We start from the raw sequence: 69862 nt of genomic DNA on the forward strand, positions 1-69862 counted from the left end.
CCAAATTGATATAACACGGTCTCAAAGCAACACGACGGGCTAGCTTGAAGGGATACATTATACACCGGCAACCTCTCGCCGACTCCGTGGCGCAACGGTAGCGCGTCTGACTCCAGATCAGAAGGTTGCGTGTTCAAATCACGTCGGGGTCAGGAACCTTTTGCGTCGATACTCTTGAATTTAACATTAGACGAACGTTTCAGTGCAGCCAGAACCTTCCATTGCCGTACAAATTGCCATCGAGGCTTTACTGCGCACTCAGCTGCTGAGGCTATATGGCGTCGCCTGCCTCTCACCCTGGCAAGAAGGGCGTGCACCGCGAGGAATCGAACCCCGTACCTCTGGTTTCCCAGACACGTAGCTTCGTCGCGTGCCTTGGAACCTTGGACACACAAGCTGTTGCTCCTCTTCTCCCATCAACATCAAGTTATATGGCAGCCAGTCACTCATATATGCACCTCAAGCAAGCGGACAGGCCAGGACGGCAACCCTCTAACGGCATATGAATCCTGACGGATGCGGACACGGCGGTGGAGACATAAGTCTGATAGTGTGGATGGATATTGGACTCGATTCCTTCGCGCCCGTTTTTACGTTTTAATCCCTTTACGTTGGTAATGGGATGATGCGACCCCACAGGCCCACTCCATGCTCAGCCACCATCCCACTCTCATCTTAGAATACAAGGGTGCAATCAAAGTGGACTTAAGTTTAAGCTCCGTGGAATAATTCCATATCGGGAGTTAGCGCTGATTGCCTGCGGACACTGTCGACTAGTTTGCTTGATTGTTCGATGCACTGGAAGCCGATACCAGCGTCGGAACTGGCCGGTATCTCTGCATCTACGCTGGTGACGGTGCGTTGTTAAAGAAAATATTGCATCTTTCCTACGTAGACGCACCTGTCACATAACGACACTGTCTGCCAGCCTGTCAGACAGGGCCAGGTTCTCAAAGCTGTGTGTTCGGATGCAAACGCTCTAAGCCGTGTCATATACCCAGATATGGTGGAAATAATGATGCGTCTACTATTTGTAAGTCACTTATATATAGGACAAGGCAGCAAAACTCGTCGTATATGGAATGTGCGAACATTCCTCCTAAAGCGCCAGACAAAATGACGTGGCTTCCATGTTTCGCCATGACGCTAGGTACCGGAACCCTTCCGCAATGTCCAGGATGAATGCACGGCACTCGAGACTTCTGAGGATATGTCGCATGACCGTGTTTTTAGTTTCTGGTGAAATGCGTATGGCGCTCCATCAGCGCAGACAACATACTCGCAAAGAATCTAGTTGAAAGGCCAACTGCAAGCTTCTCGTATTCAGGAAAGAAGACTTGATGTTTGACCTACCGCAATAGGCTGTGAGTGCACCTACGCTGGGCTAGAAAAAAAAACAGTTGACCTCGATACGGGTTCCATCTTTTGTTACCCGACATTAAAGGCCTCAGCTGGAAAAAAAACGCTTTAGTACGCTACTTTTTTGGGGTGATTCCATTCTGGCTACATCACGGTACCTCCCACTTGCGTCCTCGCATGTTTACATCATACCAAACTACAGCGGAAAGCAATGAACATGCTTCAAAATACTTCGGCTGATGGGAAACCATCCAACCAACTGGGCCCGGATCACATCAGTCTCACATCACGCGCAACGTGTTGGACCCTGAAACAAGTACAATGTATTGAGGAAGCGCCAGATGGCACGTGATCCACCTCACGTACCAATACCCACGCCCAGCACCCTCGTAGACAAGAGTGAGTCGATGAGAAAGCTCTGACTGGCGATGGATCGATACGTGTGTCGTGCGTCTGGCCTGACTGGCTGACTGGCAATGCATTACCCCGCTATAACCGGGCCGTACCGCCGTCGGCCGTCGGCGGCGGCGCGGGCAGCGCGCAGATGCCTCTGGCTGGCTCACCTGGACCGGTCCAACTCGCGGGCTTCCTCCGCCGTCTGCTCCTTGTCGCGCAGGTCGCGCTGCTCCACGCCCGCGTTGACCTTGGCCCAGACCTTGGACTTGCCCTCGGGCCGCTGGCGCCGTTCCGGCCTGCTGCGTAGCGTCTTTGATTCCTGTTGCTTGCGGTGCAGCTCCGCCTTCAGGTCCACCAGCTGCGGTCACAGAGACAAGTGCCCACGGTGAGGGACTGCCAGCAATGTTAGGAAATAGCACAAGGAGTAGTGTCCCCTCCCACACATGCCCAATGTTTCATGAACATGATCATGTACCAATGGATATAGCTCTCTGTTGATCCTGACAGCACTATATCCCCTCCTCAATCTCCTCTCCATCCCTTTACATCATTTGTATGCAGAGCCAAAGCAAAGATTGTTCACAGCTGCAACAGCAGAATAGAAGTTAGCCACCTGAACTCAGAAAGACAATGCCAGACATGCATACAGCCAGCCAGCCAAACGGAACTCAGCATTAAGGCAGTCCTGATCAGACCTGCTTCTCACTAAACCATTCCAACCTTGAGGATCCGAATAGTACCAAAATGTTGAAAAGTTGACAAATACTTACAGAAGATGAACCAACATCAATTTTCTTATCCCTGTCCATGTCAATTCTTTTGACAGATCTCTTGTAAAATTGAGCAGGTTCACAATATTCACAGTGTTTAAGTAAATGTAATCAACTAAAATCCAGCCTTTTTCATGCTGTAACCTTGCTATTCTTCTCAACAACTTATTGCACTGAAAAGAGGAGCTTGTCAGTCCCTTAACCCCATGGCTCATCCAGACTGATGTCTCACCACAGGGTGTGCCTTTAAAACTCAGTAGCTAACTGTCTTACTTAAGGATGCTGATGTACAGGGGTGCACAGATTTTTGGGAAAGAGAAGTTCATTTAACCTGCATGAGTAAATTGTTATCACACATCATTATGGGTTCCTCTTAAAATGATGGAAAACTGAAAACTATTGTCATCTTAGCCTCTACATCTCATGCAAATACTGATGTAGTATGATGAAGAAGTTTGACAGCTTTTTAGCACACCCTCAAGTATTGATACCAACCATGTCACTTTAAATGCAATCATATTAGAGCCTACAGGTGGCTGAGTTATTGCTGATGTTGAACCTATTAATGCAATGAGGAATGTTAGCCAGGCCAGGCCAGGGTTAAGACAAATACCCCCATAGGCCAGGGTTGAGATAAATACCCACAATGCTCAGTGCGAATGGAATCAACCAGTCATGTTTATAAAGTGAGGAAAGATCCCTTTGAGAGCTGTAACCCTCAAAGTATGTAAGGTACAGTGTTGTGTCAAAATTAAGATGCTACAATGTCTATTTTTCCATTTATGGACCATTTTTTGCCTTAAAGAACACAACATTTACAGAATGACCTCTTTAAAGAGCATTATATTACTATGTACTCGACTGTAACCTCACTGGCCACTTGTGTCACATTTAAGTTTACGTTACCCAAATACACAATTGCATACACAAAATTAATGGCTACTGGGTTTGTAAACTGAACTGGTGACACCTGAGAAGTGTCAATATTTCAAATCTGCCCAAATACAACAGCATCACAGTGTGTATGGTTTCACAGTTGATTTGCTAGTAACTTCCTGTTTGTATATGACAGTTGCCCAATTATAACAACACAGTCACAATAAGCCCATAAAGGAGCATTTATGCCAGCAAAATTTAGGAAAAAGTTAAGCTAGTAATTAATAAAAAGATCACTAAAACAAACTGAGGATTATACACAAACGGCTTGGTACGGAATGCTTTGGAGCGCAATAAGATGGATTCTCGTACACTTATCAACTTCACCTTCACTGGCACCCGTCCGTCTAAGCGTCTAGTGTTGTTCAGAAGCTCATGCGCTCCCAACCTTGTGTACGATAGCTTGCAACGCCGTCTTAGCGCATGCGGCTTGATCCAGGGGCCGCACTCGTAACACGCTAACCGCACTTGCACTGAGTGTTTCATGTTTGGCGCCTCTTAGACAAAATAGTGCGGGAGAATTTTCCCTTAACATACAGCATTAATACTTGATGTAGTCAAAACGTTGGAAAGAAACGCTCTAAAAGATGTATTTTCTTCTTCATGAACACATTGACACAGACTTGTTAACTTCAAACATGAACAAAATAGAGCAACCATGGTCTTATGCATGGACAAACATCTTTAATTGTTTTCGGCTACGACAAAGCTAACTAAAAACACAACAGAGCATTAATCGATTTTTCGCCACTGGTCTACTGTCGTTAGAGCAGCAGACGCAGCTAGGAGATTCGGCATTGAAAACTGCGCACAACGTCGGGTCTGGGAGAGATCTGCAGCGACAGGTATGATGGTACTGAGATGCACCCGAGGTGGTGTGACGCCGTTAAAACCCTAGTGGCCCGCCGGCACCGCCGCGCGTCAGGCTCTGGGCCGTACTAAGGCGTTTAGCACTCCGGGAAAGCTCCCATAGTTTTTGGGCCTATAATTTCTGAACCATTTTAGATCGGGGTCTGAAACTAGGAGGCTGTCGTCAGTGAGCTTTACTACGAATACTGTCAAAATACAAGATCTTATATAAGCAGATCATGAAAAGCAGCTGAGGCAAACAGCAACTGCAATGACTCAACCAGGGGCACAGCGGACGCGTGCCAACAACCGAGATCTCGAGAGTCCTGAAGGGCTTTCGGGACCAATGATCAAGGACCCAATTGGACGGCCCGACGGGTGCAAAAGGTTGTCTGAAAGTCATTTCGAAATCTCGGCTCGCAAGGCGGAGCCCTCGCTTGTCAATCAGAGGGTCTCGTGCGCTACTCGGGGGCCTGTGGGACATGCGGACCTTTCTGTCCGTCAGATACCACCAACAATGGATAATCGGCTCGGCGTCGGTCTGGCCCTTGGACGTCTGCCCTCGCCTGGCCTTGACGAACGGCTCTATTTCGTTCCTGGCCGACAGTTACGCACTTTTGAGTATCGCGATGAGGTGCAAAACTTGTTCGTCGCTGTTACATGCTTTGACTATCCCAAAGAAATGCGAAAATAGGTAACACTCAAACTAAGGAATGTGACTCTAGACATGTAGAAGTAACGTGGGTTCCACGCGGGGGTGCCAATTTTTGTAAATAATTTTTGAGGCCGAGCCGAAGACCCGACAACCTTGCCCCCATTTTTTTTCACAGGTCTTAGCCCAATTCATTTTGATGAAAGGCAAGATATATTTTGAATTTTTTGATATTTCATGTTAAGTCCTAAATTTAACCATTACAGCAGTTATGCAGGGGTAGACCTAGGGAGCAGGTACTGGACGCACGCGCCTCTTCTGATCGGAACGCGAGGGGGCCCATTTGGAGACCATCTTTGGGCGCCGAAGGCGCTTTTCTATGGCGGTCACAGAAGCCGGTACGCATTTGGGTTGTGGAGGATTTACTGTAATTTGGTTGAGGGTTTAACATGAAGGACTTAGGTCATGCTCGTGCTCCAGAATTTCTCACTACAATCTTACAAACCATCGCCCGTCTAGTGGCCCTAGGTGTGTGAAAATTATTGCATGGTTTCTCCGCTCTGCTGTAACAATTTGTCTTTGGTGTTAAGACCATCCGCGGCCTTTTGTTACGTGAGGAGAGAGGGTTCTAGTGTTGGTAGGCGCACATCTAGATGAGAGAAACATACGTCTCTATGGGGGAGGGGTAAACATCCGCCTACATTAACGGATCTACCTATCGCTTTTGGGGCCAAGCCATCGGACCGGATTGCACATCCTTCTCCAATTGTCATTTGCCCTTGGAATTTTGTCACAGTACCCACCCATCCCCCTGCGAAATGTGCTGCTTTAGTAAAATCAAGACTTTCTGTGACATGCGAAAGGAAGGCGAAAAAATGGACTCAATTTGGCGCCGTGCCACGTTTTTCTACTCAACTCTTCCCATGGCATCAAGGGTGACATCAACCAATACTTGTATGGGATTCAGACTAAAAGCAAACTGCTTCCATAAGACACCTAAAAATGCGCTGTAAAAGCAGCGATGGAAATGTTTACTGTAATTGCGGTACAAAAAATGCGTGTGCTTTTAATAGGGCTTCCACATGTCTTGTTATTGTTGACACACGCTTAGGTAGGGGATTAGTTTGCCCCCCCCCCCCTTCCGAAGGCTTTCCCGAAATCAACTTCGATCGGAGCGGCGTAACTGTTCTAACGTTGATAGGTGTACGGCGATATACGACAATCGCACGTTTCTGTGGGGAGGCAGTCACCCGGTTATATCAAAGTTTTGGTGTCTCTACGCCTCGTCAAACTCTGCATATAGACAATTATCTATTTAAATAGTTTTTGAACTCGTCATCTCTTTAAATGTTATGTTTTATTACATTACTTTATGTAGACAATTGAGTGACGGGTATTTAGGTGTGAAAAGTTAGATGCAGGTGGAAAAGTATAGCAGGTGCATGTCAGGCCATGACTACCGGCAAAGACATTTCCTATGGGACCGTTTAAGCTGATGCGATAACGCAAGATGGAAGGAAGCATCCCATCTTTCTACTTTTCACCCATTTTTACATTAGACGGGTACGATTTTATCAGAAATATGGTTTTATCGACATCCTTCCGAAAAGCTCAGGATTTCGATTTGAAGCACCCGACCACGCGGGAGAAAGCTCATTTGACTCCATGCTCACCACATGAACTTGATTTAACTTGCTTTTCCAGTGGGTGTGTTCTGTAGTGTTTGCAACACACCAATGTGTCGAAACGTTTGTGTAATAAAGAATGCGAAGGCTTGAAGCGCTGTTTAGACAAAAAGATACGCGGGCATACAGTTATTATTCCGCGAATTCAATGGAGCGTTATGCTGTGGCTCTGCTTGCTGCCCTGTGGCGTTCACCACAGTGGCTTTTCAAGGCGCACTTTGGGTTTGGAAATGAGAGCATCACATGATCCATGTGACGCACTGGTTCAAACTTCAACAAACGCGTGTCCCAGCCTTTGCCCGCTGGGCCAATTGCGAACGGTTTTTTATTCGCCCTATTAGAGGTGCGCACGGTGGATGTCATGGCGACGGTGGTCGCGACTGCAGGTAGGAAGTGTAATGCTGTTACAAAGCGTTGACAGCGCAATTTGGATTCGAAAATAATATAATTGATATCTGTACTAAGTCTTGATGGTGCTACATTGACACTATAATGTGTTATTATTAGACGTAACTAGTCCTGATGTTTCACTATATATCTTATTTTTTGGAATATGCCCTAGGTGGAACACTCCCTTTAAGCGAAGCCGTAAGCCTCTGAGATACTTTCTTAGACATCTAGCCAGTTGAGGTCAAGATTACGACTAGTGCCGTTAAACTTGGGTCGTCAGTATAAAGGTCGGACCGAGGTCAAAACCAAGCAGCGTTGTCACTGAAAAATGTGCTTTAGAAAGTAGTTGTATGCTCCTTTCGAATTTTTTGGTCACAGGGTCGTCAAGAGATATCTTATACGAACTTCTTACAGGTCAGCGAAGGTTACTGAGCTAAAATGACCCACATCAACCTTTTTCCAGCCGGTGCGGCGCAGCCACTCCAACCGGTGTGACCTGAAGGAAACACCAATACAATTTTGCTTAAAACAGGTGCGTAGGGTTAAGGCGGCTGCATGAGGAGGTCTGGCGGTACTTCGAATATCGATCTGGAGTTTGACCTTATTTGCACCGAAGGTTAACAGGTATTTTGACCAAGTCTATCCCAAAATTTGACGTAAGTAAGTTCAGACGCAGGCCTTCCTACCTTGTGAATTCAGCGTTTCTGGTTGTCTTGTTTTGTTTTATCGCTGGGGTCATATTGACCTCTCCCCTACCGAGCGCGTCACAATCGGCTGACCACCTGTGCGCGTGTTCTGAACCGTGAGTAAATGTCCATGAAATGGATGTACGCTATATTTTGCAAGACATCCAAAATTCATGTGGGCTAGCTCTCTCTCAGCATTACAACGTGGTAACAGACCAACCTACAAAACACGTTTCACTGAAATGCGTACGATCACGCGTTACCGAATGATTATATTTTCTGGCGAGGTTCTCCTTCCAGCGGGACCGCTGCTCATTTCGAATTGATTGATACCAGGGGCTGTTTTGCACATCTTTCATGGATTTCTTAAAGGTCACAATAGGTCATTGACCAGTAATGACTCAGTTCTTGTTTTATTGTCGTTTGTTTTATTCGTCTTCTTGTTTTCTTGTTTGTGATAACATACTGCCTAGCGAAATCTTTGTGGCTTATTCAACAGCAAAACTCAAAGCAGTCTTGTATGATTTTGGTCTTCGTAACCTTCAAAAGCTCAAACAAGGTCACTGACCTTCAACAAGCATGTAACCTTTTCTTTAGAGTGGGTATCAAGGTTCTGGGGATACTTTGGAGACTCGTCTGGAATTTGACCTTGTTTGACCTTATTTGGCCTAAATTTCATGACCTAGGAACCTCAAACTTTGATTTCGATGAGTTCACATACAGGGCATCACACCATGTGAATTTGGTGCTTCTAGCTCTCTTAGTTCCCGAGATCTCAACGGGGTCACATGAATCCCCACCCGAGCGAACTGTATCCAACCGGTCACCCAGGCGCGGGTTAACAGGCACTGCCTTTCCACAGACCCGTTGGCTGCAGTGCGCAAAATGCTTGCAAAAAAAGAACATATTGCCGCGAAAACTCCGCAATCGTCGTTGCTGAAGCCCAGCGTTGGTAGCGCTGACCTCAAATGAACTTATGCTGACCATATCCGTGGCGCGTGACAAGCGTAAAGGAGGGTTTGCCTTCCAGAACAAGAGTTCGTATATGGCTCGCCGAAGAGGGCCATTCGGCTGCTGACTTGACAGCGTGAGCCTGATCACAGGGCGCACAGAGTCATACAAATGCATGGCACGGTAAAGGTCCCTCCGTGCTTTTCCGATAAGGGCCTGAGGCAGAATGGGTCTGTTAAGCCTTCATTACATTAATTGAATGGTAGTTCGGAGTGATAGCAATAAATCATTGCCAGCGCGAAATTTGATTTAAAATCTGTCTAAGCGAAAGTTGTTTTTCTGTGATGTATTTTGTACGTTCCATTTAATAGCTGAATCTATGTTTCGAAGTAACGATGCCGCACCATAAACAGCACTCCATTGTCCGATTTTATTTTCTCATCGTATCATACCGCAAAGAAAGTCGGGTTTCAAATTAAAAAAAATGCTAGGTTCGTAGCGTTCCATGGGTAGCAGACAAAATGACGCTTGGCATAAAAGTCTCCACGAGACCAGGGAATCCGTGGCGTCAGTATCATGTTTAGGTTGCAGAATTAGTGTCAGGGGTTATGTTTGGTGGCGAAAAACGTCGCATTCAACATGATTTAGTCCCCATTATCCAAAATTACCCATCATTTGAGGAAATAAATTTGAGGTTGAGGGCATCAGGCCGCTCTGGTGCATTCTCCACGTCAAGACCACTACACAAAAAGATCAAAGAAAATAGCCGCTGTGTTATGGTCATCTTTTGCATGCACTTTTTGAAGCATTGCAGCCAAAAAGAAAATGGGAGGTCAAACCAACATTGGGGGTCCAACTCAACATGGGGGGGGGGGGGGGGCAGAGCCCTCACAAAAGAATACAGATCGGCACCCGTAGTTCCACAGATTCAACAACCCAAGGATATCAGACACACTGCGCCGCCGGTGCGTCGCCGATGATAGGTACATATGGCCGATCGGTAACTTAACATTGGGACGTAAACAAAATCATCCAAGCACGGGGAGCATTGAGAGTTGCATCAGATTTTACTCTGAACTCTCTCTGCTACAGTTAGTGAGAATAAGACTAGGATTATTATATCTGCGGACAGATGTAACCTTCAGCCTTCTATGTATATATATATATATATATATATATATATATATATATATATATATATATATATATATATGTGCATGCATATATAAGGTTGAAAGTTACATCTGTCCGCATATATAATAATCTTAGTCTTGTTCTCACTAATTTGATTAAAAATAGCTGCTGACTCAGCATTGACCAGGTTTTTGACGCATCATTCCAGTTTCTGGGATTTTGACTTGGCATCATCCCTTAGATTAAGGATGGTTCGCACAAAATTACTCATATATTCGTCGCTGTTTTCATTCTAACGTTTCGAGATCTTATCTCATCGTCTGAAAAAGCTAAATGGCACAAGGAATCAGTTTTGAGTTCTAGAATTAAAAAATTGTGCACTTCTGTGAAAAAACCATTTTGGTGCGGAGAACGCAACTGCAGCATGACTAATTTAAGTAAGACAGAAACCTTTTTTCACTTTGATACGCGTAAGATACACTCATAATTGGAAAACTATAAAGACGCAATGAGAACACTATTGGCACAATCACATCAGAAGTGCTCACCGCCCACCACCTAATAGATCAAGAGTTGTGCAATAATTTGTTTGTCTGCTTATGGCCGGAGAGAGTTAGTTAATGAATATGCTTCCTCAAATTTGAAGGCGTCTTCCGTCATTGCACGTCCGTAAAATGTCAGTGTTGTCTGTCGGCTATTGTGTCAATGTCCTGTCGTGTTCGCACCGCATGTGGTCCAGGGGTGCCCGGTCACGTCACGTCACGTCACGACGCTTTGTCAGACGTCGTGAGAGTGTCGTTGTGGTCACACCAATGTAGTGTGTGGAACGAAGTTTGCAGCCTTCGATGCTGCATTTGAATTGGTAAACTACATTGGTGCGTTTTAGTTCGTCGGGTTTGTTTGGGCTGTTTCTCATGAGAAAGTTACGCGTCTCATAAAAATTCAAATGCAACATCGAAGGCTGTAGACTTCGTTTTAGGTTTTAAGTTTTAGGTTTTAAACCACAATGACACTCTCACGAGGCCTGACAATGCACTTCGTGACGAAGCACCTCTGGACCACATGCGATACGAACTCGACAGGACTTTGACACAACTGACAGACAACACTGACATTTTACGCACGTACAATGACAGAAGGCGCCTTCATTAGGTGGTGGGCGGTGAGCACCATCGATGTGACTGTGGCACTAGTGTCCTTATTGTGTCTTTTTAGTGTTCCTATTATAAGTGTATCTTATGTGTATCAAGGTGAAAATATAATTCAGTCTTACTTCAATGAGTCATTACTTCAGTTGTGTTCTCCGTACCGAAAGATGTTTTCCAATAGTAATGCACAATTTGTATCTTCTAAAACTCAAAAAAAAAAATGTATTGTGCTCTTCAGTCTTCTCCGACGATGAGATAAGATCTCGAAACGTTAGAATGAAAAGAGCGACGAATATATAAGTAATTTTGTGCGAACCATCCTTATCTAATAGATGATGCCAATTTAAAATCCCGGAAACTAGACCGATGCGTCAAAAAGCTCGTAAATGCTGAGATAGCAGTTATTTTTAATCAAAAGTGTTTAAAGGAAAGGATTTTGCCATATTCTGCCATTCTGCCATTATTCTGTCATTACGGACCCTTTTATTCAAATGGCACTCTCTGTCGCTGCGGCTTGCTGACTCATCGGCTTGATTGCAAGACTATGTTCCAATGCATCAGCGTTCGTCATGTAAATGTTTGGCTCAGGTTTTGCTAACAGCTTTCCCCATCAATTCATGGTGCTGTTCTTAGCATTAATGACATGCCCTCCATTTCTGCACGTGTGAGCCTGTCCTGCCCTAATTTCCTCAAAGTCGCTAGTGATTTCCACGATGGTGTCAAGCAGGCTTTGGTGTCTTACATGCTTGACCAAAGGATTACGTGGCTCTCGACTTTTGTGCGTTATGTGAACACTTAACTTTAGTTTTAGCTAACGCTATCGTCATCGGTTTGTGGCGTTCCTTGTTAATGTGAAAGAGACTCGGTAATGGAGCTGGACGAGTGATGCGATCAACACAGTAAAGCAAGGTCATTCACGGGAGGACCAACATTGGGTTGAGTTGTCATGGCATATCGTAACATTCCGTGCCATTCAACAGAAGAATTGGCATGTATAGGCATGTCTATATATCCATGTTTCCTAACTCAGTGAGTGATAAGATGACAAAATACTTTGCCAAATGCATTATGAATTGAAAGCCCTTACGGTGACTTCGCGACCTTCAATATCCGATTTTCGTCCAGGTGCACGCGATTCAACCGATGATGCTGCATAAAAAAATGGCTTACAGATGAAGCTTAACGACGTTGGAATGCTAAACAACGATTGTTTGACGGTACTCAGCATTTCGAGCCGTACTCATCATCAAGAGCATGGTTGCTCAATCTATCGGCTCAACAGCGACAAGAGTACAGACAGAGGCCGATGCAAACTGTGGTCACGGAATCTATGGTGAAATGACGAAACGTGCACCCGCCGGAAATATTGCCATTGCCGGCTTCGTTCAGCCATTATTCATCCACTTATTCATTCATCCCATGCCGAAAAGGGTGAGCCACAACCACGATCAAACGCATTACCCGAAATTCTTGCTTTGCTAAATGTCAAAGAAACTGCACATATCGAAAAAAGAATCATTTGAACGGGTGCGATAAAAGAACGCAAGAGATGCATTTTTTTCAACGACTCCCATTGGCTTCGCGGTAGTGTTTTGGATTCATTTTAAAATCTGACAACGCAGGAACATTGCAGCCGCGTTGACCAATGGCGGTGGAGAAATAAAGGAAGATCTGGCATTTACAGTGATGGCAAGTGCAGTTTTGTGAAATTTTTGGGATGCCTAACAACGCTCCAACTGTAGTGCAAATCTGGAGAGAAAGCTTTGAAAGCTGGACAATCACTGAGCTGAGTAAAAAGAGGGCGAGGGAGGGCGTGGGCTGTCACCCACCGATTTCCGCCCAGGTGCACGCGATTCAATCCATGATGCCGCATGAAAAACTGGCTTACTAATGAAGTTGGCCTCCCATGACCTCTCTCCGTCCCTGGTAGTTGGGACATCGCACCCGGATCCCGTCAGGTACCTCGGCAGCCAGAGTTCGGGTCGGCCGGGAAATACCATGAATGAATGCTTCCAGAAATAATACAAATACAAACCGTTTATGGAAGCTCCGTGCTTAGCGAAGCAGGCAGAAAGCGCTTGTCTATATAGTCTTTGCGTAGGATGTGTCTGTCTGTCTGTTTGTCCCGTTTTGTGTTGTGTCGTGCCCAGGCCCAACAGCCTGGGCACGAACGAATGGTGAAATTTGGCGTAAAAAATTGGCGAAAAAATATCTTCCACAGGTAGCTCAACAACAGCTGCGGTCTGGGGTTCGGGCGTGGACGTGCTATGACCGAATGGCCGTTTTCCTGGTTTTCCACGCCCACTGGTTTTCCACGAGCGGCCTGAAAATGTGGCCCTTGATAATACCGATGAGAAGTCGTTCGAAACCGTGCCCACATTTCGGTAACTAGGTGTTGTAGCGACAAAGACGGCACATCTCGACGGGCAATCGTGTCGCATCACGGGTGCCATTGCACGTGCCAAGTGTCACTGACCCAGAAGAAGTTAGGATGGATTTTTTTCCGTTTTTCACATTTTGTGCCACAACTCGGCAGCCAGAGCGAGTGGAGGCCAATACGAACAAACATGCGTTTGCGCCACGCACGACTGCGCCAGCTATCGTCGGGCAAGCCGGGCTGGTCGGTATTTCGGAAACGGTGCCGAATACGACACGCCGTCGAAACAATAGCCAGGGCCATGAAGCTCTGTACACCACCCCGATTCAACATCAACTTTACCTGACGGGTTAGAAGCACACACTTTCAGGTCGCATTTATGTCCCCGGTCGTTAGCACAGTCGCCGCCTGCAAGTACCGTAAGTAAAACTACCAACCGTACATAAGCTGCATGTTGCCGGCGATCGGTAGTAGTTACTCATCTTTAGTTCATTCATTCCTTGTGGCGAAAAAAGTGGGACAAAGAAACCGTCGAATGCGTTGTTTGAATCCCTCGCCCTAGGAAGTGTTTAATGAAGCCGAACGTATTGAGCGAATCATGACTTGGGAGGGCTGCAGTGAAAGGACTCGGGAAACGCAGCTGTTGTAAGGCAAGGCCGCTGCTACGGCAAAACCGCACGCTCACTGGCTTTGCACGTTGTGTCTTGAAGTTACCGCAGTGTGGCAATACAGGAACACCGCAGCTGCAATGGTACGTGACAGCGGCAAAACTAAAAACTGTCATTTTCTGTGGCAGAAAGGAGTGTTTCCTTGAAGCTTTTGTGACGCATAACAGAAGTGTGGCCGCTTTGGCATTTGGATAGCAGAAAGCTGGTCAATCGCTGATTTTGTGTTGGAAAGCAGATTGTAGGCTAATTTCAGCAGAACGCCGCAAATGCTACATCCAGATCATTCGTTTTACTGCTGTAGCCTGCCATCAGCTTCGACCCATGACGGTATGGCACAAAATCGGCAAACGCAATAGGTTTACGATTGTTTCTTGAAGCAGATAAAACAGGACCATTCAAACATTCGTAAAAGCCGCCTCCCAGCGCGCACACGCGCATAAAGAGAGAAGGGGCCAGCGGTTACCGACTGATTTTTGCCAAGGTCGTAAGCGGTTCAACCCATGTTGCTGTACGAAACAAAGCTGGGTCACAGATATAGTCCGTTTCCCATGAGCCACATAGTCCTCGGCAGTCAGCACATCACACCCGATTGGCGTCAGGTATCCTGGTAGACACGGTTGCGATCGCCCAGTCGATCCTCGAACAATGTTGAATACATCAAGAAGTAGTGCCAACACCAATCGTCCATAGCACGCAGCGGATCTTTCGTGCATTTTCAGTCAGCTTCGTCACTTCACGAAGCAAGCCCTCGTTGTTTACCATTTCTAACATTAAGGGCCAAGTGACTAAGACTTCAAAAGAAATGGGATTTGGTGGTGGTGGTCCATCGATCCCTGCAGGCCCCTCAAACCATTGTTGAGCCAAGGAAGGTAAATCAAACCGCTTTTGGGAAAATCCAGGACATGTTCCTAACTCGAACAAACAGTGGGAAGTGGATGCGCGGGTTTTTCAAGCAAGTGCATCGCCCACATAAGCGGAACTCGCGCTGCTGAGAACACTCTGAGAGTTTCCACGAAAACATCCGTTTCTTTGCAAGAAAAAAACCTGCGCTTTCGAAACAACTTCGATTTTTGAAATCACAATCGTTATTAGCTACATTTCATATATTACATGGGTATGTGAAGAATACAGACTTATGTATGCATACAGGTGGTTACTCAATGTGTCAATGCTGCATAGTGATGCGGGTCAAAACACACAATGAACAGCACTAAACGGCACGGCATAAACTGCCGCTGAACAATAGAAGATATGCATAAAAGATTATGCCGTCAAACCCACAGCGGTCGGGAAGCATTCAGAACATATTATGGCACAACAGCCCTCGAGTCTTTAGACTAATGCAGTCTGCAAGTCTACAACACTATGCATCATACAGCCTGAATTACGCTTTGATTGCGTTTGGAATGTGCACGGCCGGCCAGCGCGGCGCTGTCTGCGCGAACCTGAGCCGGGAGCGGCGGCGGCCACAGCGACGCAGCGCCGGGCTCAGTCGCTCGCACCTGAGATCTGAGCGGCCGCGGCGGCTGCCGGGCGGCGGGCGGGCGGCGCCGGCCGCCGACAGCCGCATCGGGTGATGATGGGACGGAGTGGTCGGCGCACTGCGCGCCGCACGATGAGCGTCCGTCAGCACGAGCGCGACCGGCGCGCGACAGCACCTCGCAAGCGACGCTCGCGTGTGCTGCGTATCACTGGCGAAAGGGTACCGAAGCCTGGCACTCGGGCAGACGTCGGCGCGCGCGCGCGCGGCGAGTCCGGCGCCCGTGCCGGGCCGGCGGCAGCGGCGAGATCAGGCGTTCTGACCAGAGCGGCGCAGCAGCTCGGCCAGACGCGAGTTGTGCGGACCGGCGCGGTTGAGCAGCGTCAGGCTGGAGCCCAGGCAGAGTCGGGTGGGCGCCGCCGCGCCGCCCGGCAGCTGCAGGAAGACGGTGGTGACACCGGCCCGCGCCGTCGGCGCACGGCTCGACGGCCGCCGGCCGCACGGCCGTCTCTGGCCGGCGGCGGCGGCGCGTCAGCGTGGCCACCGCCGGCTCCTCGTCCTGCTGCAGCAGCAGCGCCACGCGCGCCACCGCCCGGCGCGCCATGCTGCGCATCTCCGCCTCCTGGCGGCGCACCGTGCGCCGCCGGCTCGAGAGCCGCCGCAGCCGCCAAAGCGACACGCACAGCGCCAGAAACAGGAAAAAACACGAGAAGAACACCGAGAAGAAGACGGCCATGTTCATCTTGGGCTGATCCTGGACGAAAGAACACGGTGCCCTGCGCGGGCCGGTCGCCCACGCTCAGCAGGGCCACGAAGAAGGTGGTGCTGCGCAGCTCGTACCGGTCCTGCGGCAGCTGCACGGTCAGCCGCCGGTGCAGGTTGCGCACTAGCAGCATGTGCTGCTGCCCCGGCAGCCGGATGTAGGTGTTGATGTCGGCGGCCGTGCGCGCCAGCAGCCGGTGTCGGGGTGCGCCGGTGGCGTTGTCGGCGCGGCGGCGGGGCCGGCCGCCGACTGGCGTCACGCCCTCGTAGCGCGGGTCGAACTCGACCCGGTGCCGGCCGCTGGAGCCGTTGACGTTTACGCGCAGCGCGTCTTCGTGCGCCGTCAGGTACACGTCCACGGCGCCCTCCACCACGTCCACCGACAGCCGGATGTCCACGTTCAGGTACTTGGGCCGGGCGGCGTAGAAGACGGTGCGGCCCTCGAGCAGTTCGCCGTAACGGCCGCAGAGATCTGCGACGGGTGGCGCAGCCGTGTCACACGCCACCAAAACGGGAAGTTGGGAGCCTAACTCACACAAATACAGGCTGATCAGCGCAGCCTCGACAGGCAGCAACCCTATTGTGAAAATAAAATGTGAAGGTCCCATCCAAAGCCGAAGCAGCCGAGCCCGACTAGGGGATGGTGGTTGTCATCAAAATACATGAAGCTGTCGCAAAAAATGCGTGGCGAGTTTTAAAAGCCCCCCAAAATTGAAAGACGTGACTCCGGCGCACGAGTGATGAGTGTACAGAGTTCTGGTGAGTGCCCCGCGCGCGCCGGTCGGTCCCAGCCCGAGTGGTGAGTGTACAACGCTCTGGCGAATGCCTCCCACGCCTGCCAGGTCCAGCCCGAGACGCCGCGGGGCGGCCGCTGCCCATCCTCGCACCTGGGTTGGCTGGGTCGAAGCAGTAGTCGAGGTCCACCTGCATCTGCCGGTAGCACTGGTGACCATCGGTCGGGCGGCCGCGGTAGTTGTCCCGACACTTGACGCACTGGATGACCGGGTGGGGGAGGGGGGTCAGCGGAGGCTGCGGCCGCGAGCTCGTCTGCCACGCTCGACTGCGGCCGCGAGCTCGTCTGCCGCGCTCGACTGCGGCCGCGAGCTCGTCTGCCGCGCTCGACTGCGGCCGCAAGCTCGTCTGCCGCGCTCGACTGCGGCTGCCAGCTCGTCTGCCGCGCTCGGCCGTCTGACGATCGCAGCGAGGCGAACAGGGCGGCCCGCGGCCGAGAGCGCTGCGGTCAGCACACACACCGACGGCCCGACCGCCGACTCAGCCAGACCGGGTCAGGCGCCAGCAGGGGAAGCCCCAAGCCACACGGTGTCTCTAGAAATCTCGGTCCCGGGCAGCAGCAGCGGCGGGTGGCGGGCGCAGATTCGACTATGCAGAACATATCCCTGTGCCCACGTAGCGACCGTTATGCGTGCGATTCAGGCCCTGCGTCGGCTGCGCCGCCGGTTTGCAGCCGCTGACAGCGGAGCGGGTCATCGGCACTGGGCGGCGGCCACACCTGCAGTTTCCAGCAGGGCTGGGCGCGCTTGCCGGCCTCCTGCCGGCAGCTGGCGTCCGACTCGGTGTTGTTGTGGCAGTCGCAGTTGTCGCCGTCCACCGGATCACACATGGTGCCGTGGCCGTGGCACCGGCACCTGCAGCGCCACCCATCAGTCCTCTGCCCCGCTCACCGCCAATCCGCCTCAGCCGTCCACACAGGACGATCGGGAGGCGTCATTCACCGCGACGGCATCTCTGCCCCGTTCGCTAGCACCCGTTAGTCTAAACACAAAAGGGCGCTTGTAACACATGTTTCTCGTCTCCCATCAAATGTGTCTTCATTGTCGCACGTCATTAAAGCATCGCCTCCGGTCGCTCCGCTACAGTGCGTGACACCTGCTTGAGCCGCTGATGCCCGCGCCCCCTCCCCCCGCCCCCAACCCCACGAGCGCCCTCTGGTCCGCGCCACTCACGGAACGCAGTGTTTGAGGGCGCTGGTGCTGCCACGGAAGAAGCCCGGCTGGCACAGTTCGCACATGCTGCCGTTGGTGTTGTGCTTGCAGTCGAGGCAGACGGCCTCGTGGCGCGCGCCCTCCGTCACCAGCGCCTTCAGGGAGCCGCGCGGCATCTGGCGCAGCTGCGGCAGCCGTCAGAGCGACCGTCATCCCGGCCGACCACCGTCAGCGCAGGGGCCATGTCGGCTTGGAGGGCAGAAAAACGCCAAGACTGAGGCACTGATCAGCTCCGACCTCAGTCCCCCGTCAGCTCTGGTCAGCTGGTCTGGGGCTGGATCCAACGTCAGCTTCGAAGACGGGTTCGAGGAAAATGCATGAGACAAATGCAATACACACAGGACAGTTGTATGGAGCTGACCAGTGGGAGTGTAAGGGGCCTGAGGTCATGTCTGAACCACAGGTTCGGTCCGACGGCCCACTACAGCCTAACCCGTACTGCACCCAGCTTCCGCATGCTATATTAATAATTCTTTATTTCGTGTAAACGAGTGGTGAAAAAACTAACCGGCACCACTAAATGCGACCGGGTTGTTTGGAGGCCAGTACACGTTCATGTACAAATGAGCGTTCTCTAAACACTCGCTCTTCACCTCCCGCCGTCAGGCGTTCGGCCAACGCCGTTGATCCCGACACGGAAGCTGGCGCCGTCTGCTGCCGTCTGCCTGAGCCTCCGAGGGACGCCGGCTCCATCTGCCCGACCCCCGGCCGACTCTGACGCGGCGCCGGTGTCGGTGTCGGCGGCGGACACCTCCCCTCTCCGCGCCGGTGTCGCGCGGCCGCGGGTCGGGCCGCCGGCCCCTGCTCACCTCGGTCATGTTGTAGCGGGCGGCCAGCTCGGCGGCGATGCACGTGTCCGAGTGGCCGTTGCAGTAGTCCAGGCATGACACGCACGGGCCCTTGCTCGGCTCGCCCACGAAGAACGGCTGACACTTCTCGCACTGGTCGCCCTGGAACACGCGCTGTTGGCAGCCACTGCGTCCAGCGACGGACGGGGGGGGGGGGGGGGGGGATGCGTCTGCGTTAACCACTGCGCGCCTGGAAAACCAGAGGTACAGGGTTTGGACTCCCCGCGGTGCCCGCCCTTCCTGCCAGGATGAGAGGCGGGTGACGCGATATAGCCTCAGCAGCTGGATGCTTCCTAAAGCCCTAATGCCACGACCGACGAACGAGACCCTTAGCACAGCCATGAACGGAACAGCGACGGACGTGGCGTGGGACGTGTATTGCGCGGTGGTCTACCGATGCTGCTGCTGTCTGCTGTACGCTTACGTCACAAGATGCCCTGCCGGCATCAATGGCATGAGTCTTTTCGAGCTATCTGGTAGTATTCTGATTTGTTACCCGAATGCTTAAAGTACACCCAGTTGAATCGTCCTTAAGCTGCCCGATCCCTTTTGTATATGCCCTGCACGCCAGCTGGGGCATATTTTCAATTGTGTTGCTAATTGGGAGGACATCGCATCAAGGAAAAGGTCACTGTTGAGCGTCACTCCAGGACATCTGTCGTTCTTGTTTACACATGCGCAAATAGTACAATTTTAGTACTCTCAGCACAATGAAATTGCCATCTAGTGAGTTCATAAAAAAGTATTGCAGCGAAAGCGTAAGGATCATCACACGCATCTGCATGGCCGGTTGAACCATAAAGTCCCAAGGTAGCGACCTTCAGCGTCAGCGATCTGACGAGGTATAAATTTTGTTTTAACCACAAGATCGACAATTCATTCGCCTACAGTAACATTAGGGTGGGGGTGGGGGCCAAAGTGACCCCCATTACTCTCCAGCTGAACTCCCTGAATTCATTAGGGCCAAAGTTGATGAAGAGTTTTGATGCATGACAAAACATGTACCTAAGTGCATGCTATATACATCTCAACAAACTTTCTCACGAATCATTCAAAATTTTCGGACAATGAAGCATTGATTTCGGCAGTCAAATCCACGTCAAATAAATCGTCCAAATATCGCAACATTCTGAATAGGTATGCTCAACTTCAGTGTGTGCTAGTCTTCGAACCCGATCGCTACCACACTCGCGTTGCGACGCAGCAGCGCACTGGCCGAGCACTCAGTGCGTTCCGTCGAGGCCGCCGCCCCCGCCCCCGTTACCATGGTGTTGTTGTGACACTGGAGGCAGACGTCGAGCTGGTCGTCGCCGGCGCAGTCCGAGTGGCCGTTGCACTGGCAGCGCCGGCTGCAGCTGGCGCCCACGTACGAGAAGTCACACCGGCACCGGTTCGGCTCCACGCACGTGCCCTGCTTGCAGCCCTGCTCGCACACCGGCCGGCACGTGTCCCTGGCGGGGGGGGGGGGGGGGGTCAGGCACACGAGGGCCGGCCACTGGGAACGGCGGTAGCGGGCAACGGCGGCTTATGCTATCCAACATGTCGGAGTACCGCTGTAAGATGCACCGCGTGTGTTGATTTCGCTGGAAAGTCGGCGACTATCAGTAAATCCATCACTAAATCATATCAGGATCAATAATTCACGCGTGACTATCTGTTGTCACGCCGCCGTAAACAGTTATAAAAAGGTGCGGGAGACGCTGGGAAACGCGACAACAGAGCTGCATGCACCGATAAAAATGAGTGGGTAAATGTGAGGAGACAGAATGCGAGCTGTGGTTGTAGTATGAGTAGGACCAACTATGAAAGTGCCAACCAAAAATGATGAGAAAAGGAAAGACGTAAAATGAAAAAAGAGAAGGTGCAAATATCCGGCTCGAAACAGCAATGCTGATGGATAATCTACTGGCAACAGTGACCGAATTTCATGACCATTGTATAGAACGCGACTACAGCGGTTGCTTCTTCGGCTTTCCATTCAAGTGGGCACATGTCAATGCATCAAATGATGTTGAGAATTACACGTTGATCAGGTCCCATCGTGGCTTTGCCGATTTCGTAGCCGAACCAATTGTCAGCACATTTTTTCTCCAATGACAGTAATTCAGGTTTTATAATCCTCCAACAATTATGCAACCACAACCACACTCACAGGAATAGCATCGAGTGCAACGGCAAGTCAGAGGGATGCCGGCCACAGAGCAATGCAGACACCTCACGCGCGAGACGGAACCCTGCCGACCACGTTAGCCAGCCGGTACCCTTACTAAGTCGTCAGCCACCCGGACCCGCCAGCCAGCCGGTACCCACCTGGGCCCCGTCAGCCAGTCGATACCCACCCGGGACCCGTCAGCCAGCCGGTACCCTCCCGGCCCCGCCAGCCAGCCGGTACCCTCCCAGACCCGTCAGCCAACCGGTACCCACCTGGGCCCCGTCAGCCAGCAGGTACCCACCTGGGCCCCGCCAGACAACCGGTACCCTCCCAGACCCGTCAGCCAGCCGGTACCCTCCCAGACCCGTCAGCCAGCCGGTACCCTCCCGGACCCGCCAGCCAGCCGGTACCCACCTGGGCCCCGCCAGCTAGCCGATACCCTCCCGGCCCCGTCAGCCAGCCGGTACTCTCCCGGCCCCGCCAGCCAGCCGGTACCCACCCGCTGAGCACGTAGCCGCTGCTGCACTGGCAGGTGAAGCCGACCGGCTGGTCGACGCAGACCTCCGAGTCCGGGTGGCACGTGTGGTGGCCGTTGGCGCACTCGTTCTCGGCCGGGCAGGCCGTGTAGTTCCACGAGACGACCGGCTGAGCCGGCACGACCGTGTAGTTGAGCACGTAGCAGGAGTCGCGCGGCTGCTCCAGGCCGCCGTCGCGGCAGAGGCCGGCGCCGCCCAGCGGCGTCGCCAGGTTACACCAGCTGCCCGGGAAGGCACAGGTCACACTGAGGCAGCTGGGCTCAGGTCAAAACGGGGGTGGGGACGGGCCGAGGTCAGGCTACACCAGCTGCCCGGGAAGGCACGCGTCACACTGAGGCGGCTGGGGCTCAGGCCAAAACAGGGGTACGGGCGGGCCGAGGTCAGGTTACACCAGCTGCCCGGGAAGGCACGCGTCACACTGAGGCGGCTGGGCTCAGGTCAAAACAGGGGTGGGGGGGGGGGGGCGAGGTCAGGCCGCACCAGGTGGGGCATTTGGGCTACACCAGCTGAGGCTAATGGGCCAGTTCACACCGACAGGGGGTGGAGGAATGTGTCACAATACACCGCAAATGATATGCGTGTTTGCAAAACTTGAAAATGACTTGCATTACATCGTTCTAGGAAATCGCAAATTTGAGACAACTAAAGCAGATTCACGCCCCCGCCGAAAAAAAATTCCCGAGGATTTGCCATGAAAATTTTTCGTTCTTGCTCACTACAACGCTACAAACACTCTGCCTTGGGTACGTCATCTACTGTTCAAGCTTATAGATCATGGCGACATAACGTGCAGTTCCTTCTTGAGCTGAGATAAGATAACACTGAACATGCACACTTTTGTACAATGATCCATTGCATACCCTAGACGCCAGTCAATAGATGTCCGACCTGTTAGCGATGTTGTCCAAATTTCGACATGGTGCGCTTAGATTAAACGGTAGAACCAGTGCACTGCGGTAAAAAACCCAACATGTGGCCAAATCCATCATTCAAACTATGTTCAGTGTTCAGTGTGGGGATCACGTCAGCACCAGTGGCGACGCCGGGCAGCGCTCGTTCTGGCTGCGGCCGTGAGCAGAGCTGGTCCTGGCTACGGCCGTGGGCAGAGCTGGTCCTGGCTACGGCCCTGGGCAGGGCTGGTCCTGAATCCCAGGCTCGCATCTGGCCGGCCGGCGGCGTGGCACCAGCCGAGCGCTGAGCACGTACCCGCACTCGGGCCGCTGCAGGCAGGACTGGCAGGTGGCGTGCTGATCGCAGCTGAGCGGACACTGCGCCGCGCTCGTCACCAGCGAGCCGCACACGCCCGCCAGACACATCAGCGGCTGGTAGCCCGGCCACAGACACTGCAACACGACACGGCCGGTACACTTCCGTCATCCACACCCATCAGCGGCTGGTAGCCCGGCCGCAGACACTGCAGCACGCCACGGCCGGTACACTCCCATCATCAGACACATCAGCGGCTGGTAGCCCGGCCACAGACACTGCAACTCGGCACGGCCGGTAAACTCCCGTCATCAGACACATCAGCGGCTGGTAGCCCGGCCACAGACACTGCAACTCGGCACGGCCGGTAAACTCCCGTCATCAGACACATCAGCGGCTGGTATAGCCCAGCCACAGACACTGCAAACACCGCCACGGCCGGTACGAACCCGTCATCAGACACATCAGCGGTTGGTAGCCCGGCCACAGACACTGCAACACGCCACGGCCGGTACGAACCCGTCATCAGACACATCAGCGGCTGGTAGCCCGGCCACAGACACTGCAACACGGCACGGCCGGTACGAACCCGTCATCAGACACATCAGCGGCTGGTAGCCCGGCCCCAGACACTGCAACACGGCACGGCCGGTGCGAACCCGTCATCAGACACATCAGCGGCTGGTAGCCCGGCCACAGACACTGCAACACGACACGGCCGGTACACTCCTGTCATCAGACACATCAGCGGCTGGTAGCCCGGCCCCAGACACTGCAACACGACACGGCCGGTACACTCCCGCCATCAGACACATCAGCGGCTGGTCGGCCGGCCAGACACTGCAACACGACACGGCCGGTACACTCCCGCCATCAGACACATCAGCGGCTGATACCGCGGCCACAGACACTGCAACACGACACGGCCGGTAAACTCCCGTCACCAGACACATCAGCGGCTGGTACCCCGGTCACAGACACTGCAACACGACACGGCCGGTACACTCCTGCCATCAGACACATCAGCGGCTGGTCGGCCGGCCACACACACACTGCAACTCGGCACGGCCGGAACACTCCCGTCATCAGACACATCAGCGGCGCATGAATCACTCATCATTGTACGAATGCCCCGCGGGCGGTGGGGCTGATCGAGGCACCGCTTGCGGCTGTGAGCCAGTGTCTTACGGCAATGGGACTGCAACCGCGCCGGATCCATTTGTTTCTCACGACAGGAATGTTCCTGGCTGAACGGACGCAGCCCGTTTCGTACTGATCTCTAAATTTGGCGACCCAGCCTCACAGTTCGAACACAAGCCTACATCACGACGCACTGTACTCTAAGATTATGTATGTAAGGCGCTGTCATAAGGTGTAACGCCGTGCCCTCGCGCGATATACGTGCCACTGCCTGAGCCAGCCTCCAACTGCGCACGTGTAGTCTCGCTTCGACCCAGAGTATTTTTCCCACCGCGCAGCCTCCGCACACAGAACCGCCCGTCAACGTCTTCTGGCGCTTTCACTACGTGGAGCGTGTTCCAGACTAACATCAGTCATATGTAAGGTAAGCTTGTCACCCTTATCATGCACTTCATCTACATAATATGCATTAGTTTCGAGCCTAACATTTCCATTTTAAAATAAGCAGCCGACTATCCTGCGTGACGACCATCTCTCGTGCGCCGCGTTGCCTCTCGCTTGTCATAAGATAGATAGATAGAGCCTACTTTGTCGATTGTTTCTAGCAAAACTGAGCTGAATCCGGACCGGCGCGGCAGTCGCGGCGCGGTGTCCATCTCACCTGTCCCAGCTGCTGGCTCCACCAGCAGTTGCCGTCCAGACAGGTGCGGCAGTCATGGCGCAGCGCGCACGGCACGCCGCAGTTGCGCCGCACGCCCATGACCTCGGGCGCGGAGAGGGCGCTGACACAGCGGCCGTCCGTCGGCCGCCACCACGACGGAAAATCTGCCCCGCCAGACAGCCACCGTCAGTCACCGCCAGACACCGACCGTCGGTCACCGCCAGACAGCGACCGCCAGGCGCCGCCAGACACCGAACGTCAGTTACCGCCAGACACCGACCACAAGTCACCGCCAGACAGAGACCGTCAGTCACCGCCGGACAGCGGTCGTCAGTCACCGCCGGACAGCGACCGTCAGTCACCGCCGGACAGCGGTAGTCAGTCACCGCCGCTCGTCACAAACAGCTTGTTACCGCTGCCAGGTGAGGGCGCGTCGGGAACGGTGCAGAGAGAGCAGCGCGGGGCTGGAGGCGGCGGCGAGTGCCGCCTCCGAGGCGCCCGACATGGCACAGCGTCGTCACGTAACGGTCTCATAGACCGGCAGACTCAGAGGCTTCCGGGAGCGGGGTGGAGGCCAGCGTCTTCGCAGTGTCATTGAAGGACCAGCGGCGCCCAGACCCGGCCATGCAGCGCATCACTCTGCAGGGCATCAGGTCCGCGCTCGCCTGCCTGAGGCACGGCAGTAAGCGCAGACACGTGTACCATCACTGCGGCCAGCTCGTCCCTGAGCTGCACGGGACTCGTGCCACAGTCGGCAGACAGCTGCAGACCCCCCCCCCCCCCCGCAGCAGAAACACAGCGCATGCTAGTGTCCTGATTGTCCCGGACCCTTTCACTCTCAATGCACGGTGAGGCCTTAAATGCTTAGTGGGACTCTGCTGAATTATATGGCAGGGAACTACGGATGCCATACTTGTTGCAAACTGGCTTGATGCCATGCAATTCGATACGACAGCGTACTCACTGTAGACGACCGGCCGGGCGTCCCAGAGGCAGCCCTTCAGGTTCTCGCAGGTCAGACAGTCGGCCGCCTCGCAGACACGCTCCGGACAGACGGCGGCCGTGCGCGGCGGGAAGGAGAGCGCGGCCAGCGGCGCCGAGACGGCCGGTAGCCGGCGGCCGTCCACCGGCGAGCAGACGCCGCCGTCCGGCCCCGCCGGCTCCCAGGTGCACGGCTGGAGGCGCAACGTAGTAGTCAGCGCAAGCGCGTCACATGCAGGGCCACGATGACCAGCAACGGCGGAGTTGGAGGCATGGTGGAGAGTGAGGGCACAACGGACAGCGGCTCCGCGTTGAACAGACCTGTCCACAGCTCGCTGTATCCTGTAACCGATATGTAACCCTTAATGGGACTCTGGTCTTGACGAAATTGCACTTCTTGCACCCACGGTTTATCTCCCCAAAGCGGCACGAAAACAACATGGTTTTGGTCGCCAAAAACCCTGTAGACATTGCTGCCAAGGCGTAAAAAGTCACATGACATGCTGTGGACCAAACGAACCCTTTGCCCTTGGTCTACGCAGACGATCATCAGCCACCACAGCCAGCGCACTGAGCCCGCTCACGGCGCCACCCCGGCATCCCGGAGTAGAGCCGTCCAGGACATCTCGGCATCCCAGCGCTCGGCGCGGCGGGCACGCCCTACTGCCGCAGCGCCTTATGAACGCAGCGTACTGGAGCAGCATCCCACAAGCAAAGCGCGCGCGCTGCCCGGCAGGTTGCCACACGTGAGCAGTGCCCAGCCCACTGCCGCCGCCACCGGCGCACCGTCGGCGCTCACCCCTCTCAGGGACGCTGCGGTACTCACGTGCACGCCCTGGTAGTGGGGCCACTCGGCCAGACACGCGTCGCAGCTGGTGTACTCGGAACAGTTGCGCGACTCCACCACGGAGGCGTTGCAGCGGCCGCGGTGGCGCGACGAGAACTCCACCGTGCCCACCTGGTTCTCGCAGCTGCAACAGCGCCACCGGCCCGCCGCGGTCAGCGGACGGCCGGACCCCGCCGGCGCGCGCGTTACAACGCCCACTTAACGGCACGCCGGGCGACGGCTGCAGGCCTTGGTGCAGCCACTCAACATCCAGACATGGTATCGGTGTTCGTCTCGTCAAATACATGTATCTGTAGCGCATGCGTCCTAGCGCGGACCAATGGTCAGGATCGGCGACACCAATACCATCACCGCAGTGCCTGTCCCCCAGCCCCGACTGGAGGAGCCGAGGTGTAGTCCTGCCTGCGCGCGTGATGCCAAGGAGCCAACCCCTAACGCCTCCGCCGCCGGCTGGGTCGCCACACCGCGCCGTCACACGCGTACCCACGAGGCCGGCAGCGCCCCGCTCAGACGGACACGCCGGGTGGGACCCTCGAAGCACGGAGCCTGGTCAGCCCGGGCGGGGGAGCCGGTCTAGTCTGGGTCGCCACAGCGCCGTCACACGCGTACCCACGAGGCCAGCAGCGCCCCGCTCAGACGGACACGCCGGGGGGGACCCTCGAAGCACGCAGCCTGGTCAGCCCCGTGGGGGGGGAGGTCTAGTCTGGGTCGCCACACCGCGCCGTCACACGCGTGCCCACGAGGCCAGAAGCGCCCGCTCAGCGGACACGCCGGGCGTGACCCTCGAGGAACGCGGCCTCGTCAGCCCCGTGGCGGGGCAGCGGGAGGACAGGGGGGACAGGCGGGGAGGACAGCCTGCGCGGCACTACGTACACGGACGGCAGGTGCTTCTTGTTGGTGTAGCAGTAGGTGATGTTGGCGGCCGGGCCGGTCACCTGGCAGTAGCTGCAGCCGTACTGGCCCTTGCACTTGTTCTTGTGCAGGTTCAGCTTGCACAGGTCATCGGGAAGCTCTGCCGGACAGAGACCCCCGCTGAACAAGCGTCCAGTCAAGCTGGCAAATAAAGACCACCGGACGTCATCATCCAAGCCTAATCGCTCGCATGCGTCGCTGTAACTTAGCATATTATTTCATCATCATGCTTAATAATCAGCTTCGTCATAATTTTTAGGAGGACGCTACAAAATTCATTGGAGGGTAGAAAACCAGGCTTTCCCGAAACCGGCATTCTCGAAAATTATATTTTTGCTGGCCTCTAAAAGTATATAACACATGTTACGATTCATATAAGTATCGAAAGGGCATGCCAAATATAGAAGGGAGAGGGGGGTAGGGCCCCTCCAATCACATGCAAAAGTTCACCCATGCAGGATGGTGTCTTTGCTCAATGATCGGTTGAATCCACAACAGTCATCATTGCATGATAACATGAGGTGTACCACCGAACCCAAATCATAGCACAAATAAGACTACAGTCATGGGCCCTCCCCAGTAAAAAAGTCACTAGTGACGTCCCAGGCGTAGGCCCCCCAAGTGACGCTATGAAATAACGTTCGCACAAGCATGAAATACTACAATGAGGCCCAGTGATAAGAACCCAGCCCAGTACGGACTCTGACGTTTCAGCAATTCCCTGTCATGTGCCGCCCCCCCCCCCCCCCCCCGATATGTACCCCGTTGAAGTGTCTGAGTTTCAGCAAGCTATCGCCTGTATCCGGGCAGCCGGGCACGGTCCCCTCTCACCGATGCGCTGCAGACGCGCCTCCACGCGGCCCCGGTAGCCGCCGAACAGGTAGACTGCGCCGCGGAGCCGGGAGGCCGCCTGGCCAGCCACGCCGGCCGGCAGGCGACCGAACACGGCGTGGTCTGCAGAGGAGAGCGGTCACACGACACCGAACACGGTCACACGCGTCGCCGGCCGGCAGACAGCCACACATCAAGCCACAGGACACACACGCGTGCTCCAACTTAGTTCTGACAAGAGAACGATACAGGAAAAGCGTGGATAGCCTACGAAGCACATAGAAAGCCAGTGATTTTGCCTTCTTAATGACATATCAATATTCATGTCAACATTTAGCCGGTCTACTTGGCATGGCTGTTTAAGAAGACATGGAGGCCAAAAACGTCCGGGTTTTTCACATTCAGCTGAAGCGCCATCAAGCAGCTTGCGCCGGAGCCAGTGAGCGCACCTTTGTCGCTGATCCTCAGCCACATGTTGCAGGCGTACAGGTAAGCGAAGAGGTCGCCGTCCGAGCCGGCGCCGCCCATCACCAGCATGTAGTAGTCGGCCGTGACGGCCGTGTGGAAGAGACGGTGGCCCGGCTGTCGACGGCCGCGGCCACGGGTCAGCGTCACGTGCCACGGTCAGAGCGCCGGCCAGCGGCCAATGCCAAACTGGGGTCGGTGGCCGGCCGCGGCACTCACGCTCCACATCAGCCACCGGTCCAGTGTCTCTGTTAAATGGATAATTCTGAACTTGAAATGTCGCCATCTAGAGGCCTAGGTGAGTGACAATCTACCTTCGCTGAAGCACTGCACATTACAGATCACACGCATCGAGCCCAAGCCCAGCAGCCCGCCTCAAGCGGTGACCGGCGCTGACGGCGGCCTCTCACCATGTGCCGCTGCAGAGGGTTGAGACCGCGGTCGGCGGGCAGCACGCTCCAGAACCGCTGCTGGTAGCGGAAGCTGAAGAGAGCGGCGCTGGCCACGGCTGCCCCGCGCCGTGCCACCACGCCGCCGAATACGTACACCGTATCCGTGGGAGCGTGGTACGCCGCCGAGTGGCCGTAGATGCCTGCCGGAGGAGGCGGCGCGGTGGGACTGCTGGCCAGGGCGGCGGCAGGGGACTGCAGGCCGGGCGGTGGCAGGGGGCTGCTGGCCGGGCAGTGGCAGGGGCGCGGCAGGGGACTGCTGGCCGGACGGTGGCAGGAGGCGGCGGCAGGGGGACTGCTGGCCGGACGGCGGCAGGGGGCTGCTGGCCGGACGGCGGCAGGGGACTGCTGGCGGACGGCGGCAGGGGGACTGCTGGCCGGCAGTGGCAGGGGGCGGCGGCGGGGGACTGCTGGCCGGGCAGTGGCGGGGGGCGGCGGCGGTGGGACTGCTGGCCGGGCGGTGGCAGGGGAACTGCTGGCCGGGCGGCGGCAGGGGGACTGCTGACCGGGCAGCGGCGGTAAGGTGCAGTGAGACGCCGGTTCGGGTATACTCCGCACTGGGCGCCCCATGGCAGTGAGCGAACTCACCCTTGGTGCTAACGGGATGCAATCAAAATGCCCCAAGTCATCTCAAAGGGAGTCAATAAGTCATTGTGAGCTCAATTTTCCTTGATACTGTGCAACGAGAGTAAGCTAAACTATTGATATAAGCGCACGAAACTGTCCGGGTATGACAGTGTCAGCTGATCGAGCGATATGCGCAACGCCACGGCACCTTGTGGCACACTTGAAACCATTCGTTCAGCACCACCACAAACACACCACCGGCGAACAGCTGCTGCTGCAGCGTCTCGAGGTCGCCGCCATCCCCCGCACTGCAGGCGACAGCCCTGCTCGCGCACTCGTCCCACCCGGCGCCGGTGACAGCCGGGCGGCGCGGCCCGCTCCGTACCCATGGGTGCCGAGCCGGTGCAGTTGAGCCGCAGCCACGCCCCGCGCGTGACGTCATACTCCCAGACGTCGGCGAGCCAGTCGTGCTGCGGCGAGAAGCCGCCGAGCAGCAGCAGGCTCCGCAGCCCGTCCCGCTGCCGGTACGTCAGCGAGTGGCCGGCCAGCGGCGGCAGCACCGACGGCACCTGGCCGGCCGGCGCGGCGGGGCGTCAGAGGCGGCCGCCGGCGGGCAGGTGGCGACGTCACGCGGCCCACGCCGCCACGACGGGCGGCCGGTCACGCGTGCGCCGGGACAACGCGCTGCCTTTGTGGCGCCGCTCAGCGCCAAGTCAGGTGACTTAGCGATACGGATGACTTGTATCCACTAACCACGCGGTCAGGTATTTCCGGAGGCATGCACAACGCAGGGATGCAAGTGAAAGAGCGCTGTTTCGTAGATATCTCACCCCGGTCGACACACGAAGGCCGCGTTACGGACGTGTCATACTTGGTTCGTTGGGATATTTGCAGCTTTGGGATAAAAACGCTGAAGGCCCAAAATGCTTTTCGCATATGAGATATCATCAACAACTTGTTTGCACCACCCCGAATCACCAACCACCACCTCATCACCATTTCAGCATCAGTTTCGTTTCTGGTGAACGTAGGAGAACGTAAAAACATTTTTGTGCAGTCGCCATTCTGCCCCGATTTGCCAGCCGTTCACCCTATACGCAACGTCTGGCCATCAACCCAATGTGGGGACACTGCGGCGACCTCCTGGGCGCCTCGCACCGACCTTTACTTCGTTCCACATCTTGGTCTTGATGTGGAAGCGCCAGCAGTCGCGTAGGAACTCGTTGCCGTCGGTGCCGCCGTATATGTAGATCTCCCGCTGCGAGACGACATAGGCGGCGGCGTGGAAGAAGCGTCCGCGGGGCACGTACGGCCGGGACGGCTGGTACTGCACGGTCACCTGAGCCGGGCGGCGAGAGCGGAGCGTCACCGGTGCGGCCCGCCGCCGGACCGGCCGACCTTAATCACCACACACACACCACACACGTACACGCACACGCACACACACACCACACACGTACACGCACACGCACACGCACACCACACACACACACACGCACACACACACACACACACACACACATACACACACACACACACACACGTGTCGGCGTCTGTGACAGTCGCAATGGTCGCCACCGCAAAATGATAGCGATCAGAACCGTGACAAGCGGCCGCCATTGCAGCAGTGCCGTTAGTCATGATCGTGACTGTGAACGTGACCGTGGGTAACTACCACGGTAACTACCACTGTGACTACGACAGCGGGGCTGGGCGACTGTGGGAGCACGTGACTAACAGCACATGCGTAGGACGAGATACCTACCGACCGCTAACTGGCCGTGCGGTGACTGCCCGTCGCCCCGGACGCCGGGTCCGAGCGACAGCAGCAGGCTGCGACAGTAAGGCGGCTGCGACGCCGGGCTGAGCGATAGCAGATTGCGACCAGAAGGGCCGCCGGCGACGCCGGGCCGGGCGGACAGCAGCAGATTGCGACAGAAGGCCGCAGCGACGCCGGGCCGAGCTGACAGCAGCAGGCTGCTACAGAAGGCCGCGGCGACGCCGGGCCGAGCGACAGGCCGCAGGCTGCGACAGAGGCCGCGGCGACGCCCGGGCCGAGCGACAGCAGCAGGCTGCGACAGAAGGCCGCGGCGACGCCGGGCCGAGCGACAGGAGCAGGCTGCGACAGAAGGCCGCGGCGACGCCGGGCCGAGCGACAGCAGCAGGCTGCGACAGAAGGCCACGGCGACGGCAACCCACCTGCTGCCAGGTGTTGCCGCGCGTCTCGAACTCCTGGATGTCGTTGAGCGCGCCGCGGGAGAGCGAGTATCCGCCGAACAGCCAGAGCGAGCTGTAGTGGTCGGCCGTGAGAGTGTGGCCGAACCGCGGCAGCACTGAAACACGTGCCGGCACCTCCTCAACACCGGCGCGGAAGCGGCAGCGACACCCATACAACCCTTGCCGTCCCTCTCGCATGCCAGTGTCACGACAGGTGACAAGGGGGCAAGTCTCAACAGTCTCAGCAAGGGATGACATTTGGTGATGGGCTGTGACGTGCACATGATCATCATGGTGCGCTATGAAGGCTGGTTCCGGTTACTGTCCACTGGAGGTACGGTCACGCTCCAGCGACACAGGGTCTCACACTGCTGCTGGACTGGTTGACGAAGGAGCAGGAAAAGGGCGTCATACGATCCGAGCTCCATCTGGAACATGGAAGGGTTGGAGCAACTGGCAATGGAGTGGGCCGCTGGTACTTCCACAGAACCAAAATCAACAACTGAACTTTTATTGGTGTATATTAGTTACGAAAAATTGCTTTTTCAGCTGGGAATCTATCAGCAGATGAGATAAATATGGTGAATTATCACCTTACCTCGGCTGCAAATGACAGGCTGTCATGGTGTGGCAGGTAGATCGTATTGCTCATGTCCGTACTCGTCCAACGATCATCAACAATTGTTCATGCTTACTAATGACGAACAGTATCATCCATCTACCATATGACAAGAGAGTGCTATCCTTCAAAGCAGGAGTAATGATATCAAACGTCAGCATCAGGTGACTGGACAAAACAACGGAACGGTCAACAAAAAAAACAAAAAACAGTCCAACCGAAATAGTCGGAGAGGATAAAACTTGAATAGGAAGAGGTCAAAAGGGAAATATACGAGTAGCAAAAAAGTTGAAGAACAAAAAGAACAATCTGATAAAAGTCAACAGGGGCAGTCAAATCGGAAAAGTCAAAGGACAAAAAGCCGAGTGGGATAAGCGTCGGCTGGAAACGTCCCCGCCGCCGCCGGACGGGCCGCGCCTCACCTGTCTGCAGGTACTTGAGCGACTCTTCCACGTGGTTCTCGTTGAAGAGCTCGGTGTAGATCACGTGGCCGGGCAGCGCCGTGACGTTACAGTGCGGTCCCACGTAGCCTGGGTCGCAGACGACACGGCCGTACGGCTGGGGGCCAGGCACACAGTGGTGAGTGCCGCGTCCGCAGCGACGGCTCGAGCTCCCGTGCGACAGTGGTCTGCCCGTGTCCGCGCCATACGGCTCGTGATCAGGCACACAGTGTTGAGCGCCGTGTCCGCAGCGACGGCTCGAGCTCCCGTGCGACAGTGGTTTGCCCGGGTCCGCGCCATACGGCTCGTGATCAGGCGGCCGGTGGTGCTGTGACCTGCTGCACGAGATAATGAAATTGCGTATGCAAGTCTGTGCCACTCTTACTACAGGTGCCGTGTTAGGTGACCGTCAATGGTGGCCGTCAAGCTATTCTCCACTGGTGCATATGCAAAGTAAGAACGAAACGCCGACACGGGCCCCGCCACTGTGCTGTACACATTTGGGGCGAAATTGACGCCGGCGGGCGTGTCCGCCGTTCTCTGCCGCCGGTGGCGGCGTCGGCCGGCACCCGCCGGGCCGGGCGCCCGTCTCATCCGGCGGGGCTCACCATGTCGCAGCGGCCGTGCACGATCCGCTCCGGACAGGGGTGCGGCGCGCAGCCGGGGCCGGAGCGGCCGGCGCCGCAGACGCAGAGGCCGGCCACGCAGCGGCGTCCGCTCGGGCATCCGTCAGGACAGCGCAGCACACGGTAGCTGGCGTTGAAGCCCTCCGACGGCGAGTGCTGCTCGAAGTACACCGTCAGGAAGCCTGCCGACGGCGGCATCGGTCAGCACGGCTGCCGTCGCCGGCCAGCTACTATGAGCGGAGGCACTCAGTGGTTCACTCTTGCACAAGTCCACTCCGTAGCTTCGATGACGAAATCTAACGGACAAAGGAAAGCGCGTACCAGCCTGCCGGTCGCTGATCTCTACCAGGCATCCCAACATAAAAGCTCGTAATACATTTCGCCAGGCTGGCCTGCGCAACACAGACTCTCTGAGTTTTCCAGCCGGAAAACATCGCTGGACCGTGGCGCGTCGTAACAGGTTCCTCCTGGTCGTCAATCTGACTTCTCGTCACTAACCTTACGCTGAGCCTGACCTGGGACGCCACACTACCCTAAGCGCGCGCTGGCGCCGGCCGTCCGCCCGGGCCGGCTACCGACCTGAGGTGGCGCGCAGCACGGTGAGGCCGTCGCCGGGCGGCGCCGTGTCGTCGCACAGCACCGCCAGCGCGTGCTGCTGCCGGTCCCAGTGGGAGCTGGTCGACACGCTCTCCGGCAGGCCGTCGTACACGTACACGTGGCTCCGGTCGCACGGCACGTGTCGCAGCGGGCCCACGCGCAGCTCCAGCGTCTCGCGCAGACTGCAACGCACGCGCCCGGCCACGTGTCAGCGCGCTCAGACACGGGCACTCGGTCAGCGGCGGCCCACCACTCTCAGCGGGACACTGGACGGAGAGGGAGCGGGAGGGGCCCGCCCGAGCCGTCGACGGGCAGAGGCCAGGCGGCGGCCACCGGCTCACCCGCGGCCGGCCGCTCACCTGTCGTAGATGGGCGCGTGGTCGAGGCTGTCGAACACGGTGATGACCCAGAGGCAGTGGGTGTCGTGCGGCGGGCCGCGGCCGGCCGGCGGTCGGTGCCGCTGGCAGCCGATGTGGCCCTCGGTGGCGGCCAGCGCCACGCCGCGCGACTCGCAGCCCCGGTAGCACACGCCCGCGTCCCTGGCGGACGCACGGGCAATCATGGCTCCGCTGGCGGCCGCAGCTGGTTAGGGTGCTCACACGCCGCCCACTCGCTGCTGCATCGCGCAAAACGCCGGCGTGATTCACCCGGGGCGGCTGCCGCATCTCCAGACAGCTGTGTGCCACGCCCGTACATAGATACTACCGGGCCCGATTCGAACTTGAGGAAAGCGACCACTCCGCACTAATCAAGTTCGCCAGCCTACTCAAAACAAAGACGGTGACACGCTGGCGGCGAGACATTTCAGCTCTGCGCGAGCGCCATCTCGTCGGACCCTCTCCCTGCCGCGCTGCGGGTCTCGCCCGCGTTCCGGCGGTGCCGATACATACCGGGGGTCTCCGTAGTAGCCGGGCGCGCAGCGCTCGCAGCCGTCACCCTCCGTGTTGTCCTGGCAGAAGCAGCGGCCCGTGGCGACGTCGCAGACGTTGAGGCCGACATCACCGTGGCCGTTGCAGTGGCAGGGCTGACAGCCGGCCGACGAGGTGGCGTTGCCGAAGCTGCCCACGCTGGCGGAGGAGGCGGCGCCGGTCAGCGGCCTGAGCGACACCAGGGCGGCTCTACGGCGTTGGAGGGACGTCGAGAGACAGGTAGTCCCGTCACGGGACGCTGACGCAGGCTAACGGGCGCGGGATGCCGAGACAGATCAGCCAGTCCATGGGGAGGGGTTGTACCTGCAGAGCTGGCGGTGGGGCCCGGTGGTGCGGTGCTGGCACGGGGGGGGGGGGTGTTGTACCTGCAGAGCTGGCAGTAGGGTCCGGTGGTGCGGTGCTGGCACGGGGAGGGGTGTACCTGCAGCGCTAACGGTGGGGCCCGGTGGCGCGGCCGCTGGCACGGGGAGGGGTGTACCTGCAGAGCTGGCAGTGGGGTCCGGTGGTGCGGTGCTGGCACGGAAGGGTGTACCTACAGAGCTGACAGTGGGGTCCGGTGGTGCGGTGCTGGCACGGGGAGGGGTGTACCTGCAGAGCTGACAGTGGGGTCCGGTGGTGCGGTGCTGGCACGGGGAGGGGTGTACCTGCAGAGCTGGCAGTAGGGTCCGGTGGTGCGGTTGCTGGCACGGGGAGGGGTGTGTACCTGCAGAGCTGACAGTGGGGCCCGGTGGTGCGGTGCTGGCACGGGGAGGGGTGTACCTGCAGAGCTGACAGTGGGGCCCGGTGGTTGCGGTGCTGGCACGGGGAGGGGTGTACCTGCAGAGATGACAGTAGGGCCCGGTGGTGCGGTGCTGGCACGCGTCGCAGAGGCCCGGCCCGCCGGAGCAGGTGGAGTGGTTGTGACAGCCGCAGTCGACGCTGCAGTCGGCGCCGCTCCAGCCCAGGTCGCAGTTGCAGCGGTAGTGCGGCGGTCCCGAGCACCGGCCCGGCCGACAGTCCTCCACACACCTGGGACGTCACACACCAGCCGTCACACGGCGGCACACTCTGCACCGGCCCGGCCGACAGTCCTCCACACACCTGGGCCGTCACACACCAGCCGCCACGCGGCGCGCTCCGCACGGCCACCGGCCGGCTCAGACCACACCGCCGACGCCAGCTGGCTGACAATGGGCGCCCGCTCCGAGACTGGCACGGTACGAGACACGGGGCCGTGAACACATCCCCGCTCTGTGATTTCTGGGGGAAAACGCAAACGTGGCGAGACCGGCTGGGAATCTATTCGGCAAAAGCGTTCGGGGCTGTTTGCGCCAAGTAGGCAAGTAGCTAGCGTGTCCGTAATACCACGTCCAAGCGAGATCGACTGCGACACAGCAAATGCGCCAGGAGGTAAAACAGCAAACTTCGTTCAATGCTCAAAGGCCAAGTGATTAACCGACTCGTACACGATTCTGCATACTCGTCGGGTGTGGCCTAGCCACCACCTTTGCTGCCCGACCCCGACAACTTACGTCCTTTCACAGCTGTCGCGGCCGTCGCCGGTGAAGCCCACGTTGCAGGTGCAGTTGAAGGCGCCGTGCGTGTTGGCGCACGTGGCGTTCTCGTGGCAGTCGTGCGTGCCCAGCCGACACTCGTCCACGTCCGGACACTCGACGAACGCCCAGCTCGTCTGGTTGGCCGGGCACACCTGTCCATCGGCCGGCGCCGCCAGCGCACCCTCGCGGCACATGCCGCGCGTCGGCTCGCCGGCGTCGTAGCACCAGCCGCAGCCGAGCGCGCGCAGACAGGCGGCGCACGAACGGAAGGCACCACACGCCTGACACTGCATCTGACGGAGCGCCAGCTCCGGCAGGCCGGGCGCCGCCAGCTCGGCCGTGTCGCGCAGGTGGTCCCGGTCCACCCACTGGCGGCACTGCGAGAACTGGAACCGGGACGTGTACGTGGAGAGCAGGAAGCACTCCTGGAACAGGCGGACGGACGGCGGGCGGGTCAGTCGACTGGAGGCCAGGCGGGATCAGAGTGACCCGGCGGCTGCTGCGCCGACGCACAGATTATACCGGGCCATGCGCGCGACAGAATAACTTCGCGTGATCTTTGTAGTGAAATTTAATGGAGTCAAAGAAGAGCAATGCGCTCGATTTCTCCAGAAGCGGGTTTGAATTCGTAGCTACGTTATCTGGTGTCGAATTCTCCAACCAACCCAACTATTGGCTGACGTGCACGCATCACAGATGCTGTCGTTCAAATCACACTGAAACCAAAGGCATCATGAACAACACAAGCGTGTGACAGCAAGGGGAATATTATCACTGCTTTTTGCAGTCAACTTCCCCACATGCCACAGTGCAACAGCCCTAGATGGACGCCGTCGTCGCCCCGCACCTTACACTGACGCCACAATCCGCGGCCCTCACCCTGGTCTCGGTGCACCAGGAGCAGCTGCCGGGCGCGCTGATGCAGCTGACGCAGTCGCCGCGTCGGTCGCAGGGCAGCGGGCAGTCGGCAGGCCGCACCAACGCGCCCGTCGCGGCGCGTACGCACCGCGCCCCGTCCGGCAGCCACTGACAGCCGGCGGTCGTGCACGCGGCGCACGCCACGTGGTCGGCGCAGCGCGGGCAGAGCGGCGGCGCCAGCGTGAGCAGGCGCGCGCAGCGGGCGGTGCGGTCGCGTCGGCGCAGGCAGGCGCCACTGGCGCCGCACCAGCCGCACGCGGCGTCAGACAAACACGCCAGGCAGCTGGTGAGGCGCGCGCACGAACCGTTCGAGTACGGCTCGAGGAACTCAAACGTCAGCGACTCCTGAAGACAGGTGAGGGGTACGGCGTTAGCCGGGCCCAGCGCGGGAACGCTCTCACCAGCGCTCCACTTCCAAATAAACGGACAAAAACCCTTCCGTAGCAAATTTGCCAATTCCAGTGAATAATATCGAGAGCCCATACTACACCAATGTTCCAGCAGTGACTTTCGTGAGGACCTAGACTGCCAGCTACGGCTGACGGATGACGGACTGACTGGAACAGCCTGTCAGCCACAGACTGGCTTCGCAGTGATGTGACTCATCTGCTTCGACCGACTAACTGCTGTGAGGACTTGTCGTTCTCCCACACCAGCCGCGTAAGACCAGCTCTACAGGGACCCTCAGCGTCCCCGCATCCGTGCCAGCCCAGAGCGACTGACCAGTTTCTGTGAGGAGGCGCCGTTCCACTCCAGCCGGACGTCGGCGTGCGGCGGCGGCGCCGCCTGTCCGGCCGGCGGCAGCGTCACCGTCAGCTGAAGCAGGTACGCCGCCGACCGGTCGCCGCCGAACAGCGGCGACAGGTCACCGCGGAACGCCTCCACCGTCTGCAGCTTGGTCACCCGGTTCTGACTCACAGTCTCCTGCCGCCGTCGGTGCCACACGTCACATCCATGCTGGCGGCAATCTACGTTTTCACGTATGTGTTTCATCACGTATATGTTTTCACATATGTGTTTGGGGCAATCAAGCGCACCAGAGAACGTTATGTGAATGCATCAAGGTAACAGTTAAAACTATGGAAGTAAGAACCACGTGCAAAACATTCAAATGTCATAGCAAACACCGAGCATGCGAAAGAAAGTTCAGATTACGTCATGCAGCTGACATGTTTAGAGGAACAGATACCACGTGTTTTGCAAAGAAGCATAACCTACAAAATAGGTGTATTAAGGCACCTTTCCCGGAGCGTACTGCGCTTCCCAGAGCTGCACCGTGACCCGCTGGAGCGAGCGGTCGCCCGGCGCGCGGTCGCTCACCATGCGCTGCCAGCTACGGTCGGTGGAGACGAGCAGCTGCGAACTGGACCGGCTGCTGGTGGTGATGAAGAGGCGCAGGTACGGGTCCGTCTTGGGCCGGCTGCCCAGCGGGTGCACGTAGCCGCGGAGCCGCGCCGTCACCAGGCCGCGCTCCTGGCCGGCCGCCTCCGCCCACAGACGCAGCGTCGTCTTGGTCGAGTTGATGATGCTCACCTGGCGGCCACACCCTGTCAGCTCTGGACACGCCTGGTCTCTGCACGCGCCCCACCTGGCAGAGCTGCTACGTTGGTCACAGCTCTGTGTCAAGCAAAGTCAAGCTCATGCAAACGAGGACAGAAAAGGACTGCAGACCCAGCTGATGATGCTGATCTGGGGTTCAGGGGCATGGGGTACATGGTCTAGGGGAGGCATAATGGGATTAGGTGGGGAAAAAGGAGGGGAGATCGTGCTGGGCGGGGCAATACGTCATTTCAGGGAATGGATCAGAAAAAAGCAAAACGCTGACGCGAATACGACGCAAAAGGCTGTTTGAACAACGAATGTCAACTTTCGCACTTGAGTTAGACTGTAAATGAGATTGACATCAACGTCCAGTTGCAATAATACATCGTCTAGACCAAGCTAGCTAAGTTTCAGATGGAAGTGTTGGTTAAAAACGGTCAAGCACGGTAAAAAAGAAACGGTCAAATAGTAGTACGGTACGTAAGACATTTTCACCACCGGCGCACGTGTCGCACTACACCAGCGCAGCCGGCGCTTCGCCCGCTGCGTGGTCTCCGCGCCCAGCGTCGGCCCCCTCACCTCATCGGGCCACTCGAGGTCCGCCGGGTTGTGGTACTTGGTGAGCGTCAGGCCCGGCCGGAAGTCGCGCGTGCGGCACTCCTGCAGGCGCGTCACCTCGGTGCCGTTGGAGCCCCACCAGCCGCCCAGGCCGGAGGGGGTCTCCGAGCCGGCGCCGCACAGGCCCGGCACGCCTGCGACGGGCGGCCACGGGGTCAGCACGGCCGGCGTCACCGACGCGTCACGTACAGTGATGGCGTTAAGGCAGTCAGGGTCGGGCCTTGCTGCAGCAGCGGCTGTTGTAGCCGAACCTGTGTCAGGATACGCCGGGCATGGACAATGTAAGATGGCGCCCTGGAGATGAAACATTTTTACTGCTTACTTAGGAGCTTACTTTGCTGCTTACGCGGGTATTCACGGGCGCACAACAAGATACCGAAGGCGGTTAACGGCTCTCGACCACCACCAGCTGCCACACGGGTCCCAGCGGCGGCGCCTGGCGCAGCTCCGGCGTCCCCTCAGCGCGCGCGCCTCCCAGCTCACCGTCAGCGCGGTGGCAGGCGGCGCTCTGCACGCACCAGGCGCAGCCGGCGCCGTGCACGGCGCACGCCTGGCACTGGCGCAGCGCGGCGCACACGCCCGGGCACGGCGACGACTGCAGGTTGCTGGTGCAGATGCTGCCCTGGCCGCGGCCGTAGCAGCGGCCCTCCGGGCACCAGCCGCACACCGGGTTGGCCGTGCACGACGACTGGGTGTCGTGGCGGGCGCACATGACGTCGCGGTCGGCCGGCCGGCTGCTCGGCGCCACCATCGTGTCGGGCAGCGTGTAGGCCAGCAGGCGGCCCGACACGGCGCCGTGGTAGCCGCCGAACAGCAGCAGCGTGCTGCCGTCCCGCACCGCACCACTGGCGCCGAACAGACCGACGACAGCGGGTAGCTGGACCCTGCGGCGGACGGCGGCAGGGGGGGCGGCGGTGAGCGGGGGGCAACATCACTGGCCCCCAAAAGGCCGAATGGTAGCGGGTATCCGGACCCTGCCGGCGGACGGCGGCAGGGGGGGGGGGGGGGGCGGTGAGCGGGGGAGCGACACCACCGGCCCCAAACAGACCGAACGGCCAGCGGGTAGCTGGACCCTGTCGATGGACGGCGGCAGGGGGGGGGGGGGGGAGCGGTGAGCGGGGAGCGACACCACAGCCCCAAACAGGCCGAACGGCAGCGGGTAGCCGGACTCCGCCGATGGACGGCGGCGGGCGGCGGCGGTCAGCGGGAGCGACACCGCCGGCCCCAAACAGGCCGAACGGCAGCGGGTAACCGGACCCTGTCGGCGAACGGCGGCAGGAGGGAGGGGGGGGGGGGGGGGAGGAGGCGGCGGTGAGCGGGAAGCGACACCACCGGCCCCAAAACAGGTCGAACGGCAGCGGGTAGCTAGACCCGGTCGATGGACGGCGGCAGCGGGGCGGAGGTGAGCGGGGAGCGAAACCACCGGCCGAGCGAGGCAGCTTCACAGCTGCTCACGAGCGCAACACATAAGGGGTTCATGACTACTCTGCTGGCAGCTATCGAACTTCAATAAACCGGGAGACACTGGTTTAAACAGTGTTATCAAGCAGACGTTGCTGATAGTGTAAATGCCCGACGTTTCAAACTGTGATCATCGTCAGGAGTGGAGAGGGTTAAGCCAAAAGCTACCTTTAAAAAACAGTGCACGGGAATCCAGAAAATGACGTGCAGCCACTTTCACTAGAAAAATAGCTTGTGGTGTCTGCATTTCATAAGGGGCACGGTCAGTTCTTAAACACGTTCCTGTTAGTGGTGCAGACAGCTAATGTCTTTCAGGATTTGCGATGCGTTCCGCTGCCGAGGCTGTATGGCGGCGCCTGCCTCTCACCCCAGCAGAAAGGGCGGGCACCGCGGGGAACCGAACCCCGGACCCTCTGATACCCCAGACACACAGCTTAACCACTACACTACCGACATCCAGGTGCGAAAGACCTGCGATTAACAGGGTGAGGTGCTATTTAATAGCACGGTTTTGCTACTTACAATCAGATGTTATCTCCAGGACGCCGTGGTTTACCCACGCGTGACATCGCAGATTGTAGAAGAATATTTGATGGTCGTAGCATATGTTTTCTAGCTGGTGACGATGTGTATAACCACCAAACACCACCATGTAGTCACCTGAAATGGCATATAGTGAGTACTGTGTAAGCTCTCCAACTATGAACCAAAAATGGTAACTGATGCAGTATGCAAACAAGAGCAATATATGACGCTTACCATGCCACACAATCCGTTGTCACCGGTAGAAAAGTATCTAATCTGGATGTAAAAACGTTAATAACAATGTGCTTAGGTCATCCTGATAAACCGGACGATCAATCAGCCCCAAGCTGACAGCATTGACAAACCAAGGAGCACCAAGGCTTTTCATACCACATGCCAAGCATTTCAGCGCGTCAATCGCGCAGTTATTTGGAGAAATAACAGGGACGGCGCGCGGCAGCAGTGGGCTGTGACGTCAGGACCCCCACGGTGAGCCGAGGGCTCCGGGTCGGCACCAGGTCCGGTCAGACCTCGACGGCCCGCGCACATACCACTCACCGGCTATCGCGGCCACGTGGAAGGCGCGCTCGAGCGGCACGTGTGCGTCCAGCTGCTGGGCGCGCGGGTAGGCCAGCTCGGACCAGAACAGCTCGCGCAGGTGGAACAGGTACATCTTGTCCGAGAGCATGGGGAAGCGCACCACGTCCACGGCCAGGCCGCCGTACACCAGCAGCGAGTCCGCCTCCGCGTGGTACAGCGTGCTGTGCCCGACCAGCTGCAGGCTCGGCTGGCGGCCGCCACGCGGCGCCACCTGCGCCCAGCGCGCGCCCGCCGCGTCCACGCGCAGCCGCCAGAGGTCGCCGAGGATGGTGTCGCCGGCGCCGGCGCCGGCCAGCAGGTAGAGCGTGCCGTCCGGGCCGGGCGTCAGCGTGTGATGGAGGCGCGCCGCCGGCCGCGGCCGCGCCGCCAGTCGCCGCCACGCGCCCGACGTCACGTTATACGCCCAGAGATCGTCCAGGAGGCGGCGCCGCGCGCCCTGGCCGCCGTGCACCAGCATGAGGTCGGCGCCGAGCGGCGCAGCCGCGTGGCCGAACCGGCCCGCCGGCCAGCAGTCATCGGCCCGGGGAGGCGGCCCGCACGCCTCGTCCGCGGTCCGGCGCGTCCAGGCGCTCGTCGCCAGGTCGTACGCGGCCACATCGTCCAGCACGCGGTTCAGATCGTAACCGCCGAACACCACGTACCGGTCCAGCGCCGGGAAAAAGACGGCGGCGTGCCTGGCGCGACCGAGGTGCGGCGCGTCGTCCAGCACGTGCCAGCGGTTGCCGGCCTGGCCGGCGCCGAGGCCACAGTCGCGGCCCGAGAAGCCGGGCCGACAGCGGCAGCCGGCCGGGGGCGGCGGGCACTCGCCCTGGCCGGCGGCAGCGTGACAGCCGGCCGGGCAGCGCGGCCACTGGCAGTGCGCGCCGCGCCGATCCGGCGGGCAGCGGCAGCGGCCGGCCTCGCAGCGGCCCACCCCCGAACAGTCGGCCGGGCACGCCGTCACCGCGTAGTGCGCCCGGAACCCCTCCATCACGTAGTTGGTGTCGGAGAAGAACAGCACCGTCATCTGCGGCGGTGACGGCGGCGGTCAGCGGCGGTCGGGCGGCACAGAACCGGCAGGTCAGCGGCGCGGGGTTGGCGACCGCGGCAAGCACCCGGTGCCCCCGCCATCCAGACCACTTAGTCGGACATACGACTGGCAAGTGATCGCAGCGAAACAACAGCACTAATGAGGACCATACCGCAAAGCACGTCCAGCCATGTATAACAACAGCCTCTGACAACCCCCTACCTAATAACGACCACAAGCACGTTACCACCACTTCAACTCAGCACACCTCTGTAACGCTACTAACTTTTCCGGAGGAGGCGACCAGAGGTAGAGGGACGCTCTTGCCCTTGCCGCTGAAGCTGCCCAGCAGTGTGGTGTTGGGTGCGATGCCGTCATACACGAAAACCTGGTCGTACGAGCATTCTGTCTCCAACTCTTCGAATGTCAGCGTGACATAGCGGCCGAGGGTTTCGTTTGCTGAAAACAGGGACACCGCTATCGAACAGCAGTCGCCAGGTAACACATGACACCAAAAATAAGTCACTCTTGACTATCTAAGAACGCACCAGGAAACCAGAAGAGTGCAAATAGTGCGAAAGTGACTGTGACATTTGTTCCTGATGATCATGGTGATAATCGAACATAGTGACCACAAGCTGTCCCCGTTCGCGAATTCCGTTCACGATCTTCACGTCTCAGTCCGATTTTAGGCTAATCTTTCATGTGCCCCGCCCTCGCCTGCATGACAGACATCGAGCGAATCTAACGCCACAGCGCTCACGCGCGTCCACAGCTAACCCAGCGTTCATGGCCAGACAGTTGGTGGTGCTCACGGTGGATGATCCACTGGCAGTACGTGTCGTTGCGGTGCTGGCCGGGCCCGTCTGTGATGACGCCGCTGGCCGCCGTCAGCAGGTGGCGATCCCGGGTGCAGCCGCGGCCGCCCGACCAGCAGCAGCTAGCAGCTGCCGCCCACAGCAGGCCGGCCAGCAGCCGGCGGCGGCGCATCACGCGCGCGCCGCACGCCGCCCCGTCGGCGCGCGAGTCACGCTGGGCAGATGGGGGAGCGGTGAGGGCCTGCTCCCATCACCAGTGCTCCCAGTGGAGATACGCTGATGCTGATGTGAGCTTTGTGCCTGCTCTGGAGCTGACAGCACTGGAGGTCACCTGGAAACTAATTATATGGGACTCACTTGGACATTCTAAATTGTGTTGGTGTATTGGGAAGAGCTCTTCAAGCCCTTTGGTTCTCAAGGAGCTGCATTTACATGGAGATTGAATCCCTTATGTGATACAGTCATGCATCTATGAAGCCTTGTTCGGGAAATGTTTGCGTGGCTGCTGCAGCAATACTGTATCATGTAGCATTGCATGACAAAATTGTGCTTGGAACTGCTACTGCTCAACCAACATCTTAGGAACTCATGCCTCATAAGCACAGGCCACCTGCATAAGACCTGTCACTGGGGGGTTCTGGTAAACAGATATGGCTCTGAGAACATCTTCAATATGTGGATGTGAAGAATACAGCCCATCAGTTTGTGCCTCATCCACCCTACCTATGCAGTTACCTGTCTTGGCACTGAGCAGGACACATTTGAAAACCTGTGAGAAATCCAGCTGAGCAGGGAAAGGGAAAACTTATCAAACAGGCCTGCAGGGATGCCTCAGGCTCAGGCAGATCTCTGATCCCTGAAATTCATGACTTAATATTCAGATCAAATGCAACTAGATGGGGAGTGCACCCAGCTAGGAACTCAGATCTATGGAGTATATGTGATGGAATTGTTGGTGCTGAATGCTGCTTCTATGCAGTGATTCATTCACATAACATGCATTTTGTGCAGTCTTGCCATTGGAGCCCAGTGACATAACCATGATAGGGCACTGGGACCACAAACCAACCTTGAACCAAGATATATGCCTTAAACTCAAAATGTTACCAAGACAATTTGGTTGACAATAAAAGGAAAAGATACAGTAGTACATTATAAAAGATCGCTGCATGAAACTTTTGAAATTGGAAGCAAACAAGATTGCTTGAGAAAATTTATTTCCCTTTTCAATCAACTCTTGGAACAGCCTACCAGATGAAATACTTACAGTAACAGTCTATAACTACATAAAGTCTACAAACCACAACATATTCCTGTAAATTTGGTTGTGGCAAACCTCAATCCTTGCCTGAGCTTTCCTGAAATCCTTGTATGGCAATGCTCTACACAACTTCCTCGCCAAACTTTTCAGCTGTGGCTTGCCCCATCAATATGGGAAGCATGCCATGTTTTGTGTTATTTAAGCATGCCATTACATGGTCTAAATCCAAGAGAGAACAGAACTAGTGGGGACGGCACGTTAGGAGATTCTGAATGTGGGATCCGAAGTATCGTTGGGCTGTCCCCATCCAACTCTCCTTTAAAGAGTACATAACAGGACCCGAAGTATCGTTGGGCTGTCCCCATCCAACTCTCCTTTAAAGAGTACATAACAGGACCCGAAGTATCAACACTCATACTTACATGCTATAAAGGTGCAGGTACTTGATCCATTCGCCAGGCTACCATGAAAACCCTACGCATGCATCGCACATGTACCTAACCAGATGAACCCCACCTAAATGCTTCTGCTCATTCTTTGTTTACCCTTTAGGGATGTCTACTGGTTACAAATGCGGTGCGAAGTGCACACCAAACATGTGAGATTAGTCAAAAACCAGTCAGCAGGATTTCGAATATGATGTCATCAATATTCATTGACCTAAGAGTGTAAGTATACGACGGGAGTCATTTGACTTATAAGCACTGAAATATCTTGATATATTTTATTGGTCTCAAAACTCATATTATATCTTGGTTGCTTGCTCAATTTTACCATGGAGGTATTTTTACTTTTTTCCTGACGTCGTTTAGTAGCCTCAGCTGACTTCAAACGACAGCGACCTTCATAGATATGCCGCACCTGTACGCGCATTTGTACCAGTGTGAATGTTAGTCTAGGCGGTTAGTGGGGCCTTGGTAATAGGGCTGTGGGGTGTGAATTTGAGGTGAGAGGTTTGTGGTTTCGTGTACATGAATATGCCTATGTTTTTGAAGAATAGTCACGCTACGATTTAACCAAGAACGATTGGAAATCAATAGCAGGCTGGTCTCAGACCACGTCAAGTTTGCGCATAAGGTGTGTTGAGCTTATTATTGGATTGTAATTGGTACATCCGTGAATTTTAAGATGTCTTCAGCTTGGCATTGAACTTAACATCGCATGAAATCAGGCGAATTATAGAAAAAAACAAACATTGTAGCGTTTGGTTAGGCAGACACCAGCTGTGAAAATTATTGACAAATTTGTGTGTGGCCAAAGTCTACCAGCGGCCTCAGTGATTCGTTGCACCACTCACCATGTTAATCTCTTAGGAAAGTCTTCTGCCTGTCCTTCCACCACATGACTGTTTTTGGGTGCTGGGTTTATGTCCCAGAAACCAAGCTGAAGTGATCTGTGGTTAACATCCAACCATCAAGGATAGTCAGGGTGGTGTGGGGAGTGAGTCAGACATAGACATTCCCTGGTGATAATTTCAGAAGCTTAAATATACTGTTGCAATGCGGGTTCTGCTTCTTTGTATCAGAGGTATGGATTTCCTGAAAATTAGAGACCTTAAATGTTAAAGTGACCTTTTTAATGAAATGTGTGAAAGGGGCATCCCACATTTATATGTGGGTTTAAACAGAAATGGCAATCTTGATGATCATTTAATGCAGTTCACAGTTCTGCCCTCTTACAACCTAAACCTCTCTAGTTTATAAGCTACATGCCTGTGAAAATGTGCAGACAATTTCAAGGTCACCCAGGCAAAAATGGCATCATAATGACAGCATTTAAATTCTGCTACTCCATTTTTCATGCTGCATTAAGGCAAAAAATTGCTGGGTTTGAATAGTAAACATCTTGGAGCAAAATTTCCAGATATAACTGACATCAGTTTGCTCTCCATGTTTTGCAAGGTGTGGCAGTGTAATCAAATGCTGTCATCTGGAGCATATTTACTGAGCAGGAAATTGGGTTATGTAGAATGTTCCTTCCGACTTAAAAACAAAAAAGTTAGGAGTGAGGTTACTGCATTATATCTCATGCTTGCTTCAATATCTTCAAATGTGTAGCATTCCTTTGGATAAATAGATATGTTAGAATGGCCTATAGGATAAGTTTTAAAACAATTTGATCATTCTTAGCAGATAAGATGTCATATATCTATACATATGTGTGACATGTGTATATATATATATATATGTATATATATATGTATATAATACTATATAATTATATAATAGATCATTATATATATATATGTATATATATCTGTCATATGTCCTATGCTATATGTCATTTGCCTATGCAATGTCTGAATGGTCTTTAGTAATAGTTATAAAATAATTGTACTATCCCTAGCACATAATATGTCATAGGTCGCCTTGCAGGTTGTGCAGAACCAAATTGGAAAACCATAACATTTGTTAGTCTTAGCATCTTAAATGTCTTAAATGGCCAAAGCCATCATGCAGAAGAGGATGGAGAACAATGATTCTGGACAGCTCCTGCTCCTGGAAAGAACAGGCAGTCCAATGAACAATAGTTTGGAGCTACTCATGTTCTGTTGTGACATTCTCACTTCAGCCAAAAAAACAATGCTACTAGGGTATCACAGGAATAGTCATGAGATCACCTCTGTCATCTACAAGGAACATTTTAAAGACATTATGATAGGAAACCACCCCACTTAAACCATCAGTGTGACTGTGATAGGTCACTGACACCTTCATCCTCTTGACTACATCAGGAAGGTGTAACAAAGTTCCTTGAGGGGGGCCTGGAGCCATTTATCCAGCACACTGCAGAACCCGGAGGAAGATAACAGGCTACTCTTTCTTGATGTCAGAGTTGGGAGACAAAAACAGGTTTATAACACCAGTGTACTGGAAACCTACACTACCCAGTACCTGCCTGAACTTTCAGTCACACAACCCAGACACAGTCAAGAAAGGCATCTTAATATGTATTTGACAGATAGGTAAAGATAAATAAGAAAGCAGTAAGCCACACAATGGGAATGTTCTGTAGGAATGGGTGCCTGAAAGGCTTTTTGGATTAGAAACCCAAAGAGCATGCTTGACAAACAGGGCAGCTATTCAAGAAGTTGATGGCAATGATATCATTACTTTATAATGCATGCTTGTCAGAAAAGATGGTGGGAACAGTTGTGATGACCTAACTCCTGTTTGTATCTTAGTGATTCCAAGGAGAAAATTTGGGCCACACATGTGTGCATGCATCGCTGGAGCCAAATGCCATGCCATTGGTTAGGACCCAGGCAACAGCTGACAAATGGTGAAAAATTAACTGGCTGAAACATTGTATGCATTCTAATACAACAGATGAGAATGGTAGCCAAGGCAATTATAAATCTGAAGTCATGGGATGATTAATTTGTGACTTATTTGAAACAGTGCTTTTAGATCTGAGACATATGTGTAAATTCTGATTTCAGGTTGTCTTTAAAATGTCTGTGAGGTGTGGTGTGTTTTTCACAGATGGCTAGTATCAGTGAGATATGTGAGAGTACGCGGATGGCCCGTGAGATGGCTCTGTTGGGCAACTACGAGTCGGCCACTGTATACTACCAGGGAGTGGTGCAGCAGATCCACCGGCTGCTGCAGAGCATACAGGACCCATCCAGGAAGCTCAAGTGGCAGCAGGTTGCTACCTCATTTGTTATTTATATCTGGATTCTCTGCATGCCTGGCTTTCCAAGTATTTTGTGACATGTTGCATGTATATTTGGCAGTTGTCACAGTATATTTGAATTTGGGGCACATATGGAACCTGTCATTTTTTAAGTGAACTGTCGTCTCATCTCTCATCTCATCATCATCTCATCATCATGTCATGTCATCTTATGCCTGTACTGAACAATCACATATCTTGGTATGTTCTTTTACTCTCCAATTGTCTCACTGCTGTTGTGTATATTTCCCCAGCTGAGCCGTTGTCCCCACTGACGTGGCGTGCCCGGCCGCAGGTACAGCAGCACATTGCTCGCGAGTACGAGCAGGTGAACGGCATCACGCACACCCTGAGTCTGTTCCGCGCCGACAGCCACGACAGCAGGCCCATCGGTGAGCAGCGCTGGCCCGGCGCTCGTGTGGCCTCCAGGCGTCAACTGGCTTTGTTCGGGCATGGTTGTGGAAGCGCGAGTCTGTGATCAGCAGCGGGAGGGACTGGCATGATATTTGACAGGTCATCGTCCCCCCAACACACTCACCAGGATGTGGGAAATGCAGGACTCCGGGGTCGTGATGAAAAATTGAGGAGGAATGTCCAATGGGGACTATTCTCCTATTGCTCAGCATCCAGACTGGAAGTCAGTATAAGAAAATCCCATAACAGCAATGTATAAAGAGGGGCGCTGTGGTGGCTCGTGGATGCTGTTCTGCAGTGCCTTCGTTCTGAGGGCTCCCTCTGTTGTCCGGCGAATCTGGTCGGCTGATCACCGGGCCCCACGCATAAAATGAACCACGGCGTTTGGGTCGGCCTGCTTCACTGCCAACGTTGGAGTGTGGCCAAGGAGATCTGGCTTAGCTTCTTGATAGAGCTGGCGGTCACGTATAGGGTACTCAGTGTCTTCCAGCGCCCCATACCCTGGGCACAGGCCGTCGTTGCGAAGTCCGCTCCACCGGATCGGCGTAGCACGGGGCAGCGGGCGTTAGTTGGTGCGGACTTGAGGAGCACCGCGTGCTCATGAGTGAACCAGCCATTCTCATGCTCCAGACTTAAGCCCCGGTCGGTCTTCTGTGGACGTGCTCGGGCGACACGGTCGTGTGGCAGATGCCCCACCAGTTCTTCAGCCACGCGCTTTGGAGAGCTGAGATAGCTGCGGAAGCTATTGGAGGTCGATGCGTACATTGCTTTGGAGCTGGAGCCCCCCTCCCCCCCCCATTGCCTGCTTTCCCCGCTTTTTCATTGCCCTTGATTTTCGCGTGGCCCGGAACGCTGGCAACTTGGACGTTGTTTTCATGACGACTCAGGATGGCTAAGGATCGCCCTATCTTTGAGATGGTTCCTGAGCCATTGTTTCTCGGGCCTCTGCTGAGATGGGAGACGAGGGAGAGTGAGTTCGTGCAGAATCGGAAGCGCTTGATTGCCTTTTGGGAGTCAGCTGCGTCCTGAGCCGCCGCCGCTGGAGGCGCCACCTGCCCTGATCGGCATGGGCCTCCCCACCAGTCAGTGGGTACGCTCGGAGGACCCGGGTAAACTAGATGCTGCCGGCTGCGGCATGGCTGCGACTGCGCTTGCCACCACCGCTCTTCTGGTGTCCGGAGAGTCGATCCGCCTCGTGCTCCTGCCCCGATGTGTCGAACACGGCGGTGCCGGTCCTGGTACGCAGCCAAGGGGGCCGCTTGGGCAGTGAAGTCCCTTCGCGTGGGAGGCCTTCCAACCCGACGACCGCCGCTAGGGACAAATGGCACCTGTCAGGGTCTCCTGCTTCGGAAGGCGGCGTTTGGTCTGCCGTTTGATCGAGCGGTGGGATAGGGCCTCAAGTGTTACGCACGGAAGTCACCCTTGCAGAGTCGGCCCGCTGCTGGATCTGGTCTGGTGGTAACTTCGCCGCTTGAAACTTCACTTGTCCCGGGCTCCCAAGGCGTGTTGTGACGCAAACAATCCGCGTAGTAACACGCGCGTCGCCACTGAGGCTGACGCCAGCCGTGTGCCCCGCGCGCAGGCACCTCGCTGCGCGCCTCGTCGTTCGAGGAGCCCACGCGAGATCCGGACGTGTGGCCGCCGCCGCCGCCCCGCGACCCGGACGTCTGGCCGGCGCCCACCACCTCAGAGCACAAGTCAGTCTCCGCCGCGCCCGGCCGCCCGCCATGTCGACCACGTCACAGTGATGGAGGCCGCGGCCTTGCTGGCTCGCTCGCCCACTTACCTGTTTCCGACTGTTGATCGGCGGGCTGAGCCAGCTTAGCTTAGCTCAACGGATCATGAGCATCACCAGCTGTCCCTCTGTTGCTCGCTCTCGCCAGTCGGTCAGAGCCCAGTCGTGCTGGTGGTTTCTCGAGCACCACACGTGGCCACGCTGTGAGCTCGGGCTTCGCGTTTATCCCACGCTCGGGCGTGTTTCCCTTTGACGTCCGTGTCTACTCCCTAATACCTGTATCTCCTTGATGCCCGTGTCTGTCCTCTTATGCTTGTGTTCTCCCTCCTGCTTTCCGTGTTCTAGTCTCCCGTGACGTCCGTGTCTTTCCCTGACGCGCGTGTCCGCTCCGTAGCGCCCGTGTCTCCCCTTTACTCCCGTGTCTGCCTTGACATCCCTGGCTGCCCCTGACGTCTGTACAGGCAGCCGCCGCAGGTGCGACCCGTGCGTGGCCCGAAAAAGGCCGCCGACTCGAAGCCTCCATCGCGCAACTCGCGCAGCGGCGGTGGCGCCTCCAAGCGGACGGGTGGTGGAACCTCGAAGGCGCGCCGTGAGGACAGCAAGAGCAGCGACCGGCGCGCCAAGGGCGGCAAGGACGACAAGAAGACTGATGATAAGGTGGGGTTTGTTGTGGGCGTGTGCAGAGACATTGGAGGTCTCCCGAGTTGGTGGTCAATATCGATTGCTCGTTATTTATTTCCAGTCAACACCCATAGGCTAAATGTTAAATTATCAGACAGTTGTAGGGTCCCAGCCACTTCTGCCTCCCCCTAGCTCTCGCACCCCGCGGTGCGTGGATATCAGTTGGTAAAACGCGTGTGAGCTGAAGCTGATTTCCTTGTTATAATCCCGGGGCTGCCGACTTTTGAAGGAGTACGGGCCACTTTAAGTGCAAAACAGCGGTGGAAAAACCTCTTCCCAGTTTATGGTGTTGGGGTGGGTATTCCAGGATTTATATTTTGAGGTTATCGCGGCACGCGAAAATGGGCTGCATTATTGCGTCCCGACAGCATACAACTTACTCACCGATGGGTCTTTGGTGCTGGCAGTGCGGCTCCGTTGGTGACGTCACCCACCGGTCTCGGTGCCGGGCCGTCATCACTCCGCTGGCCGTGTCCCGCTGTCAGCCTCGGCCTCCAGTCGCGCGCTGGCGTCGTCACCCTGTGAGACGCCGCCTCAACGGGGGCCTGACGGCGGCCCGCGCCCCGCCGCCGCAGGGCTCGGAGAAGGGTGCCGACGGCAAGGAGGCGGGCGCCGAGGGCGGGGCCGAGGACGACGAGGAGAAGCGGTTCGACCCGTCCGGCTACGACCGCGACCTGGTCGAAATGCTGGAGCGCGACATCGTGCAGAAGAACCCGGACGTGCGCTGGGACGACATCGCCGACCTGCACGAGGCCAAGCGGCTGCTGGAGGAGGCCGTCGTGCTGCCCATGTGGATGCCGGACTTCTTCAAGGTAGGTGCGGCCACGTCTGCTCCCCTGGTGCTCGAGATGGTGCTCCCCTGGTGGCCGAGGTGGTGCTTCGCTGGTAGTCGAGGTGGTGCTCCCCTGGTGGTCGAGATGGTGCTCCCCTGGTGGTCGAGGTGGTGTTTCCCTGGTGGCCGAAGTGGTGCTTCCCTGGTGGTCGAGATGGTGTTCCCCTGGTGGCCGAGGTGGTGCTCCCCTGGTGGTCGAGATGGTGCTCCCCTGGTGGCCGAGGTGGTGCGCCCCTGGTGGTCGAGGTAGTGTTTCCCTGGTGGCCGAGATGGTGCTCCCCTGGTGGTAGAGGTGGTGTTCCCCTGGTGGCCGAGGTGGTGCTTCGCTGGTGGTCGACGTGGCGCTCCCGTGGTGGTACAGTGGCCCGTCTTAGTGAGCGCCACCACACTGCGAAGGTGGTTCGACGGCGATTTGTGGTTGCGGCAAGTAACCTTGATGGTTGTCTCGATTGTGTTTTCTTGTCACTGGAAAACCTTCGGAACAAAGGGAACTGCACGGTTGTCACATGCGGAGGTGTCCAATTTAGCGACTTGTTTTTGTCGGATCCCCGTCCATAAGTTCTTTAACCGCTTCCTCCGCCCAACTCCAACCCAACCAAACTTTTACTATCCATGACATGTGCGGTAGCGGCACCGCACTGTTGCCGTCTCTGCCCTGTTCCTGCCCCGGAATGTGCGCCCGATATGGCAGTGCTCTCCGACCGGCGCTGCCATGACCCCCCCCCCCTTTGTCACTTTCGGCAGGGTATCCGGCGTCCGTGGAAGGGTGTGTTGATGGTGGGCCCGCCCGGCACGGGCAAGACCATGCTGGCCAAGGCGGTGGCCACCGAGTGCGGCACCACCTTCTTCAACGTCTCCTCCTCCACGCTGACCTCCAAGTACCGCGGCGAGTCGGAGAAGCTGGTCCGCCTGCTGTTCGAGATGGTGTGTGGCGGGTGGGGCCGGTGACACTCGGCATGGGCGATGCGCCAAGGAGCAGCAAGGCCGTGTCGGACCGACTGGTGCCGGCTAACGGCGCTTCTGAGCTGATGGTAGCGTAGTGTCGCCTTTGCGTTAGGTGTGGCGCTTGTAGCGTGGGATCACGTGTCTAACGGGATTTTCTATTGCACCACGACTTTGAACTGATCGTGACTTCTGCGTGTCGAACTAGGTGGACGCGTGCCCCGTCCACACCGTCACCTGCGGCTGTCGTCCACAGGCACGGTTCTACGCCCCGTCCACCATCTTCGTGGACGAGATAGACTCGCTGTGCTCGCGGCGAGGCTCTGAGACGGAGCACGAGGCCTCGCGGCGGGTACGTGGCTGGGGCGATCGCGGCGCTTGGCGCCCCGTGGAGACGGGCCGCGGCGTGCCGCCACACGGCCCTGTGCTCACGGAACCGGGGGTGGGGCTCTGTCGGGCACTCAGTGATCAGTAAGCGAAGGCTATGCGTCCGGTCTTGACTGTCGACATCGGCGTTTTCATGCGTTGTGAGAATCGGAGGTCCGCGAAACAAAGGCGCTGAAAGACCTCAGATTCGGAGTGGCTGCACCGTGTCGGCTTCGTGTCGATGGTCCACGGCTGTCCCCAGCAATTTGACGCGTTGTGACGCCCGCCTGCCGCCGTCAGCCGGCCCGCCGAGCGGGGCGGGGTGGAGCGGACGGCAGCCGCGCTGTGACGCCCGCCTGCCGCCGTCCGCCGGCCCGCCGAGCGGGGCGGGGCGGGACGGAGCGGACGGCAGCCGCGTTGTGACGCCCGCCTGCCGCCGTCCGCAGGTGAAGTCTGAGCTGCTGATGCAGATGGACGGCATCAGCTCGTCGCAGGACGACCCGGGCAAGATCGTGATGGTGCTGGCCGCCACCAACTTCCCCTGGGACATCGACGAGGCGCTGCGTCGTCGCCTGGAGAAGCGCATCTACATCCCACTGCCCAACAGTGAGTGGGGCGGTCCGGCGCGGCTGGAGGTGGGCTGACGGGTGTCTGTGGTGTGTCGGTCGGTGCGTGCCCGCCGCCTCCTCCGAGGTGCAGGGCGATGGTGTAATTGCCATCTACACCGTGTTCACTGCAGGTCACACAACCACGCTGTACGGATTTGTGGATGGTTGTAAGAACAGGGCGGTGGTGGGAGCGGGAGGGGGGACTGTTGGTAAATTCACTGGCGGAAGGACATAGGCGAGACACAATAGTTAACTCGCTGCCCTTCGCTGAGTGTGTCCCTGTCCGGTGAGTGCGGGTATTATACACTAGTTTCAAGCATTGGTGGAACCTCGTGTCTCGGTGAGAGACCTAATGCCCCTTCCCTCGTACTATGCGCCACCCGAATGTCGTAGCGCACTAAGGGGGACCAGGAGAAACTGCCCCCCCCCCCCCCACATTAAAGACCGGTTTCTCTCCCCCACGGTACCATTTCATCAGTTCCACCCCGAGGTGCAGCACTGAGGTGGGCCAGGCGTCGCCGCTCAGGATGGGTCGCGGCGGCGCTTTGACGGAGCGTCCTCGTGCTGCTGTCCGCAGGTAACGGTCGGGAGGCGCTGCTGCGGATCAACCTGCGGGAGGTGGAGGCGGACCCGACGCTGGACTTGAAGGTCGTGGCCGATCAGCTGGACGGATACTCGGGGGCCGACATCACCAACGTCTGCAGGTGGGGGCAAGCATGCGCCGCGAGCGCGGGCGAGCATGCAGACGGGGTCGGTCTGTCGCCCTGACCTGCCATGTTTAGGGTTCGTGCGGCTCGACCTCAGCTGTGGGAGCTCATTCCAGCTCCCCGTGGCTGCCGTATTGTATCGCTGGTGGCCGCTGTCCACCCCCTCCCCTCCCCGCGACCGTGACTGTGGCCGTGACCGCCGCCTGGCGGCCCGCCCGGTCCGTATGTGACGCTGGCGGCTCATGCGGCAGGGACGCGTCCATGATGTCGATGCGCCGCAAGATCGCCGGCCTACGTCCGGAGGAGATCCGCGCCCTGCCCAAGGAGGAGCTTGAGCTGCCCGTCACCGACCACGACTTCAGCGAGGCCATCGCCCGATGCAACAAGTCCGTCTCGGCCGCCGACCTCGACAAGTACGAGAGCTGGATGCGCGAGTTCGGCTCCAGCTAGGAGGCGGGCGCACGCCGCCCTGGCGCTCCGCACACGTCGACGGGTGCGGGGTTGTGGAGCGGCCAACGACGTCTGGCTGACTGAGTCACTGCCCGTAGGCCAGCGGACAGAGAAGACTGACACACGTCTGGGACGTGAGCGGCGTCTGGCTGACTGGGTCGCTGCTCACAGGCCAGCGGGCGGAGAAGGCTGACGCACGTCTGGGACGTGAGCGGCGTCTGGCTGACTGGGTCGCTGCTCACAGGCCAGCGGGCGGAGAAGGCTGACGCACGTCTGGGACGTGAGGCGCCGGTAGAAGCGAGTTATGTTGTTTCCAAACCCTTTATACACTGGACGGCACTGTGATACTAACGAACTAGCACCATCTTTGCTCACTGACTTATTTAATAATTTAATATAGAGCTTTGTAGCATTCTGCCACGGGGTATAAGGGTGGTTGTGAATCTGTGAGTGTATTGTTGCTTAAAATTTTGAGGTGAGTTCGGCATGAGTGATGCATATTAAACTTAACTTACAGTTTGAAGTAAAGTAAAACATTGAGTATACATTCCTGCAACGGGACACAATTGTTGACAGCGTCATCACTCATTCACAGATAAACGCGCATTCTGGAAACGAAATGTAGGTTTTTGTCTTTTGTATGTTAGCACACATTTACGTCTAATAAAAACACTATAGCAAATGCTGGTTTTTTATGATGTACCATCGGCATGCATGGGGGTAACAAGCATGGCACAAACCACGTACCTTCCTTCAGTCTCGTCCCGAGCGCGATACCCCTGCCCCGGACTGCATCACACCCTCACCAAAAAAGTACAAAAATGAAAAACACTCCGCGCACTCTGACATATAGGACCAATGTGCTCTCCGTTGGAGGAGGACGGCACTATCCGGCAACGGTAACAACGGAAGAGATTCAATCGCTATCATATTACCAAAACGTCAGGAAGACAGTTAGAGTGAGGCTAACACGGCAGTACGTGAAGGGCGTCCCCGATCACTGGCGGCCGGGTGGCGCGTGCGGCGCGCGGCGCGTCCGGGCGTCCCAGGAGCGGCGCTCGCCGCACGTGCGCACCGCCTACTGGGCCTTGCCGGCGCCGCGCACCCGCCACGCGGCCAGCAGCCGGCTGGAGAAGAGCAGCGAGAAGGCGTGCACCTGCAGTGCCGCCAGCAGGAACGCCAGGTTGATCATGGAGTACGGGTACCCCTGCCGAGAGCACGGGCGTCAGAGACGACTGCGTACAGCACCGTTCCGGTCCGGCAGCAGCTACACTCGTACGACACGCCTCGCCAGCACGCTGCTGTCAGATGTTTATGTTGTACACTGTGCCACACAGCCGTAACGATATATGGTGAGGGGTTCAATCGACCAAGCGGTCAGGCAGAACGGGTGTGGCAGCGACAGCACCAACCTTCACTCGGGTAACTACAATATCAGCATTTCGTCGTAGTGCCGCCTAGTCCCAGTACCTTCGTTTTTTGGTAGCTTCAGTATGCCACGTTTTCCCAGTGCCATTCCACCCATGCATGGGATCCTAGAAAACTCTCCATTGTCTCGCGAGCACGGGTTTACCCGACGTCGCGCCGTTACCTGCCAGACCAGCTGGCCCTCCGCCGAGCCACTGGACGCGAACCGGTAGACGTCGGGCAGGTAGTAGCAGAGCGCAAACAGCGCAGGCGCCAGACCGAGGGCGACGATGCCACCTGCAGGCCATGCCAATCATAGCTCCAGGTGCTAGGGGAGTTCTATCAGGGTGTTTTGACCAGATGGCTGCCCAACACATCAACTTTCAGAACTCAACTTTGCTAGGACCAGGCAGAAACTGCTGTTAAAAAGCAGATTTGAATCCCATCAGAAGCAAAAAAGCAGACATTTTCCCAATGTTGCACCTTTTATCTGGTTGAAGATGTTGTAATTTGAAGGACTGACATGGTCACTGCTTAATACCACCACATCAAATGTGCCACTACCAAGGCCCATGTTAAGACTAGCATGTATGGAACTATCATATAGCATAATGAACAAATGAAGAGCAATGCCGCACAAGTAATACTGCACATGAAATACCATGACAACCAGCAGGTACCACAGCTTTCCACAGGCTCAACCCAAATTGAGTCAGCCTGATCTGTATCAGTGACTAGGATGTTTGAAGCATGTATCATGGAAAAATATGGATAAAATAGTGACTGGAATCAATGGCCTCATCCAGCACCCCTGTCATGTACTAAACCATTCCCTGACAACATTACAACTCACCAGCATAAACCTGAAGCAGAAGAGTGTTGTTCTTCTTGCAAGCAGACCAGGCAAAGAGAGAATATAACATGCAGAAGCTCCATACATATTCCCACTTCAAAGGCTGGAAATGCCACACATTGGACATGGTTAAATTTACCTCAGGTTGCATAACATTGTGTTGACTATTTTGCAAAAGATATACCAAATGCAAAAAGCATGTTTTGCCACAGAATACAAAAATTACAAATCCAACACACTTACAAAAATAAGCCAATGAAATTCTTAAGAACTTGCATGTCAACTGTTGTTTCACGAAGGTAACATGTTCAATGGGTGGTTTCTACATATGATACTAGCAGTCTTTCATACTGATGGTACAAACCTGGGGTATCTCAAGTTCCTCAATTTCCAGGATGAATATGTTCAACTTGTCCAGAATATCTGGTGACATTTTAATGAGCATAACAATGAAGAGAAGCAGATGAAGAAACAGGCAGAACTTCAGTCTTGTTTTTGCCTGAACACTGTAAAGAAAATAGAGGTTATTAATAATATGTCAGAAGTTCTTAATAAGATAAATAATAATATAATAGCTTCAAGTGTGGAAAACTTCCAGACATAAGATGACATGATATTGGGGCAGGATGGCTCAGATAATGAGAAGGCATTATATCAGCTAGGACCAGGTAAAGCTTGAACCCTCACTTACTTGCTGCATCTCAATAACCTTACATTTTATCCCTTATCCTCTCCTTGTCACCCCACTTTTGGTCCTCCTTGATCCTGCTGATGGTGACTCACACAGGAAAAGCCATATGTTGTGGTAGCATCAAGTGGTCAAATATCAATGCATCCGAAATTTGAGGGCTGAACCAGTCTTCAAGAAGTAGCAGTTCTTAGCCAGGTTGACTGGGGCAAGGTTAGGGCAAATAAAATATTCTGTGACAGGTTTGTTAAACTTTATGGCAGGATCCCTGCAATGAGAGGACATGCTATTCTTGGGCACCTCACACCACCTCAAAGCATAGTGGCTTAGTCAAAGCAACAAATTTTGTGATGTGATCAAGGCTGTTTTGAGGTTACCCATGATAGGAGAGGGTACCTCTAAAGGCTGTCCCAAATGTAGCTTGGAAACTCTCAGAGCTATTTGCAGGCCGTAGGATTAGCATGTGGGGGACAGATAAGTTCCCAACACTGCACCCAGCTTTCAGAAATGCTTGATGTTGGCTCAAGACTTGCTTTATTCCATTCTATGAACCATCATACTCCAATATCCAATTTGCCAATGAATGTTAAAAGGGTTAACCAAAATTTTCCTTGTTACCACACCCATGAACTTTAAATTCTTAGCTCCCTTTAAACCAATGCCCAATAACAGTGGGGAAAATTTGGTCACCTATCACACCAATGACCAATGACAGTGGGGTAAAATATGATTCTGTTGCACTAGCTGCAGCCAAATTCCAGCATTCTATGCATTTCACAAGCTTTTACCAACGCAGTACTGTAAACCGGAATGGGTATAGAAGGGCCTGGAAATTCATATGCTTGATTTTTTAACATTGTTGGAAGCTGTGCAGTTGTCTCCAAAATCGATAAACACGGAACGTAAGCCTTAATCACTCACCTAACTTGATACTGCGAAGCAACTTTCTGCCGGTGAAGAAAGTCCCGTCCGTCCGTTCCCATGACAGTAGGGCCATTTTTAGACGCCATGATCCTCTGCCTGTGAGGACAAAGTCAATATTTTGCTATTTTGGCCCAACTGTAGCAACACCTATCTGTCTCAAAGTACTGGGAGCAAATAAACAGCTGCTGCCGAATGCCGCGCGTTCGCCAGATTATGTCCGCCGCAGCTAACTAAAACACTGCTGATGATTGTGCATACAGAGTTTTTTCGTGTCAGGATATGAATCGGTGTAAAACCGCTATCACTAAATACCCTACGACATTCCTGCAATAACTGGGAAGAAAGCGTTTGTAGCTCAAGACTTTGTTCTGGGAAATTTGCCACGCCTCATAATCGCCACTCTGGGTTGCAACGAGAACGCCGTATGAGTCACACCAGCCACGGGCAGTGCAGCCACCGAAAGGCTGCCGCCGCACCGTACACCAGGAAAGCAGAACCAGTTCCCCACGTGACGAGGTGAGATTTGTTGGCTGCTGCACGTAAACGCACCGGTGTCTAGAACACCCACCGCCGCTCTTTGGCTCCTGTTGAACCGAGGTGCGGGAGCACCTGACTGCGGCGGAAAGGTCGGTAGATGGAGAGCGTGAAGTCGGCAATCATTTACAGGGACGAGAGGTGGAGGCTAATTGAACGCCGGAGGCGAGTTGAATACGCGACAGAGGGAATGAGAGGAATATGGAGAAGAAATTTGGAAGCTTAAGATACCATGATGCGGCGAATCGCCGCAGAAAGACAGGAGACGGCCTCAGCAGACGTGGGACAAACCGGCGGGACCATCATGCGTGGCAGGGGAATCGAAACACCTCAGGCAACGCTTCGCGTGCAATAGTTGCATAAAAGTGAACGTTTTGATCGTGCTAAGATAATACAAATGATGATTACAGAGCTTCTTTGACACTAAGATGATTTGTAAGTGGGGCACACAAACTGGCGAATCAGGTTCATCGTCCACAGCTGCACAAACCTCGGTGTCGCTACATCGCACCATTGGGAAGTTAATCTGGAGAAATGTTAAGGGAGCTGCGGTCTAATTGGCCTGTCATCCAAGCGCGTGATAATGGGATTGGATACATCAAAAATGTTTTGTGAATTAATGAGCCGTCCATTAATCACATTACGCGTTTTTTTGCCAATTTTCAGCCCCTTCCCGTAGCTCGCACCGGTTGCGCTTAGTATGCCCGCCTCGTTCACACAGGTTATATTATGTTGCGCGTAACGACCCACAAAGACGGCGTCCGTTTGTCTCCTTATTGAGTGAGAGGCGCGAAAAAACAGGCGTGCTGCTTGTCATGACAGGAAGCCAAGCGTATCCGGCTGTAAAGTTAAGTATGTTGTAAAAATTTGGGTATGGTTTGCAATCGCACCCAGGTGTAGGTACCATTACGTCGTCCAACCCCCCAATCTCTTTGTAAAACGTTAGTTACGCTTTCTCAAGAGTCACACTGTACCGTCCCTCACTGAGTGACGTGATTTACTGACGATCTCTAACTACATGCAACGTTACAGGTCAAACTCCTGTGACGCTTACGGATTCCTGTCGAGGGTGGCCTTCTATTTACATCGTAACGACTGCAAAGCTATGGGCTCAGCGTGGACCCTATGGCATGTGCACGATAATGGAATGCCCGAAGTAATGATACCTTCTTTATGACGCGTTGTTCTTGTCCGTGACATTACGGCCTAAGACAGAGCACAAAGGTGACAATATTTTAGATGTACAGGATTTGCAAGATAGAAGAGTTTTTTAACTGGAACCATCTGGTCGCTGTGTTTAGGAATACATTTTTGTTGATGTTACCGTTATAATTATATAACGACTGTCTACTTCCATGGAGAAAATGGGTGGGCGCCTCCAGAACAGAAAGTTTCCTCCTGTTTGATAATGATGCAAGATACTGCAGGGGTGTCAATTTTTGTAAATTATTGGGCCCAACCGAAGGCCCGACAACATTCCCCCCCCCCACACACACATTTTCTCGCCAGATTTAGCCCACTTTATTTTGATTAAAACAATATATGTTTGATCTTTGTATAAGTCATAAAATCCTTAATTTAAGCAACATAGCAATTTAAGCAACATGCAGGGCTGGATCTGGGGTGCAAGCACCGGACGCACACCTCTCTTCTGATCGACACGTGAGGGCGCCACTTTAGAGGCCACCTTAGGGCGCCGATGGCGCTCTTCTATGGTGGTTATGGGAGGCAACACGCATTTTGGTTGTGGGGGATGGGGACGGGATTAGCCATGAAGGACTTGGGTCATCCCCATATCCCAGAGTTTTTCACTTCAACCTCACGAACAATTGCGTGTCTTATGACGCTAGGGATGTGAAGCTTATTGCACCGTTTATCCGCTCAGCTGTTACGATTTGTATCTTGTGGTGAGATCAGCCATGACTTTTTGTTATGAGAGTGGTACGAGAGACCACAACGCAGCAGGATGAAAGAAGACAGTCATTCTGTTATAATCATTTTTTTTCTCACGTTTTTTTGTAGTATTCCAGCCAAAGACATAGGGCAAGCGAGCATTGGGGGGCCAACTCAACATGGGGGGTCAGGGCCCTCACAACAGAATACAAATCGACGCCCGTGAGATACTGGAATTTCTGGTGAAGTCGACTCGTAAGATGTTAAGGCCGTGTTCTTTTCTCACGTGATCTGTAGGAGCATCGTCAGCCAAGTGCATCGTCAACTACATTGGGAGTGTGGCAGTAGTGACACCAAAGTAGCTTGCTTGCTGTAGGAGCTTGCGACCTCCTATGTCATAGTGGATCCGGTAAATAACGTTGGTACGTGCTCACCACTTGCTTTCCGGCCGGCCCCGGAAATCATGTCATAAACTGTGGAAAGTTGAACTGATAGATAGCTACTCAGTGGGTTTGCCTGTCGCGGGCTCAGCAGTGGGACAAGAGCCGAGAGAAGCTAGGCGGAGGCGCACACTATTGCTGATGACTTGCACGGCACCTTAGCAAAACACATGCAGTAGCGTATGAAACGGACGCGCCGCGGCGCTGGGAGCGCGCCAATCGGCTGCAGATGTCGTCCCAGGTCAGCGCGCGGCAGCCCACTGACGACTGGCGCGTCCAGCGTACATACCTGGACGCAGATGTTCAGCTACAGTCATGGCAATCAACAGAGTAATACATAATACATAAAACATAAAACATACCCACCGGTTCGACCACAGCGCCACCTACGTGGTGCGATCGCCGGCAAGCCTGGGATGCCATGTACTCACCGGACGGCTGGCCGTCTCCGTCGTCCTGACCTCTGAAACACACCGGTATTATTTGCCATGTGTGCGACAAAGGACCAGGGGCGGCGGCAGCGTGGGGACGGTAAACTTGCAGAGCGTGGGGGACAGAGCACCACAACTTCAGAGGCCCTAATTTGTTGAGCGCATGCAAATGCCTTCCACTGAAGCGAGTAACAGCACACAACCTTAGACAGAACGCTAAAAATACTTCACATGACGCTTACAGCGCCATGGACACAGTCAACCACGCACACTAAGCGATCATCCTATCAAAACATAGCCCCTCGAATCTGCAGACGCCAGAGCGCACGCTTCCCGCTTCTGTTTCCAAGCGCCTTTCCAACGTTTATCGGCAGTTGCTCCGCGAAAATTGAGCTTTGCATCTATCTGCGGGGGTCAGGTCTACAAACTTTGCGTTGCCCCTCTCCTTGTAAGGGTGCTCGTAAGACTTCATCCACGGAACTTGCTGGGTTGTCCCTTACCCCACCTCCCAAAATAAGCCTATCCAGCTCAGTGCGCAATTTTCTCCGCGACGTTGTTGCCAGACAGGACTCCAGGTGGTTTTCTGTGTCGCACACCGACACAACCTCGCGGGCCAGGCGGACCCCGTTAGGATGGTTGCCAGGAGACCCCTCAGCGGCAGTCGGGTAGATCTTCGTGCCTGCCCCAGGACTCATGCCCAGTCCCGTCGCATTGGAAACCAACCGTCCTTCCACCAGAGCACGGGATGCGTGCGCTGGGCGCGCGTTACACTAGCGCTGCGTGCTCCTGCATTAAAACTGCATGCACAGACTTAGCTCGCCGCGTTTGTTAAGGGTTGCATTCGAGTGGCTTGCCTAATGTGAATATGTGAAACTTTGTGACTTCAGACTTTGTGAATCACCTGAACAGGTGCATCAGGCCGTGCATCAAACCCAAATGAAGGCGGACCCTCAACTCACGCCGCCAATCCGTGTTGATTTACGGTTGTTTCGCCGAATGGACGTGGACTCCAATTCGCCCTGTTGTTTGCGCCGATTTGATTCGTCTGCCGACAGGTGGGGCGCCGTGACCGGGGTCGGCGGCGCTGATTGGCTCGCTGCCGTTCTCACCGGCGTCCGTCACCCTGTCGATCAGCCGGACAGGCCGGGCCGGGGGTCGGCGAGGTCGGTGGCCCTCCCGCCGCCACCCAGCCGCGTCACCCGACGTCCGCCCGCCGCTCGGCCGCCGCGGTAGCAGCAGCACACGCTCCGCTGAGACGGTCTTCCTGGAAAGAAAAATTGTCATGTTCTGATGCGAAGTCACACCTGTAGCTGGGTCGTACACCCCATTAGGAAAGACCACCTGATCGTGAGGAGCTCTGTCGATGGGGTTTGTAAGGTCTCCATCCAGTCACCAGCTGCAACAACACCGGTGTAATGCCGAAGCCAATCACAGGCCATGCTATCGGTAGGTTATCTTCATGGCTGGCATACGTTGTTCCAGTTTGACTGCGTTGGCACTGCTGTAAGGTGCGATTGATTTCCTTCGTGCCCACGTCATGGGGTGCTAACGTAGGAAGACGAAAAGTTTCATAAAACGAAATTTCGAGCCTGCGGACCTACGAAATAACCCAACCAAAAGTACGAAGCAACCTCCACTAATGCTACTAACATTGTGATGTGACTGCCACTGTGATTTCACTGCCACTGGGATACCACTACCACTGCAGCCTCAGTTACCATATGCGTGCTCACCTTGTCATGACTTTCCATGGAAGTGATGCCGAAGACCGGCGCAGATCAACACTTCCTCTCTGGAACCGTCCGCCTGCCTGCCTGTCGTGACCCTCACACTATCGCCGCCAGCCGTGACCTATGCAAACGGTCTCCCACTGACCCGCTCCTTCACCCTCTCAGCTCCCACTGACCCGCTCGTTCACCCTCCCAGCTCCCACTGACCCGGTCCTTCGCCCTCCCAGCTCCACTGACCCGATCCTTCGCCCTCCCAGCTCCCACTGACCCGATCCTTCGCCCTCCCAGCTCCTACTGACCCGCTCCTTCACCCTCCCAGCTCCCACTGACCCGGTCCTTCGCCCTCCCAGCTCCCACTGACCCGCTCCTTCGCCCTCCCAGCTCCCGCTGACCCGCTCCTTCGCCCTCCCAGCTCCCACTGACCCGGTCCTTCGCCCTTCCAGCTCCCGCTGACCCGGTCCTTCGCCCTCCCAGCTCCCACTGACCCGGTCCTTCGCCCTCCCAGCTCTCGCTGACTCCTCCGCCCTCCCAGCTCCCACTGACCCGCTCCTTCGCCCTCCCAGCCCCGCTGACCCGGTCCTCCGCCCTCCCAGCTCCTACTGACCCGGTCCATCGCCCTCCCAGCTCCCGCTGACCCGGTCCTTCACCCCCCCCCCCCCAGCTCCCACTGACCCGCTCCTTCGCCCTCCCAGCTCCCTACTGACCCGGTCCATCGCCCCTCCCAACTCTCGCTGACCCGGTCCTTCGCCCCCCAGCTCCCACTGACCCGGTCCTCCGCCCTCCCAGCTCTCGCTGACCCGGTCCTTCGCCCTCCCAGCTCCCACTGACCCGGTCCTTCGCCCTCCCAGCTCCCGCTGACCCGGTCCTTCGCCCTCCCAGCTCTCACTGACCCGGTCTTTCGCCCTCTCAGCTCCCACTGACCCGTTCTTTCGCCCTCCCAGCTCTCACTGACTCGGTCCTTCGCCCTCCCAGCTCCCACTGACCCAGTCCTCCGCCTTCCCACCTGGCTCCCCGCCGCCGATCGGCTCGCTATGAACTCCGGCTCGGGACCCCGTGATAACATCGGATCACTGTGAACCGGTTTGTGCTTGTTTCGTTGTGTTGCCGCAGACAGGTGAAAATGCCAAGTAGATGTGAAGAACTTTGCTTAGCCGTAGGCAATGTTCCAGTTTGCATAACGCCTGCCACTAAATCTTGAGATAAGAAATAGGGCACGGTGTCCTGTAGTATATCTCGTCAGCAGGACATATTGCAAGGAATTTTCAGCAAGGAAGTAGGCCCCACGACAAGGGGAAGTTAAGTGGAATACTTTATTTTGCTGGAATATGGAGCCTTTAGCGATACATGAATGTCATGACTGTCGCATAATCAGGCACTTCCAGTTTTGTTCTCCTGGTGCACAAGTTCATGCCGCTTTTCCATGCCCACCATCCAGCAAAAGGACTACACAGTTTCGAAACAGCAATTCCATGCAATTCAGAATCGTTTCCACTGGGGAGGTAAATTTCCTCCACTGGGAAGTCATTTGGCTCCCTAGTTGGCATGCTGAAATACTGTCTGTTGGTCAGACACCAATCCATTACAGGTCGTCTGAAATTCGAGCCATTCCACCTTAGCGAAATGCTCGATTCGTCCTGGGTACCACTGGTCTCAGCGCGTCTTGAATTATTTTAGGATACCCAGATAAAAGTAAGTTTTTACGCTTTTTCTCAACAGTGGCGAGCGTAATTGTCGCGCAACCACGACTATGGAGCATTCGATTAACCGCTGAATTTCAAAGCGCAATCAGCGACACCGGCGGTCATCAGTGGTTCCGCATCAGCCAAATCATCACTCATCACTCATCAGACGCTGTTTCGAATGGCCCTGCTGGCGGTCCAGGATGTGCGACAACCGAACTCGCTGCAGGAGGTCAATCAGCCAGTTGACTTTGTCTCCCAAGTCGAGTCTGAAGGCGACCGTGGGCTCTTGAAAGTTCGCTGGCTTGTCCACATGGACGTGGTCTTTGAGGTTGCCGCACAGCACGGAGTCAGGAGAGTGGCAGGCCGGGTGAGAGGCAGGTGTGCCGGGTAAAAACCCCATAGTTCGGTAGTCTTCAGCCTGATTTTATTTATCGCTTTGCCCCACCTGAATTCGTATGAATGCTCGTGTTGTAAGCCTGTCGATTCGTTGATTTATATTTTTGTGAACCTGATATAAACAAACTAGCTAAAAATTTGTACTAAGCTCGCCACTTCGCTTAAAATGAAGCTTGATGAAGGATGAAGCTCACGCGTCATCGCGAGCACTGGATGGTCGGGAGCCCGACCCAGCAAAATACGGGCCCGCGTAATCCAGTGCTATCGCCGAGGCACCATTCGGCCCCTTGAAGCTCTAATGCACCCATCGGCGCCGCAGATTTCTCTGCGATACGATCAGCACGGGCCCAAAGCTCGGAAGGGAGCCGGCCTGGCAGGGGTCCGTTTGTCCTGCCCAACACAAATGCCCATGATGGATCAGAGGCGGCAGGATCGCTGAGCGGTGGCGCCACCTCTCGGATCGGCTGACGATATCGGTGGCACGACGCGGAAGCTGACGACGCTTTGCTCTCGGCCATGTAAAGGGATGGAGAAAATGAACAAAAACCGCGAGGGCTATCACTAGGCGGAGTGTGAACAGACCTGTGTCGTTTAAAGGGAATTGGAGTGGTGGATGGGATGTTCTTCTGGTGTGGGCTCAGGCTGAGTGGTGTCCGTGGTTACATAGGATTGTATCTTGATATTTTTGGGCGACGACAGAGAGGGAAAAGTAGCATTACGCCTGGACGTTGTACGTCACTAAAAATTTGCGCTGGTGCTCGGCGGAATTTTTCTCTAGAAAAACAAACATGAGAATCGAAGCCATGGGACGACACAGAACTGGCGGGGTCCAAGATCGTCTATGCATGTTAATTCGTTTTGACAAAATAGTATTTTTAACGATACGTTGCAGCGTAGCGTTTTTCATCAATAAAAACTGACCCATTGAGAAGCATGCCGAAATCATTTGAAGTCAGTTCTGGCAAAACCATGTCACTGATCAGGACTTCTCCATAGGATGCAAAGCTGAACAATAAAAGTTAGCAGTGCTGGCATCGCTTGCACGATTTTTCTGTCGCTTTTCGCTTTCGATTGATCCATTTTCTTACCACAGAAGCGCATTTATCTATTTGCTTGCGACAGCACGGTGAGAGCGAGTACTCTGATATAACGAACCAACAACGAAACTGCATATCTCTTTGGCGACGTAAACATTGCGGATGGGCTTCTTAGAATCCCGAAACAGAAACATAACGAGAGGCCTTCTTAAAATCCTGGACGTTGACGATTCTGAGTCATTCGTGCCTAGTTAGACCCAGCCCGCCAATCCGTATGGTGAGGGGTGTCTCGGGCCGGTCGACGCACTGCGTGACCGTGGGTGGGCGCAGCTCTGGCGCCGGCTTATGATAATGGCCCCGTCCTGCGCGGGATGTTCTCCTGATTTGTCCTGCCTTAAGTTGATGTTTCATTCCAATTTCGGAGCGGACCCCACCGCCCCATTGCTATGTTTCGCTTGTATCGTGATAAGGAGTGTAATATCCCAGGGTGAAATTCAACATCACCCTGGCAGGCAATGCATGGCAGACGATCTGATTAATGAATATCACTGGTGCTTACAACCATATAGGAATGCAGAACAGTGCATCGGGCAAGTGCTACGAATCAAGTCAACAATGTGCCATTGTATTTGACCGGCTTTCTTTGCCCTTCGATGCAGATGAAGAGGCAATAAACCCAGTGTCGTCGCATAGACCACCTATATCCAAAAAATGTTCAAAGCACAATTGGCTTGGCTAAGGACGCTCTCGGCTCCCAGCTTAGCAACTTGTAGGCCGCTGAGATAGGCTTAGCGGCTTAAGGGCCACTTATAGGCCGCTCCCGAGCCTAAAGCACTGCCAGGCCTCATGTGACATCGTAAACCCCAAGCACTTTGTCCTTTGGTTTTTGTTTTTGTTTGTTTGGGGCGATTGATGGCTCAACTTTCCTCGACCACAATGAATCTCGACCGACGACAGCGCCACGGAGCGTCACCTTAAGTCTAAAAACGTCCATTTAAAATAATTGCAGCATATGGCAACCGTGTCGCCCACCGAAACTAGGTCTTCGGACTTACCAGGGCGAAGAGTTGAGCTAAGCCGAACCTTAGCTCCGTCCACGGCCGGCGTCAACACGGCCCCGGACTAGGTCACTCAGACGACACTGTCGGCGTGTGCCGGTGGAAGGGCGTTTTACTGTGACTACAGCTCTTGCAACAGTTTGGAATATATCCGAGTCAGGTCAAAGACTGCTAAAAAGCCTGTGGAGGAATCTAGATGTTCTGTCCGATCTATAATTTTTTCAGTCGGGTTAAACTTTGTCGATGTTAATATTTGGCCTGCAATGCAACCGAGCTAAATTTCAAACGCGTACACAAAGAAAGTAACAGGACAAAGAACTTTCAGCCAATTGAAAAATTGTTGTCACCTGCCCGGTCGCACGACACGACGGCTTCTCAAAGTCGCCTGCCCTCTCCTTGTTCTCAGACACATCAAGCCACGGTCTGCAAAATCACACGTTATCCAGCGGACGCAGCAGCGCCGCCTCAAAGGCAGCGTTAACGGCAGCGGTGCGCAAGGACACCGCCAGCTTGCGGCCGGTCGGCCAGCGCCGGCTTCCGCCCAGCCGCCGGACCGGTTCAGGCGCCCGATGGCTCGTAAACCGCGCGAGCTGTCCCGGGCGCCGCACGCGTCGCGCCGTCCACCGCCCAGGCGCGATGAAGCGCAGCAGCCCCCTTGATGCGGCCGGCCCGCGCCACCATAGTCGTTTGTTCGCTGTCCCAGGCGCCGGTTACCTGTCAGCCGGGCCAGACATAACTCAATCGCAGCCGGCCACGCGTGCCTCCCGAGCGGTGTGTATAACAGCGGGACAGTGGGGGTTTGGAGGCCGGCGGTGGTCTG

The 69862-nt window shown here is 55.5% G+C and overlaps 4 protein-coding genes and 1 non-coding gene across 6 annotated transcripts in view; 2 read left to right on the forward strand and 3 right to left on the reverse strand.

Moving 5' to 3' along the window:
• The window catches only part of LOC119099691 (coiled-coil domain-containing protein 174), a 24496-nt gene extending 20605 nt beyond the window's left edge, over window positions 1-3891 (reverse strand). The window contains exons 1-3 of the mRNA XM_037222756.1: window positions 3850-3891; window positions 2526-2698; window positions 1923-2113 (exon numbers count right to left, since the gene is read on the reverse strand). Coding sequence (XP_037078651.1) covers window positions 1923-2113; window positions 2526-2564 — 230 coding nt within the window. The 5' untranslated portion in view covers window positions 2565-2698; window positions 3850-3891. The remainder of the gene's footprint in view (window positions 1-1922; window positions 2114-2525; window positions 2699-3849) is intronic.
• Window positions 81-152, forward strand: TRNAW-CCA (transfer RNA tryptophan (anticodon CCA)). Its single transcript has one exon. It is a non-coding gene; the product is annotated as a tRNA-Trp (tRNA).
• Window positions 3892-15790: 11899 nt separating the features above from the next.
• Window positions 15791-44377, reverse strand: LOC119099692 (multiple epidermal growth factor-like domains protein 8; the record flags this gene model as incomplete). The annotated part of the gene is given in 42 exon segments (XM_037222757.1): window positions 15791-15916; window positions 16083-16238; window positions 16240-16715; window positions 17131-17236; window positions 17754-17889; window positions 18208-18371; window positions 19056-19196; window positions 20359-20545; window positions 21746-22003; window positions 22989-23125; window positions 24790-24953; window positions 25754-25832; window positions 26597-26741; window positions 27491-27629; window positions 28361-28483; window positions 28810-28942; window positions 29236-29417; window positions 30227-30398; window positions 31004-31180; window positions 32041-32174; window positions 33100-33235; window positions 33726-33787; window positions 33854-33925; window positions 34323-34522; window positions 34700-34879; window positions 35231-35407; window positions 35748-35801; window positions 36086-36277; window positions 36781-37229; window positions 37684-37830; window positions 37963-38067; window positions 38446-38646; window positions 39043-39255; window positions 39844-40016; window positions 40366-40766; window positions 40931-40955; window positions 41866-42003; window positions 42427-42655; window positions 42980-43195; window positions 43367-43474; window positions 43764-43936; window positions 44293-44377. Coding segments are annotated over 42 exon segments (7071 nt in total), but the record flags the coding sequence as incomplete, so codon positions are not given.
• Window positions 44378-46416: 2039 nt separating this feature from the next.
• On the forward strand, window positions 46417-56154 carry LOC119101215 (katanin p60 ATPase-containing subunit A-like 1). Of its 2 annotated transcripts, none has more exons than XM_037224506.1 (11): window positions 46417-46502; window positions 49042-49206; window positions 49530-49626; window positions 51231-51345; window positions 51845-52040; window positions 52640-52876; window positions 53641-53820; window positions 54095-54190; window positions 54651-54810; window positions 55390-55516; window positions 55771-56154. In XM_037224506.1, the coding sequence occupies exons 2-11, from the start codon at window positions 49042-49044 to the stop codon at window positions 55967-55969; spliced, it is 1572 nt and encodes a 523-aa protein (XP_037080401.1). In that variant the 5' UTR covers window positions 46417-46502; the 3' UTR covers window positions 55970-56154. The 2 variants fall into 2 exon arrangements, with proteins under 2 accessions (XP_037080401.1, XP_037080403.1); XM_037224508.1 differs by lacking the exon at window positions 46417-46502 and adding an exon at window positions 46512-46633.
• Window positions 56155-56164: 10 nt separating this feature from the next.
• LOC119101216 (protein jagunal) lies at window positions 56165-59997 on the reverse strand. The gene is made up of 5 exons (XM_037224509.1): window positions 59839-59997; window positions 58594-58735; window positions 58230-58332; window positions 57561-57673; window positions 56165-57176 (listed from the first exon to the last, which is right to left on the reverse strand). The coding sequence occupies exons 1-5, from the start codon at window positions 59925-59927 to the stop codon at window positions 57048-57050; spliced, it is 576 nt and encodes a 191-aa protein (XP_037080404.1). The 5' UTR covers window positions 59928-59997; the 3' UTR covers window positions 56165-57047.
• Window positions 59998-69862: the final 9865 nt, after the last annotated feature.

This window comes from Pollicipes pollicipes, unplaced genomic scaffold (assembly GCF_011947565.3).
Source record: "Pollicipes pollicipes isolate AB1234 unplaced genomic scaffold, Ppol_2.1 Scaffold_4881;HRSCAF=5763_pilon_pilon_pilon, whole genome shotgun sequence".
Classification (NCBI taxonomy): Eukaryota; Metazoa; Arthropoda; class Thecostraca; order Pollicipedomorpha; family Pollicipedidae; genus Pollicipes; species Pollicipes pollicipes.

Coding starts and splice junctions, on each gene's coding strand:
- LOC119101215 (XM_037224506.1), top strand. CDS start 49,042: ATGGCTAGTATCAGTGAGATATGTGAGAGTACGCGGATGGCCCGTGAG. Junction 49,207..49,529: donor GGAAGCTCAAGTGGCAGCAG/GTTGCTACCTCA, acceptor GCCCGGCCGCAG/GTACAGCAGCACATTGCTCG. Junction 52,041..52,639: donor ACAAGAAGACTGATGATAAG/GTGGGGTTTGTT, acceptor CCGCCGCCGCAG/GGCTCGGAGAAGGGTGCCGA.
- LOC119101216 (XM_037224509.1), bottom strand. CDS start 59,927: ATGGCGTCTAAAAATGGCCCTACTGTCATGGGAACGGACGGACGGGAC. Junction 58,736..59,838: donor GCTTCGCAGTATCAAGTTAG/GTGAGTGATTAA, acceptor TTTTCTTTACAG/TGTTCAGGCAAAAACAAGAC. Junction 57,674..58,229: donor TCTGCTTCAGGTTTATGCTG/GTGAGTTGTAAT, acceptor CATGGCCTGCAG/GTGGCATCGTCGCCCTCGGT.